Source organism: Lissotriton vulgaris, chromosome 11 (genome assembly GCF_964263255.1).
Source record: "Lissotriton vulgaris chromosome 11, aLisVul1.2, whole genome shotgun sequence".
NCBI lineage: Eukaryota > Metazoa > Chordata > Amphibia > Caudata > Salamandridae > Lissotriton > Lissotriton vulgaris.
The window spans coordinates 490,360,775-490,432,863 of record NC_141699.1 but is presented as its reverse complement, the minus strand read 5'-3'; positions in this window follow the sequence as shown (position 1 = coordinate 490,432,863).

Here is a 72,089-nt window from a genome sequence, read left to right as displayed (position 1 = left end):
TGTGCTCCCTCTATGACTGCATCATCCTCGTGGAGCTGCTGCCAGACCAGTGCCTTCACAGCCTGATGCCTCCTGACACCAGACTCCAGTCCCATACAACACAGGCAGTGCGCCTATAAGCACAAGAGCCCCTATAAGCCCTGTATGCCTAAATGGTGCCAACAGACTAGCTACAACATATATTGTTGCTGGAAGGCTTGGTAGGATCACTAGTCTTTCTGCTTTTCTGTTGCAGTTCAGCTTGGAGACCACTTGTAGCAAGGTAAGGCCCGAGGTTAGGCCACGCGTCTCTATGCAGTGCACAGCAGCATTACATGTTCCCTCTATAATCAAACAGATCACCCAGAACCGCTGCTGGACCAGTGCTATCACAGCCTAGAGCCACATGACTTGGAGTTCCTGTTCCTCACAGGGCAGAGACTGGAGTGCAGTAAAAAAAAGCACTGTTCAATTGCACAGGCCTGAAAGGTGAGGCACCAGGCCACTGTACCACACGCAGCAGGCTTGTTCAGTCCACTTGTCTTTTTGCTTCTCTAGTGCCGGCCAGGCATATGGGAGATTGTTTGTTCAAGGGTTGGGCACAGATATAGGCTGGCCATGGGAAAGGGTTTTTCGGAACAGGGTGCCCCAAATTATGTTTAGCCCAGAGTCCCCAAAATCATTAAGGTGTCCCCGCTATCAGGTACATCTTAAGGATTCTGGGGGCCCTCGGCCAAGTGCATATTAGGGGTCCCTGTCCGTAACAGTTTTGAATTTATGATCCAATTTCAGGTCTTTCATGCCCTCTTTGGCCAGGTCACTGGCAGTGCACAGGCCCACAGGTCTAAATTCAAAATGTGTTTACATCGATAGTGATGTGTGTTTTCCATTTGTAACGCATTTGTACTAATATTAGTACAAATAATCTCTGTGACACCCTCCCATTTCTCATATATGAGGTCCGTTTTGATCTAAAAGAAACTTTTTGATGGCTGTTGCATGAAACATAAGCACAACATTTCTCTGCAAAATGTCTGTAATATACTCTCATACATCTCCCATATTAAAAATAAATTAAAAGAAAATGGGATTTAAAACAATCTGTTTAAGAATTACACAAGGTCATCCTAGCAAGACTCTCTGCAGAACAGAGCTGGATCTATCAAGGGCTCACTGAAATGTCTGGGCCCTGGGCCAGAGCCCACTTTGCCCACGCCTTAAAACATATCTGCAATATGTGTCTTTTGAAACCAGAAAATTATTTTTGCTTTTTGACGCTTTTTAGATCGATGGGGACCTTGAACCTTTCCCAGCTCAGAGTTTTGCAAGATCATGACAAAAAGTAAAACACGCATTGAGAAAGCCAGAAGGCTACAGCCAACACCAGACTGCTCAGCTTTGCCAATGCACACTGGCCTGGCCTTTGAGCCCCATTTAACTTATGCATATGTTGCCTATTTTTGGGACTTTTGGTTAGTGCGCTTCATCCATTGGTCAGTTAAATTGTCATTCACATTAAGCTTCAGCTCACCAGAGTATGCGCTTTTCCAATTGGCTCCATTCACTTAGAGTGACTGCAAAATGCCTGCCCACTTAGTGAATATACGCCTCAAATTAGTTTGGATTCGTTATCTTTAGTGACGAAGCTTATTCAATATTTGCTTTTTATTTTATTTTTCTATTAACTTTATATTCTGCCTATTTATTTTGCCTGCATTTCGGGTGCCCCGTTTAGTAGCAATTGATTCTCCTTTTTTTTAAGTTACAGTTATAAAGTTTCAAATTGAAATTGTAATCTTGCAGCTGCCTGATATTTGAATGTTGATTAGGCAGAGATTTATTGGTGTTCTCACAAATAATATTAATGCAACGCATAATGCAACCGAAAGGCTTGATATTAAACAAGTCACTAGTGAAAAAGCTGCATCAGTGTTTTTTTCCCTTTTATTTTTTTTTACATTGTTTAATGGCACATGCTTATAATAAAAATGAAAAAAACTGACCATTCTGCCTGTTGAAAATGCTGACAAATATCTCTGAAACACACATCAGACTGCAACACTGAGGGCGTTATATACGCCATTCAGTGTCCATGTGGGTTAGTGTATGTAGGAAGGACCTCAAGGAAAGTCAAAACCCGAATCATTGAACACAAGAGTACAATCCGCAATAAACATCTGACATCAAGTCTTGCTGCTCACTTGGTGAACATTCCACACACCATTCCTCAGCTCAGGTTCACAATATTAGAGAAGGTGGAAGACATAGTGGGTAGTGGGTAAAGATTATCACACATCCCTGGCACGCAGGGAAACTTTTTGGATTAAAAATGTAGGCACTACTACCCCAGGTGGTCTTAATGATCATTATGAAATGTTGGGTTTTCTCTAACCAGCATTCATGTGATATGTATAGAATGACTCTGGTATAACACAGCTATAAACTTTGCCATCTGTTTGTACAAGATTTGCACATGCTTTTAAATTCTCTCATATCACTTTTTACTTTTTAGTTTTTTGGTTTCTTTGCTATCTGATCAGTCTCGGTTTTTCCAGTCATTAGTGTTTTTAGGGTCTTTGTGCACTTCGTGGATGCATCTCTCTAATGTCGACATAACAAAATAGTGTTTTTAGTTACTAAGCAAGTTATAGCTACTGGGATTTCGTCACGTTCCACATTCAATTCGGCAAGCCGTCGAGGACTATATTTTTTTTGAACCAGTGACATAAGTTGCTAAAATGCCCGTGCATTCGCATGCCCAATAAAGTTATGGTTGAGACCACATTACAAGGTTGAAGGCTGAGAGTAACTTAAACACGATACGTGCCGGCACACAGTTATCGCGTTGTCTCATCACTTTGCAGTGGGAAAAGAATTAACGGTCGTCTTGCGAGCAACGCGGTTAGTGCTCTCGGCTACAATGTTTGATATATAAACGAGTACGGCTTTGTCCGCTATGATGTGACATTGGATTAAACAAAAGTTTTTTTGTTGGTTGCAGGACTCGTGTGGAGGTTTTGGAAACGTCAAGGTGAGCAGGCATTCGTTACACGTTGTATCTCGTCACTGCGTTTAACCTTTGTGTATAGTAGACCGTCTTTACGTTTGCATTCACAGAGTCACCTATATTTCTGATAACATGGTTCTCCGCAATGAATTCACGTATGATAACATATAGCAGACTTCCATTTTTGAGAGAAGCGGTTTAGACTCTTACGGATGTTTTGGAAACATCAAGGTGAGCAGGTATTCGTTACATGTTGCACCCTGTCACCGCGATAAACCATTGTATAGCAGACATTCTTTACACTTTTATTCATAGAGTCACCTATACTCCCGACAACACGGTTCTCCGCATTGAATTTACGCATGATAATTTGTAGCAGACTTCTGTTTTGAGAGAAGCTGTCTTTATGAATCTCAGTGAGTATGCAGAGCTTGTAGAGTATTGGGCAGGCATGTTTTGGCATAACATCTCTCAGGCACTTTTTAGTTCTCTTGTTTCTCTAACGAAGCGTCACCGAACCACCGACCACAAAGCATGGTGGATACATGCAGCATATTTCTGTTTCCTCACGCGGTGGTTTAACTAGTACTGGGACTTCCTTTCTGGTTCCTTGCATGGGCAAATCCTATTAGTAACTCATGTGATGCATTGGATATTGTTTCTTGATATGGACATGTCATGGCATTGTTCTTCTTCTTTTTTTCTCTTTACATTGTAGCATCCTCCTGAAGGAACAACTGTACTCAATTCACTTGAAAAATACACATTGGAATTATACCCCTGACGAAGGGTTTTTAGAAAACCTGAAATGCATTGGGCATCTTTTTTTCTTTCATGTTAAGATTTTTTAATGTATGATGTATATTTTGCTGATATAGAACAACAGTAAAAGACAACTGCTTGTTAAACTATGTTTCTTTGTTATGAACTGCATTTGATTTAAGAAATGCTTCAATACAATTTGCTTTTGCTAAAAGTATGAAGGTTTAAGTGTAATGTTTATGCACAAATATATAACCATTGGTTTACACACACATTTAAAGCTTTAAATTATAGCTGAAACCTTAGGAACCGGGCTGAGCACCTCACAGACCTGGATAATTCCAGGCCTCTACAGGGCCTTCCATTTTTTGTATTTAGGGCCATTCTGCCAGTTGGCCAAGACCAGACCTATTGGCTTTGCCAATCCTTGGTCGTAAAAAGAGAAGAGGAACAGTCATAGGACGATTGCTTGTGTACATATATGTATATTTGAGTGCACGCTCACACTCAATGAGAAATGGTGGGTTCACTTGAAAACATTTGCTGTTTACAATAAATGAGTGTACTTTGACAAGTAATTAGGAAATGAAATAATAGTTATTGTGAAGATGTGAGCCGTTAGTAGCGAATGAAAGTTGCCTGTCATGAATCAACATATCGTGTGCTGTCATGGAGAGAAAGTACGAGTGGTGAGCTATATCCCAGCGACCACATAACACATATCTCCCCCTTGAAATGTGGGCCATATTATCAAGAACAGGCAATACAATTATTGCTGCTTTATTGGCAGGAAACTGCAGCTAAAACAGTGATAATGGGCTTGATAATAGGCCCTTGTGAATTCCCATAGCAGCCCAGGTTCTGGTGTTAACCTGGGATGCTATGGGAATTCACAAGGGCCTATTATCAAGCCCATTATCGCCGCTTTAGCAACAGTTTCCTGCTGATAAAGCTGCGATAATTTTATCGCTTGTTCTTGATAATATGCCCCCTGGTGTGTAGCCCTATGGTGAGATAATTGTGATTTTCCTTTGGGATGCCAACATTTACAGAGAATAAAGTTATATGACTCGTATATGCCTGAACACATAGGGGCTTACTTACAAGACATTGCGCCTCTGCTACGTCACTTTTTCTCATATTAAAAGTGACGTGCTGGCGGCGTAAGGGGCTTGTAAATAAGCCCCAATGTTTATAAGCAAACACGCTTGTGCTAGCAGCATTTGCACTCAAAGCTGTTTGCAAAAATACCAAAACCAATGAATCGACATTGATGTCACAGCTGGCGCCATTCTGAAACAGTTTTAGGCAATGATGCTGATGTATTTGAAGTGTGACCGCCACTTTTTGCTTTCACGTGTGTTGCTGCAGAAATCAGTTGAATGAATGAATGTATGAAGGGATTGTTATATAGCGCATGGCTACCCGGGAGGATCCAAGCACTAAGTGATTATTACAAGCGGCACTCACTGTTAAAGACAGAGCAAGTTGTTTGCAGAAAATATATTTTCGAAGAGCTTTGATCAGCTGAAAACTCTAGAACAATGGTCTACATTGCTCCTGGCTGGAGTAGTCTCATGAGATGACTCAATTAATAATATCAGAGACAGAGATAAGGCGAAGAACTTCAGCCAATAGAATGCAGGTGCCAGATGAGACTGTTCTAAGAAACTTTCTTATCCAGCGCCCCATTGTCTTGTCACATCTGTATACTTTGAAGATAAAGGAGGCAGCTCATTATCACAGAAACGACTTTTTACTTTCATGCAACACATTCCAACAGATGGTCTGTTTTCCATGGGGCTGGGAGTCAACTTAGAGTTTGTCTATAATTCCATTGTTTCTTTTTTTTTGATTTAAAAGATTTTTATTGAAAAATAAAAGTTGAATATACATATACATAGGCAGTTGTTCATAGTACATTTGTTGTCTCTTTCCCTTAGAGAGAGAGGGAGAGGGGGTGAGAAAGAAAAAGAAGAGAGAGGGGGGGGGGGGGGGGGGGGGTTGAGTGGTGTGTCTTCCTCAAGTGTTCAAGTGTTCGTCAAGTCGTTCCCACATTAGCTCTTTGGGGGTGTGTTCTTTCGAGAGGTTGCCTGTGATGTTGTCTGCTCCTCTTAGGAAGGTGACCCAGTTGATCCATGTCTTGAAGTTTGCTTTTGCCGTGCTTTTCCAGTTCGTTAAGATTATCTTGAGGCCAGCTGTTAGAAGCAGGTCTAGTAGGTCTCTTTCTTCCCTGTTGTTTAGATCTGTCGTTGTGTGCCCCGTTGCAAGGGTTGCATAGTTGATGGTTAAGTCTGTTTTGAACATGTCGTTTATGAATGCATTTATTTGGCTCCAGAACTTCTTGACTTTGATGCACCCAAAGATGAGGTGTTCGAGTGTGCCCTCTTCTTTTTGGCAGTTCCAGCAGTCGCTTGATTCTGCTATGCCGCTTTTGTGGAGTCTGGATGGGGTCCAGTACGCTCTGTGGAGTAGCCAGTACTTTGTTTGTGCCAGTTGCGGGGTGATCTTGTTTTTTGTGGCTGAGCTCCACATGTGCGCCTGTTCCTTTTCGTTTAGCTGTCTGCCTAGGAGCGTTGCCCATGAGTTTGTTGTCTTCTTGTTTAGTGACATGGTGGCTGGGGCAATTAGTTTGTAGATCTTCGCTGTCTGGTGGCCTGCCGAGTTTAGCATTTGCACGTACTTGACTATGCTTGGCTCCTCTCGGGTTAGGTTTGCTTTGGTTATTGCGGTTCTTATCTTTAGGAATGTATATAGCTCTCTGTTGGGGAGGTTGTATAGTTGTTGTAGGTTTGCGAAGGTTAGCTGCCTCCCCTTAGTTTCCATTTGTTTGGGGAAGCTGATTCCTTTTTTGATCCATGTGTCGTCGTTCATTGTTGTTCCTTGATATGAAATTTTTGCGTTGAGCCAGATGGACTCCCATGTTGTGCCCCTCAGTTTCTGTGTCATACGCCTGTCTACTGTCATCAGTGCTTCTCTGGTGTGCTTTAGTATCCTGTTTGACCATAGGGGGTGTTTGTTTGCAGTCAGTATTGCTGTTGGGTGCAGGCCTTCCAGGAGTTCTCTCTCCAGTTCTAACCACACTGGCTTGTACTGTTGCGTTTCGTCAATCCACGCGAATCCTTGCTTGGCTAGGCAGGCCGTCTGGTAAGATTTGAAGTTTGTCAGGTTTAGGCCTCCTAGTTCCTTTGCTAGCCTCAATTTGGGTAGGCCTATACGTGGTTTTTTGTTTTTCCATAGGAAGGTGTTTATCATGCTGTCTAGTTTTTTGTGGAAGTTGTCCGTCATCGGAAGCGGCAGCATGCTTAAAGTGTAGTTTATTGCGGGAGTGATCATCATTTTGATCGTCTCGATCCTTCCCCACCAACTGATGTATTTGGGCGACCACAGTTCCGTCATCGGAAGCGGCAGCATGCTTAAAGTGTAGTTTATTGCGGGAGTGATCATCATTTTGATCGTCTCGATCCTTCCCCACCAACTGATGTATTTGGGCGACCACAGTTCTGTCTATCTTTAATTTTCTTCAGCAGTGAGTCTTCGTTGTGTTGTATTGTGGCCGTTAGGTCTCTCCCAAACAGCAGGCCTAGGTACTTGAGAGGGCTTGTTTGCCAGGCTAGGCCGGAGTCTCCTAGTACCGATTTTGTGGTGTGGACGTTCATTGGCTTGCACTCCGATTTGTCCTTGTTGAGTTTGTATCCGGATACATCTGCGTATTCCCCTATTGTCTCCATTAGCGCTGTTATTGATGTCGATGGGTCGGTGGTTGTGATGAGGATGTCATCGGCGTATGCTGCGAGTTTCACTGTCTTGCCTCCGATCTTGACACCTTTTATCTCTTCATTGTCTCTTATTTTTGCAAGGAGTGGCTCCAGTGCCAGTAGGAAGAGGCCTGGTGACAGTGGGCATCCTTGCCTGGTCCCTCTCCCTAGTAGGAGTGGTTCAGATGTGCTTCCGTTCACTACTATTTTAGCTCTTGGTTTGTTGTATAGGGCCATTGTCATTGCTATGTATTTTTCTCCTAGTCCGAATTTTGTCATGCAGTTCCTTAGGAAGGGCCACGAGACTCTGTCAAAGGCCTTCTCCGCATCCAGTGCTATCATGACAGCTTGATCGTTGCTCTGTGTTGTGTTGTTGATTAGGTGGCATAGCAGCCTTGTGTTGTCTTGTGACAGCCTGTGTTTGATGTATCCCACTTGTGAGCTGTGTATGATGCTTGGTAGGATTCTGTTTAGTCTGTTAGCGAGCACTTTTGCATAGATTTTGCAGTCCACGTTTATGAGTGATATGGGTCTGTAGTTTTTCGGGAATTGGGGGTCCTTCCCATCTTTGGGTATTATTGTGATGTTGGCCTCCCGCATGGTGTTTGTCATCTCACCTTTTTGTATGCAGGCGGTGTATGTGTCTGCTAGTATTCCCTTGATTTGTGGGGCGTAGGTCTTGTAGAACCTAGTGGAGTAGCCGTCTGGCCCTGGTGCTTTGTTGTTTTTTAGCTGGTTGATTGCGGTTTCTATTTCTTCTTCCGTTATGTCAGCCTCTAGGGGGGCTTTCTCTTCCTCCTTGAGCTTCGGTAGATTGACTTCTTTGAGGAATGAGCTGCCACCGTCTTTGCTCAGTTTTTTGTCCTCAGAATATAGTTCTTGGTAGAAGTCTCTGAAGGCCTCTAGTATGCCCTTATTTGTTGTTTGCGGTTTGTTGTTTTTATCTGTTATTGCTGCTATCGTGTGTTGTCTTTGCTTCCCCTTGAGGTAGGACGCTAGCTGTTTCCCCGCTTTGTTTGCCCTGCATAGGTTTACTGACTTAAATTTTGTTAGCCACGAACCTGCTCGTTCACTTAGGATTTTATTCAGTTCGTACTTTTTTTTCGTGAGCGTTGTGAGTGTGTTCTTGTCGGTCAGGTTAGTGCGGTGGCCTCTCTCCAGTGCTGCTATTTCCTCTTCTATCTCTGAGATCTTTTTGTTCCTGCTTCTGTTCATCCTTGATTTGATATTTATCAGCTTGCCTCTTAGTGTTGCTTTGAGCGCTTCCCAGATGGTGTCTTTCCCCACTTCGCCGTTGTCATTGTCTTCCAGGTAGTTCTTAAGTGCCTCCTCTACTTCTTTAACATTCTCTTTGTTCTGTAGGATGTCGTCGTTTAGTCTCCACCTTCTGGTCGGGCTCTCGTTGTGTTTGCCATTGAGGGTGAGGGATATGTGTGCGTGATCAGAGACGGTTATTGGGGCTATCTCCGTATTCTCAATTAGGTGCGTGTGATTGTTGGACATCAGTATGTAGTCTATCCTGCTATAGGAGTTATGCGGGTGTGAGTAGAAGGTGTATTCCCGCGCTGTGGGGTGTTGTAACCTCCACGGGTCAGCTAGGTGGTGCTTGATGCATAGTTCTTTAAGGGTGTTGTTGCCTGGAGAGTTGTGGCTTGGCCTGCTTGGGTGTCTGTCCGTTGCTTGGTCCATTGTCTTGTTCAGGTCGCCAGCTACGATCAGCAGGTCTTCTTGTGGCAGGTCTGAGAGTTCGCCGTCTATCATTTGCCAGAAGTCTTTATCTTCGGAGTTAGGCCCATAGATGTTCACCACGTGTATTCGGTCGGTTCCTCTTTGGACACTCGCTATTAGCAGGCGGCCGTCTTCGTCTGTTTTTGTCTTTTGGATGGTGAGGTTGGCCTTTTTGCTTAGGATGGTTATCACGCCTCTCTTCTTTCCGTTGGCAGGCGAACATATGATGTCGCCTATCCATCTGGCCTTGAGCCGTTTGGCCTCCTCCTCAGAGAGCTTGGTTTCCTGTAGCGTGTAGATGTCCCCCTTGAGTTTTGCCAGGTGTTCTAGTATTTTCCTGCGTTTGACTGGGTGGTTTAGGCCTTTGACGTTCATGGAGATGGCCTTAAGGTTGGTGGATAGATTCGCCGGTGTTGGGTTTGTCATGGTGGCTTTTTGTTGCCGCTGGTTGTTCTATCGGCTTCTCTTTTGGATTTGGAGATGCCTGCTGCTGCTGCCGCTGTAGCTGGTTGGTACGTTTCCCCCCCCCGGGGAAGTAGTGAGCTGGGTTGGTGTAGGGGTAGGAGAAAGATGTGGGAATAGTAGTGGAGAAAGGTGTGGGAAAGAAACCAAAAGTAGTTATGCATTGTGCAAGTGTCTGTTATCTCGTTCGCCTTCATGCCTGCCTGCCCTCCCCGCCCCGTCTGCGCCCCCCCCTCCCCTCCCTCCCCCCTCCCTCCGCCTGTAGAAAATTGGGTGTGTGACAGCAAGGATCCTCACACTCCCCCCCCCCCCAAGATAGTAAATGTCTTTGCAGGATACAGTAAAAGGATATGGTCGCTGTTGGTCATCATTGTCTCTCTTGTAATTAGCAGCGATGAGGTAGAAACGTTGGTCGGATTGTGCGTTATAGAGGTAGTTCGTTGATTAAGGTTCGAGGTATTGATTGCTGAGGCTTGTGTCTGGTTCAATGTTTGTGCTTTCAGAGCTGGTAAGCTGGTTGCGGACATTGTCTCTTCCTATGCGCGTGTTTTGGCCTTGGCCTTGGTCCACGGTTAGCCCTTGTCATTGTCATATGGCCTCCTCCTCGGCCTCGTCCGTCGATGCTCTCCTTTTTGCTCCTGGGCTTTGGTGCTCCATCTCTTCTGGGGTTGGTCCTTGTAGGTACCTGTGTAGGTCATTGGGGTCATCAAAAGTTCTGCTCCCGAGTTTATCAGAGATCCTCAGTTTTGACGGGCCAGCGAAAGAGAAGGTGATGTTTTTTTTCCGCAAGGCCTCCCGCTGGGCCAGGAAGCCTTTCCTCACTTCCACCGTCAGCCTCGATAGGTCCTGCGTGATTGTTACTTTCTTCCCGTTGATCGACATTGGCTTGCCTTTCCTGGCTACTGCGAAGATTGCCTCTGTGTGGTTCTCTCGTAGTGGTTTGCATATTATTGGTCTAGGGGTGTTGCTGTTCGATTGTTTCTTCGCTGGGATGCGGTATGCTTTGACGAGCTCGAGCGGTCTCTCAAAGGTGAGGCCTGTTAGCTGGGGGATTATGTCCTCCAGCATCCTGGCGCACCCCCCTGGGCCATCGTTCTCCTCCTCCGGTACCCCCAGCAATCTTATGTTTCCTTTGCGACTTCTGTCATCTTGTTCGGCCATCGATCTTTGTAGGGCTGTTGTTCTTTTTATGACCAGACCTAGGTCTTTGTGTGTTATGCTTGCGCGGTCTTCTAGGTTACTGATTCTTTTTTCCGCCTCGTCTATTCTGCCATTGGCTCTGCTTTGCTCGGCTCTTATCGCGATTAGTTCCATTTGTATGCTGTCTACTATCTTTTTCGTCGCCTTCGCTAGGTCGTTACCTTCAGTTATTTTTCTTAATAGTGTGTCCAGAGTAGTTGTTTCGCTGCTCAGTTCTTCGTGCCCTTTCGCCGGTGATGCCGTCGGGTCATTTTTGTTCTTCTTCTGGACATTTGTGACCAGGCCGCCTTCCTTCCCAGCCATTACGTCAAAACCCCTTCTGACTTGGTGCGTTTGAGGTCTTACTTCAGTTGGTTGTCGCTTTGTCGGTGTTTTTTTTTGTCCTTCGTCCTCTTTCCTCCTTTGGATCTGCCCAGTTGACAAATTGCAGTCTCTGAAGCGGTGTGGCCACTTGACCACTCTAGTCTTTGTCCTGGCTTCCGCCAGCCTACTGGGGTGTTTGTCCTCTTTATTACTCTTGTGTCAGCCTCTTGGGTTTGTTGGAGCGCGTGTGTCTTCTTTTGGCAGAGGTGGTGAGTCTTGTGAGCCTTGCGCTGCTGTGTGCCCTCAGCTGTGTCTCCTTAGGTTCACTGGGCCGCTGTTCCCCCCCAGTTGGCGCAGTCCCTGGCTGGTTTGCACTGCCTATCTCCTCCTGCAGTTGATTATTTAGCTGTCTCTGTTTCCCCTTTTGCTCGGTGCTTCACTGAGCCGCTGTTTCCCCTGGTTGGCGCTGCTCCTGGCTAGTTTGCACTGCCTGTCTCCTCCTGCAGTTGGTTATTTGGCTGTCTCTGCTTCCCCTGTTTCCCCTTTTTCTCGGTGCCCCTTGTTTCTCGTTTGTAGCCTTTCCCTGTCTGGGCTTCAGAGTGTGTCTGCCTCGAGCCAGTGTTGCGTGGTTGGGCTTTCGCTTATACCTTAGCAGCCCCCTGCTGAGCGGCCGGGCATTACAGTCGCGACCGCACTGGTGGTGACTCAGGCGTTCCAGACGGCACTTCAGGGGTTTGTTGTTGTTGTTAGATCAGGGGGTTTGACCTCACCAATATGGCGCCTACCTTCGCGCTAGCGCCCAGAGCCTTCGCTTTCGCTTTCTGCACCCGGTCGTCTTGGCGCTTGACGGGCTGGGCGTTCCTTTTGGTGTCGGCTGGTTGATTTTCCTATTCACGCTCCCCCCGTCCGGTGCGTTGCGCACTCTGATTACTGTAGTCTCTGTCGGGCGGAGGGTTGCTGACCTAACAGTGCGGCACCTTTCTTTAGCACTCTGTATTACCCCTTCTCATCTGCAGTCGGCCGCTTTGACGCTCGTGGGACGCTTTTCAGTGCTTGCCGATATCGCCGGGCTGGAGCTGTGTTTGGCGTAGGGGGGCGGATGTCTTCCCTGCGCTCCCTCTGCCTTGTTGTTCAGCGCTGTTGTTTACTTCACCAAGATGGCCGCCCTCCGCGCCGCTCCTGGTGCCCCCCTCCTGTTATGCTGGCGCCGTTCGCTGGTTTGGAGTTTGGGTCATAGGGGACGCACGCCTGAGGGGTGGGGGGGGTTTTCGCGTTTTCCCAGTTGCCGGCTTGCGGGAGCGCTCTTACTTGGGAAAGTCGGTGATAGTTGTTTCCTCTTAGAGGCTCGCCGCCATCTTGGGCTTAGCGGTTCCGTCCCTCCGGCAGCTATTTCTCTGCTCCGTGCTTCTCCTCAGCGTGTGCAGCAGGCTCGAGAGGGATCTTATCGGGTGCCCCCGCTGTTCATGCACCTCCGCCTATGTTTCTTGTGTGTTTCCTTGCAATTTTGTCTCTTCGCTCGCCGTTATTTGTCTCGGGGGGTCGGGAGCTCCGGACTCAGGTCTGCTGCCTCCTTGCCATCCATTCCATTGTTTCTGTCTCAGTTTACTACCCTGTATTTATATGCGATTTTCCTTCATAATTAGGAAGGAAAAGTTTCCTACATGAAAACAGTGTTTGTATTCGAAATTTCCCACTCATAATAATAATTGCAGTTATATAGTGCTCTCTGCGTCAGGTTTCCAGGCGCAGATAACAGGAGGTATTTCTAAACTCAATCGTATCCAGGGTCGGACTGGCATTGGCAGCGAAAGAAAAAGTGGCCCACATTTGTACTTAATGGCCTTTCATGAAATTTTGCTTACTACTGGGAGTAATTTTGGGAGAAATTTCTGATAAATTACAAGGTTTCTAAGTTCATGGGTTCAGTAGCGTTGACAAACACTAGACACACCATTATTTCACTGCAACTCTCCCACAGGCCTCCTCACCTGATCTTCAGGCCTACACATTTCTCTACTTTGGGGGTCTGAATGTGTTAGTCACCTATGGGTTCCTTAGTCTATGCCCTCTCCCAAAAGATCCTTGAACGTCCTGCATTATATCAGCCCATGACTTAGTGAAACATGCACATCCTCTGGGGTCCATTAGGATGTAGGGCAGATTGCCACCCCCCCCCCCGCATCGCGGTGGCGATCCGCCCTACAGCATACCTCGCCCGTCACTCATTTCCCCCCGCAATATTAGTATGGTGGGGGACCCCGGCAGATGGAAAGACCGTCTGCTGGTTTTCCACCGGTCGACCAGTCAAACAGGCGAAGAAGGGGCTAGATATGGTGGCGGGGTCTGCTAGACACCGCCATCCATATTAGCCTGGGCAGTGGTGCATGGCTTTCCATGGGGGAGACCCCGCCATGGAAAGCCATGCAGAGTCTGCTTTCGAGGGCCCATTGCGGGCCCCCAGGGTATTGGGTGGGTAGGGGGTGCACATGGGGGGTACCTATGGTACCCCCCTACATTGTCATGGTCAAGGTGGCAGGCACCGCGCAGTGCCTGTCACCTTGTGCAAGACAATGCACACAGTGCATTCCCAGCATTGTGGCGGGCTTTGCTGTGAGTACCGCCCGCCACAATACTGGTAATAGAGGATGCCACCTCCACTGTGGCATCCTAATCGCTGGTGCACGACCGCCGCACCACTGGCGGCCGGTCCCAACACCGCTAGGGTGGCGGGTGGTCCTAATAGACCCCTATGTGTCTGGAGGCTTCTGTTCTCCCTCTAACATTCTAATCCTCTCCCCTCTACCTTTCCTTTCTACCTCCCTTGATTTTCGTTTCCTCTTCCAATATTTTTCTCATTCTTCCCCCACTCTGCTGTCGCCCTTCTCCATTTGTCTTGCTCCACATTGCTCTCCTCGCTCAATCTATTTTGTTACTCTCCTGCCATGTCTATTCTTCCTTCCCTTTGTCATTTTGGCCCTGAATGAAAATTTTTCGCAGTAATGTTAAAAAAAAAACAAATTATTTTGTGTTGGAAAAATCATTTTTCTTTTTGCTTGTTTTGGTTGTTTGCATTGTTTTTTTTATTTCCGTTCAGTGGTGAACAGAACCCCCCTCCCAAATTTTAAGATGACAGTGTGGGAGAGGGCACCTGGGGTTCTTTGCCTTCTGTTGGAGACAAAAGTAGAGCCTCTCTGTTGGCCACCACTTATAATCCGTTTCCTTGCACAGGCCTCTTTCACCCTACTCCCAGGTAACACCACTGCTAGCTGTGATGCTCAAAAAGAGCACATTCACTCCCAGTGGCCCACTGTCACGCTAAGAGAATAGGGAGGGGAGAAGACCCATCATATTCTGTGCCTGTTCAGTTTAGCTCAGTGTTCTATTCCACAAGACAACGAGTCAGGAATTATCTGTACTTAGTTATCATGGGCTCTGATCTACCCTCTATGGCTGCAGCAGCTTTTAGGGTCAAGCGCCAGCGGCAAAGCTGTTCCAAGCAAATGTGATTTTATCTACATCTCTCAAAAATGCAGCTGGCCTTGACCTCAGGATCCTTGGACAATGACTGAATGCCCGCCCTGCCTATCTGATGCTGGTTGTATCGACCTCGGAAGGATGATAGGCCAAGTGGAGCCTCTGAGATTTAAACTTTGACGTTCAGGCATGATCATTTTTAGGATTCCACACAAGATTGACCCAAATACACTGAAGACTCCATGCCTCCTGCACCCACTCTTTAAGCTGATTACAGTAATCTGGAACCATCTGGATTCCTATAGTTGATACCAACTTGACTCCAGAGAGAAATTGGATTAAAAACCTGGTAAGGGAATTCTCAAATGGTCCTTCCTATAAAGCGTTGGGGCAGATTATTCAAGACTTTGCACCCCTGCACAATTATACAGAGCACAGTCTTGAAAGGTATTTACTTTCCAGTGCAATACTATTTTTGCAATGTAAAAGTACAATTGTTCCAGCGCAAATAGCACTTTTTGCTGCTTTGTGCCTCTTTGCTTCAAGGAGCCTTACTTAAGTATAACTTTGGCATTCCAGTACACACAACCATGTTTTTTGATGCAAAGTCCTATCTGCTAAAATTGTAAGGCCAGGCTTTGCGTCAAAAAAGAATGCTTTCTTAAGGGAGGTGCAACATTGGAGAAATACATTTAATTATGTAATGTAGTTGTTTCTTTAATCCATTGCAAGTGTGTTGCCTGTAAAGTATGCATCTACTCTTTGGAATAGTTAAACAATTGGTTTGGTGCAGGATTTTGTACTGGAAAGGTAGGTTCACCGTACAGAAACTATGCTATAGAGTGAGCACACGCCTTTGCCCCAGCACAAGGAGTGTATGTGGTTCTAGGCTGCCTGTTTGTGTTCAGGGGAAGAGAACAGCAGCAGGCCATATTTAGTGAGCTGCTTTTCCTTGCCCATTGTGCAATAGCATCTTAGGTTGTTGCGCTGTGTTGCACAAACTTTTAGTACGTCCGCCCCATTGGATGAGGATAGTATGTCAATAAACTTGATACACCAACAGTAATTCTAGGGATGATATTTAGGGGAAGGGAATCAAGAAGCATTTGGAAGGGTCAGTGAAGCATAAAGTATTGGGGAGCAGGGCAGTGATGGCATAACCGGAAGATACAACATAGTGCCAAGGTGCCATTCCGGCATACAGCAGGATAGCCTTCCCACTCTGTGTAAAACCTTTGTGTGCGGCAGAAAAAGCTGGGCAGGGCTGCAGGGCAGAGTGTGAAATAGTAAGAAAAGTAAAAGGTAAGAGCATTGACAGTTACAGAGCGTATCCCCAGTGATTTCTCCTCTCCTCCTGCCTTTACTTTACCCTCAAAGGTGCCGGAAAAAAACATAGCAGATTTGGATGCAGGTATTAATAACGGCTGTCACTGATGCACCAATACTGCAATGTGGCTTGTACAGTGTGCTTATAGTCAAAATCAATACAATATGTTCTCCTTTGACATCGCACATTTCTGCATATTTTCTTCATAGATAGCGTTGTTTCTCATGATAAAAAATACAAACCCCCCTGTATGCTAACCTTATTTTCAAGCACTGAAAACACGCGCTCTATGACTTCAACTGATGTAGAAAATAATTGTTGTTGCTTCTTCTCTGCTAATCATGATCCCTTTTTTCACAGGTGTAGGTGCATTATGATCCTTAAAATCTGCGACCCAGTAATGCCATGATCACTTACTGTAGTTTCATCGCTCCAAGTCCAGGTCTTCCTCATCATAGTCCTTTTCACGAGGTTTGTACCATTCTATGGATGGGATGTACCCATCATATGCAAACTGAAAAAATATAAAACTCCGCCAACGGTAGACTGACCCCTACCTTGACTGCAACAAGGAAGATGGACAAGGAGGAACTGGTCCCTCTAGCAAGTAGGCTTCTCTCAAGGGCCTTGACACCAGTGCAACATCAATGCCATTTTGAATCGAGGTGAATATGATGTACTCAGTGAGTAGATGAAATAACTTTTTCATGCAGGTGAAGGCCATGGCTTCACACTCTTTCAAAGTAAGCTTTTTGGAAAAAATTCAACTTAATTCGCCATGTCAGTGACAAGGACCAATTATAGGAAAATATGCATTTTATATCATAACATTCAGATTCTTTTTCTTAATTGGGGCAAAGATTTGCTTGCAGTCTTTTTCAAAGGTGACTTTTAGTCTTTCTTTCTAACGTTTTTGAGTGACTGTTTAAGATGACCAAGAACCTATTGGTTGATAACTGCCATATTTGCTAGCTATCACGGAATTGGTGAGAAGCCCATAAACCAGTTTAACAAGACATGCAAGACAGAATACAAACAGCAATTTCACTGGGTTGTTGTTTATGCTAACAAGTACCCTCCTGACTCCTCCCTCTGAGTATCCTTCATTGTTTTAACATTACCTATAGGCAGCCCCATTGATGGAGCAAGGACACATAGAAAAGAGACTTGCTCTGAAGCAATCCTCTTATTTAACTCCCTAACATGTTATTAATTACGTATTGTGTAAAACTAATGCGCACCACATGAAAACAAGGGTTAGTGAAGTAATATGCATGGCAGGGCTTCAGCAGCACCACCAGCATATTCTTGAGCGCCTGACCACCGCACCACAGTCAGGGAACGGTTGCAGGGGTGCAATGGCGGACCGACGGCCAAAATTGTAATTGAGTGGTCAGGCCACAGGTGAAGCAATGGCTAGTGTTCACCTCAACGCCCCAATGTGTCTAGCGGCCTCGTACCGCCAGACTCATAATTAGGCCCATAGTGACTTTGCTAAGGTGCTTTCAAATTCTTTATTATTCACCCTTTTAAAAAAAAATCCATGTCGGTGTATTTGAAAAAAATGCTTCTCTAAAACCTAAAAAAACTTAACAGCGGAACGGTACCAGACTTGCCTTGAAAGTATAATAATATGCGTACATTTTGGAAAAAATGATGCAGGAAATATCAATAAATATTATCAGACCACGTTTATGAAATGGGCATGAAATACTTTGAATTTGCACAGTTTAGTATTTTACAGACGGACAATGCTTGGGACTATTTACAAAGGTAAAGTACACTTGTGAGTAGTTTACATGTGTAACTTTTCTCACACTTTTAACTAACTATTTCTTTTGACTGTTCACAAAATCAGAGTGTAAAGTTAATCAGAAGTGTAGACTTGCAACTCCATGAAAAAAGAAATGGAGCCAAATGAATTAATGGAAGCTACTACAAAAACAGTGGTGCAGTAGCACACTTCTATAGAAAATATTGGAGACAAGGACTTAAAATAAACAGTTAAATTCCAGCACCACAATTAGCCAACTACTAGTAAAGTAGCACGCTTTATTGAAAATATTGGAGAGAGGGACTTGAAATAGGAGCGGCAAGTGGCAGTTTTGGACTGGGACTTCGAGTCCCAGGACAGTGTGGTGCCAGGTGAGGTGATATAAGCATCTTTCCCAGCTATTGGCACTATAAAGCGCTTTCCTGATCCTCGCTGTACTGGAGCAGCAAGCCAATATTTTGGGCAGGGTCGAGTCGCAGGACACTGTGGGCCCCGAGCAACTTCCCCAGCTGTTGGTGGTATAAACACATTCCTGAGCCCCGCTGTGGAGGAGCAACAAGCAGCAGTTTTTGGCAGGGACTTTTAGTCCCAAGACACTGTGGGGCTGGGTTAGGAGACCCAAGCAACTTCCTTAGTTGTTGGAGCTATAAAGTACAATCCTGAGCCCCACACTGGGTAGGCCTGGGACAAGGGCAGGCCCATCCTGCACCCGTCATCGACCAGAAGAGTCTGGGCTGGGACACCATCTTTGGGGTTTGGCTACGCCAGCAGGATTTTACTTTTTTAGAGTTTTATATAGCGCAAACTTGACCAGAAGGTATCGGGCATCAGAGCGCTGTACATGGCACCAGTTTCGTTACAGATGGACACATTCATTTTTTTGTTAGGCACGGGGCGATTAAGGATTTGCCCAGAATCACAGGATGTTGAGCATTGTTGCCGAGACTCGAACCTGGTTACCCAGCTGCCAGGTCGACTGCTCTAGCCTTAAAGCTACTAAAATTGAAAGCATGGACAAATGGAAAGTACCTGGGGATAGGGAAAATGCCATCAATAAAACCCCAGGAGGCACTACTCTAGACTCCTTTTTGGCCCATGTGATTGGAGTCATTGCTAAAGAGATAGGCCTCGCTGAGAGGCTTTTGTCCCTAGACATGGGAGAAGATCATCAGGGATATCAGGGGCACGAAATGAGCAAGGAAAATGAGGAGCCTCTTGCAGCATGTAGGTCCAAACCCAATACGCAAAATCCACGAGTATCACCACCAAGCCTGCACAATTATCCTGTGCGTCATTTTCTGCACATCCCAGCACTGATCCAGCTCCTGCACCAGGTGCAGCAAGTGAAGCCCCCAACATAGACTGGAATTGCGTTATGAATAATTTAAATCCAAGGTGGTTACCTATGTATCCCTGCTTGTGAACAGGATATGATGCCTGGAATCTGCCATACCCCTCTTCTCAAAGTTTTACGCTTATTTGTCAGCTCACCAGGCCCCAATTCAGCACCCAACCCCCAATCCAATAAAGCCCACAGCTTTGAGTTCCACCCCTATTACAGGTCAACTACCATCCCAGGTTGCCTTGAATGTACCATCTCTCTTCTCCATGGAAGCCCCGGGTATTCAGGAGCTGAAGGAAGTATTAGAGGGACTTTCAGAAGAGCCCTAGAGCCCTGAATGGTTCTCTAGATCATTGAACTATCCCTCAGGTGCTGTCTTTTCCAAAGCAATCTCGCATAAACCTTCCCCCTGACTTCTGTCCTTACGTGGGCATCCTGACTGGTGTACCCTATTCAATCTCTCCAGGGAAGACCGTACTGCCCAACTTAAAAACAAAGTTTGCCATTGGTTGACCCTGAACTTGGAGTTTGATATCAATAAATGTAATGACAATTGTATGTGAGAATTGGTGGGGGGTAGGCAATGGGCCCTTCAATCAAACAGATGAATGGCGACCACACTTCAGTCAGACAGATAAGCGGGGTTTGCAATGTCATTAGCTGCAAAAGCCCTAGTTTGGCTCACCAGCAGATTCATAGTGGCCCCAGGAGGCATTATCAGGGAGTCGGCATCAATATCTTACCTTTAGGTTTTTTCTATAAATATCTTCAGCCCAAGGTAGAGGTTGGGTGTGGACTCTTGTCACCTAGGGCCACGGAGTTGGCTAGATTCACTGTTCCTATTTCCAATCGATTTCTTCCACTATCAGACTTGGCTGATGTGGACTGACGGCCAGAGCCCAATAGCCGATCCCTCTAGAGATAGCTAAGGCACAGAAGGCTCATCCTCGCAGGGGGATGCAGGTTTGCGCCCAGGGCACACTAGTTGAGATGGTTAACTGGAACATTTTTGGGCTTAGGAATAAGTACACGATCCCAAGTGGTCTGATTTTGCATCACAGTTCAATGTAATTTTTCAGCAGCAAACCTGGGTTTGGGATGGGTAGAGCTTTGTCATTCCTGCTGTGGCCTTTATGGGACATAGAGCATAGGGGTTTCTTGCAAGATTTGCTCAAACCACTCCGTGTCTTACAGCTGTTCCGATTATTTCAAATCACAGTGGGATCCAGATAGTGTGGGTCAAATTGCCCAACAAGTTTGATGGTTTTTTTTAATAAACTGTTACAACTCCATGCATGAACCAGGTTGTCAGCGAGGGACCCCCTTTCAAGTGGTGTCTACTCTGAATACTAGATCTTCCATCCCGAGTAGTGATTTTAACGTCATTTTAGTGGGTAATGCTAACCCCCCACGGTAATGATAAAACCAAATTGGGCACAGCGTTTGACCCTTTCCTGTTGCAGGATTTGCCTACCCTACAAGCAGCTTTGGTTCAAAGGGCCAGATGTATCAAAGGGTTTTCCCCATTCTGTGTCTATGGGGAAATGTGTTGATGCATATGTCCCTTAGAGCAATGTCTTAACCTTAACCTAATTATTGGAAAGTATGTGATAGTGAAGAAAGGGGCACTCAACATGGCCTTTATGGTCCTAAATAGTGCTTTTGACAGTGTCAACCGATTGAAGCTAGGGGACATTTTAATTCTGCATGAACATACTCCTTCCATTGGTGGATTTTTTAAATTGCCCTGTATACGGGGTCAGTGCTTTTGTAAGAAACAGTGTTAAGGTGGAATGTACCAAATTGTTTGAACCCTCCCTTGGTGTCTGGCAAGGCTGTATTTTGAGCTCTATTTTGTTTCTATGGTATATTAATGGACTTAACTCTTTTTTATTGCTATAAGCAAGGATGTGCTGAAAGATAACTCTACATCCATTCTTGTTCTCATGTATGTAGATGCTTTTGTGAGGTTCATGGATGGCTTGGACCTAGAAATGAGCATCTCCAAGATGCATTAAGTGGTGTGTGGCAGGGACACTAACAATAATGAGGTCAATTTCCATCTGAGGTAAAGTAAATGGGAGGGTCAGTGAGTTTACTTATTTAGGGATCACCTATTATGCTGGGAACAGCTGGGTAACCTGCTTTCCAATTGCTGCATATGTTTTAACCCTCAGGTGGTGCTCTATTCAAGTTCGCCACCAGGGTTAGTAGCATAGCTATTCTTCCTTTATTGGAAGTTTATAAGTTAAAGTAGTTTTCTATGTTGACTTATGGAACTAGTTTATATGACTATCATGAATGTATTAAACTGCAGCGCAAGGAGAACCATTTTGCAGAAGGCTGCTTGGGCTGGCCCCGGGTACTCATAGTTTCTTTATGCATGACAAACTTAATGTAGCTTCATTGAGGATGCAATTAGATTCACCCCTATGGTTGGCCGTATGGAGTCATTAATTTATGTGCCTTAATCGAGACGTGATAGAAGATTATTTAAACTTTGAGTTTGGCCACATGATCCTCTGGCTTGATGTCAGATGTTTTTACTGACTCTTTGAACGGACCCGAATTGTATTCCTCCCCTAAAGTCATGATTGAGAGAGAGAGCGTGCTCTAATCAGAGAGCAATATGTTCTGGGTGCTAAGGAAATTAAAGAAAGGGAGGCCCAGGACAAACGTACCTTGCGAGATTATCTGATTATTAAAACTAATGACGGACCAGAGCTCTATTTGTCACCAGTGAGAAATCCAGTGGAAAGATCTCAGCTGGTGAAATTTCAAATATGCTCCATCAGAAGTTATCTCTATCTTCCTGACAGTCAATTTGATTTTTCCCACCTGCAGACCTGTCCGTGCAACAATACCTCACCCCAATCACTCGAATACTTTATCTTATTCTGTTTTTATTGTGCCTGTTTCACCGTTGTTACCTGCTGCCTATCCTTGGAAATTAAGGGTTCTGCCAGAATAGGCCAGCTCTTTGCTTACTAAGTATGTTACCTGACATGGCAATCTATTTTCGTGTAGGTGCCTTTTTAAAAAAGCGTTCTTCACTGGTGGAATTTATACCACGAATTGTATTTATAAATTTACTAGCAGCCCGCCCCAGCGTTGCCTGGGGCAGAAGGGGGCTTGGGGCAGCATTTCAGGCTTGCGTGGAATCCCGCACCGGCCCCCGCCTGCCACGACATTGTCTGTGTCCTGGACAATGTCGTGGCGGGCAGGGTCCGGGGCAGGAGTGCACGCAAGCCTGAAATGCTGCCCCCAGACCCTGAGCCTTATCGCAGTTGTTCCGGGCCAACCTCCCGCGCCGGCTCCCTCCCGTCCCGTGTCCTTGAAATGCTGCCCCCAGACCCTGAGCCTTACTGCAGTTGTTCCGGGCCAACCTCCCGCACTGGCTCCCTCCCATTCCGTGTCCCAGAGCCTTACCTGAGCCGCCGCTCCTTCCGGAGCTCCTCACTTCACTGCCGCTCCTCCTCGTCATCACGTACATTGCGGCCAGCGCTACGTTGTGGCCGTCAGTGTCGCGGCTGGCGCTACTTTCAGGCACTACTTTTTTTTAAGTTATATTTTTAAATTTACGTTTTTTTATTAATTTTCTATAGCCTATGTCCATCTTCACACCCTGAGGATTACAACAATGTATTGGGTGTGTGGATTGGCGCTGTGGTTCCCGAGTTTACCTTGCCAAAAGGTTTGTGTTCTCTCTTTATAATAGTAGTATAGATTCATTTTAAATGTATTTTTGATAACCTTACTTTTCACATGATTATGCCACTGTGTATCTTTATGTATTATCCTAGTTATTGTACACCAATGTATCTTGATGATTGTTTGTTTTATCATTTTATGATTTTTTTCATTCGAATAAAGTTATGTCACAAATGTTAATTTAAATAAAATAATATAAAATTGTTAGAAATTATAATGAATTTAATTTAATTTAGGTAAAACAATCTAAATATAAATCATATTATAATTTATGTATAACAAATGTATATCTTTTTTCATTTAAAAATTGATGTAACATTATATTGTATTAAATATAGTTACATTACTTCTACTTAATTATATCTCAGTTTTAAAAATTATTGATGCATAACAACTTTTTTCTACTCTAGTTCAAAATTTCTTTTGTATTTTAAACTGTTAAAAATATTTTTAATATAATGTAGTATATTCAAAAACATTCTTTAGTTCTATATTTAAAACAAATATATAAAATTAAATATTTTTATTACTTAAATTGCAATATTTTAATAAACATTTTCCAATTTAAGAAACAATAAAAAATCCAATACTATCCCATGAGCAGATCTACACCATTAGGATAGAGATCACCTGATTGTAAATTATGAGAAACTTTTAACTATGCTTCACCATCCGGAGATCTGTGCCCGACTACTAAACATGGAAAAAGTTCGTACCAATATACATATGTTAAATATGAATGTACATTTATTGTATATGTTTGTTGTAAATGTGGAACTAAAGACAATATCATACTACCTACAGCGTTTTTAATCTTTAATTAATTAAAAATAACAATTTACATTAAAATTATTTTCCTCCATTTTACATTACAAAATAAATTCACACCTTAACAAAAAACGTACTTATTAAAAACAATGATTAAAACTGATGTATAAAATTAACGGAAAAAGGTTAATAAATGGTATTAAAATATTGTTTTGAAATATATAATATGTTTTGATTTGTTTATCATTAATTTATATTAATTTAAGGTTTAACAATTTTAAATAATTGTAAATAATTTAATAACCCTTTTGGATATTTTAAAATTTAAGTGTATGGCTGGATCTTGTTAAAAACTGACTAATGGAGATTGGTCGACTGACTGATCAATGGAATATTCCAAGGCTTATTTGCTGTAGGCTTTTTAAGTCCCTAACTCCATTAATTTCTATGGGAGGGGTTGCAGTGCCAGTGTTGTGCTGGACTTACTTCTACTCTGAGCTGGAGTAATTTACTAACGTTTTGGGTCCCTTTTTGGGGCTAGTAGCATTATAGGTGCAGTTTGTGAATAAAAATGGACTTACTCTTTTGTGAGTACAGGTCACTCCCTAAGATTCTCCCTGGTGCTGCCTTAATCCCTTCCTATTCCTCCCTATTACGCTCCACTTTAGTACTAAGTATTCCCCATTTTCCAGCCACATGCCCTGCCTCTCCCAAATGTAGTAATAAAACGTATACTCATGTGTATGGTCATTCCCAACTCAGGGAAGCCATCTCCACACAGAAAAAGAAAGGTGAGGCAGAAACAAATACTCTGCACATCGGTTTGTGAATAGCATTTTGCAGTACGTTTTGTAGTCTTACGAAACATATTACTAAATGTAGATTTGTGAATAGGCCCTAGTATGTTGTTAATTCATTTTTTCATGCACTATTGCAATTATAATAAGAACTTTCTATCCCATCTCTAACAGCTCACCCACCTTCCAATCGCTACACCTAAAGCCATCCTTACATTTTGGGACCAGTATATTTTTTATGACTTGATCAGTAGTGTCCAAAGTGACTTTTTATTACTTAGCCACTAATCTTCAATGTGGTTGAACATATATTTATAGAAACCAGATGTGACCAGTGATCACACTTTCTATATCTAAATTGAAATATTTCATAACAAATTGAAAAATGATTTGTAATAGTACCCTTTAGGCAGCGGATGTTCTTCCCTCCGCAGAGATGTCTGTGATCTGGCACAGATAAGTCATTTTCAGAGCAAAATACTTTAGTGTAATTTTATCTATTTTCCTGTTAAGGCAGCAAGTGAACAAGCGTTGCTCATTGATTCGTACATCCGCTTTAAAATATTCAACAGATGTTTTACCTAGTACTTTAAAATGGATCCAATCTGGAAAGTGGCCACATCATAAGAGTATGATACATTCAATGTCTTTGTGAAAATGGAGGGAATAAAACGAAATAAGTAAGCCAGTATTTTTGTTTAAGTATCTCAAGATGTGTCTTCCACTTTGATTCCTTAACCTCTTCGCTGCGGATGACAAGCTCAGCTCGTCATCAGCCACGGTGGTCGTGTGCTGATGACGAGCTGAGCTCGTCATGTAAAACGGCTCTTTGAATTTTGCCGCACACAGCGGGAAAAGCCGCCTCAGCGATGAGGTTATGCCCCGATGTGTGCGTTCATAAGATGTCAACTAATACAGCTCCTCTAAATCCAACCCTCATAATAAAAAAAATAAAAAATAGGGTGAACGAAATAATCACCCGCTACTAGCTGGACGCCCTTTATGCTAGGGCAGAAGTGGCAGGCAGGATGTGATCCTATTAGGGGCTCCAAGTGCAGTACAGTCTCCTTTTCATGACCGGGAAAAAATTAACCTTCCTACCGGAGGTGGTAAATTGCCAAACTTCTCACTTAACACACCTTGCTAAGTTTGTCTAGACCTCCAGGTTCACCTGACTTTGGTAATGCAAACTTTCATTGCAGAACAATTTTCAAACTAAAAGTGTGTTTCATGGAGATTTCCATTCTCAAACTATCTTTTTATAGACATCTCTATAGATCTTCGTTTTTTTTATACCCAAACATGGTGAAGTTAAAAAGAGGACCAAGTTTACAAGTAAACTTAGCAAAACAGCTTATGGAAAACATGTGGAACTTCACACATCACTAATAAGACAATACGTACTTAATAGATGTATTCCTAATTTGCTTCATGTGAAAGATTAGGACATTTTTTTTATCTCCTACAGCAAAATGATGACACCTGAATGTGTCTCCCTAAAAATAAGAACTGCTGTTCTTTTACAGTCGGAGAAATGTGTACATCTAGAATATGAGGGTAAAACATTTGAACATATCATGTTACTTTTAGCTTCTGGTAAGCGCCACATTACCAAGACCTAAAATTAAAAAAATGATGATTGGTGTGTGAGCAGTAGTCACTTTTGAAAATTGAAAATCTACAGTATACAGTTTATCTTCAATTCTTAGGGGCAAAAATGATAGGGAAATTGATGAATGTTCCTGGTAGAGGGTCACTTGACTTGAATGTGGTGAATGTGTGACCATTGTAACTTTGCAAGGCTTTTCTCACACGTATCTGCATTTCTAAACTTAAATCTAAATCTAACAGGCATAAGTGGAACAGTAAGTGAGAAAATGTATCCAACACACCTAATTTCCCAGGAGTTGTGAAGAAAAGCACGTTAAGATTGGAAAATGTTTTCTACATGAACAATGAAAAAAAAACAATTACATATCCAATTTCACAGTAACCTCAAGCTTGTACCTGCTAATGAAGACAATCTGAACAAGTGGGTTACGGTAAACAAGCGGTACAAGCGCCTGCAAGAGAAACTTTGACTATTGTCAATTTCCTCCTCATTTGTCTAGAGGTTTTGTGAATCGGGTAAAATCCTTCGAGTCACAAGTACTTGCATTTTAATTTACTCCTGGTTTGCATTTTGCATTTGAAGACTAGAAACAGGGGGGCTGGATGCACAACAGTGTATGCTTGGGCACAGTGCCAGCATGAATGCCAGGTCCTTCGGCTAACCCCTGATTTGCACAGCACCGGGGAAGCCACTTTTAGAAAATAAAATGAAATGTCCAGCTCTCGTCACAGTGGTGGCTGGAAAGCCAGTTAGGGCTGCTGGGAAAGACAGCCCGAGAAGGATACATGAAAGGAGAACTGACACAACTTACATCTGTAGGGGCAGACAGACAATACATATCCCCTAGCTGCCATCCCTACAAAAAGGTTCCAAGTTCTTTCTGAATGAGCATGGGGTTCTCTGCAGAGTACCCACAGGACTGCTGCACAACCAGAGCCGGTGTCTGACCGTCAGATTGATCTGAAGGAATTAGCTGTTTTCCCGTCTTGGAAAGCCAGGAGAGTTCTACATGCAAGATGGGAGCCATCCTTGCAGGAGTAGCTGATTACTGGTTTGAACAGTGGACCAAGGTCCTGATGGTCCTTCCACCAGAGACTCATGAATAGTGCCTTAAGTAACCCTGTCAACGCAACCGCAGCACTTGCCCATATTTCCCAAGCAGTCTCCACTGCTGGAGAGACCTGTGAAGATGCATGACTCACAAAAGTATGCCAAGCGTCCTGAATCCACAACGGGGAACATCGTTTACAACAAAACTTTTACCCCGCACTACCATTACAACGCAGGATTTACAACGAAAGTCGTTACAACGACTTTCGCTGGAGGGCGCTGTTGGTTAGGGAATAGTTTATTTCCTATCCTACACCTTCCATACTATCCACGGGGACTGGAGTTGGAATAGAAAATTAAACTATTCCACTATCCAGCTCCCCCCAACGCAAGTCTTTGTAACGACTTGCGTTGTAATACCTGCGTTGTAAAGGCATGCATGGTAAAAGCATGCGTTGAAACGTCATGCAACCATCTGCGACTAGCCCTGCCACGTGTCAATCATGTGCCATTGCAGTCTACACCACTGAAAATGAAAGCTGCTAGTTCGAGGCCTTTGCCAACATGTGCTCAAACAACTGAATACCCATGTGTTTGTACAGATCAGAAAATAATCACAGTGTAACAACTCATTTGTTTGAGTTGGTAATATTTGAGTCAAGTGAACAGGGGTAGAGCTCTGGAGGGAGTGTTTGGGGTGTTTTACCCCCCCTAAAATGTTTATTCTGTAGTAAGCAGCTGGGTGCAAGGTGTTTTCAGTCGGCTAATGTGAAGAGTGTCTGTCGGGTTTCACCTTGGATATTTACATGCCCACACTAACGAAAACACATGCACTCTCTATTGTCTGAGTTATAAAGGCCTTTAAAAATGTTGATTAGTTTAAAACATATTGTGTTTTAAGTGCCCTTAACAATCCAAACTCCTCTCTCTTTTCACTGCCTCTTACACCCCCCTTATGTCCTGCTTCTCTTATAATGTGTTTTGAAAAGATGTCCCAGTGTGATTGTTGGGAAATCTAAAGTTCACACCCACCCAATCACACTGACCGAGCTATGCCTCTCCTATTAGGACTGATGCTATGGGGCATATTTACAAAAAAATGTTGGAGCATGGTGTTACAGCAAATTTGGCAACACACACTCTGACATTTTTTAAACAAAGGGATGCACTGTATTCACAAGAATACAGAGCACCCCTGTGTCTCCCCTATTGCTGGTGCAAAGGGACACCTTCCTGAACAAAAACAACCAATAAGGCGATTTGCTTTCTCTAATTGTGCGGCAGAAGGGTCATAAAAAGAGGAACAAACGTGGAGAGATTAATAATTTCCCCTCGTATTACCATTCTGAGACCAGGTATTCCCTGGCATTCATTTTTGGCGCTGCCTCAGAATTGTTAATCTGGGGCAGTGCAAAAAAGCTATGAGTGCTATGGTGAAACGCCACAGCAACACCCATTCCATGCCCCATTGCCATAGCGGATTGCGGTGGAAAGGGGCATATTTACAAGGTGGAAATAAGCCACATTAAGTGGCTTAGCGCCACCTTGTATACATGAGAAATGGCCCTACACCACAGAGCTTAACCTCTTAAGTGCTGCGTCGGGGCGTTGGCCGACGGCAGCACTACCTCCCCAGTGCTGCGCACGACCATTGGACGTCCATTCAGCACTAGTTCCAATGGACAGCGCAGCACTGGGGAGGGATATTTGCGCCGCATCTAAGGTGTTAAAAAAAAGTGACCCTCAAGTGGCAAATGGGGCTTGTAAATATGCCCCTGCATTTGTTAGCGTACACTGCCGACATGTAGAGCTGATACGATCCAGATACTCACCAAGAAGCCATATGTCTCCCGACCTTAAGATGGTATGCAATTATTCTCTTCTATCAACTTCCTTTCTTCCCTAATGATCGGTGTGCATGGCCTCTCCATTGCATAGAATCAACACTTGTGGTGTAATAATGAGTTGCATATATGTTAGAGTGAAAACAGAGCACTTATAAGACCCATCACTGTGTGAAGCACCCCTCCAGTGCCACACAATTATCAGTATATCCTCATGGAATGAAGAATAAACATGCAGACCTGTTTCGGGGTCAAATTACACATCCAATTCCCAATCCTGAGATACTGCTATGTACCACCTCCTGGGTACTTGGTAAATGGGATCAGGGTTTGTTCCTGGATGAGGATGTAGACCATGTCAGTGGACAGAACAGATTCTGAGCTGGAAGGGGGAGTATTCTGTGATCCCCCATGGCATAGGAAGAGGTCAAGTGAGGCTCAGAGGCTGGATCCGAACTGCAGCTGCAACAAAAGCCATATGTGATTTCTCCAAGCCAGATTTTCCCAGTTGGTAATATCAGAACAAGTGCTCCTCCACCGGGGAAATCTAGGTGCAGAAACAGTGGACCAGATGTAATCGAGCAGAGAGGTATCCTGCGTGGCAATACCCCTAAGTGAGACTCATGGTGGGGCCCTTCAAGGTAATAGAAATAATGATATTTGACAAGTGTTTCCTTTCTTTTTCAGTAAATGTATTTGCTTCGTCTAAGCGCCCTGTGTACATTTAGAATATTTATGCACCTTTCTCACTATTCTGCATCACTTACTCTGCATGATTTAGGAGAAAGTTAGAGGTGCAGATAACCATGGGAAGACATTTTCATAAGGTTTGTGAATATTCAGCTAGTCAGGTCTGTGTGGATATATCCTGATTTGCATGAAGTTTCTATGGTTGCTTCAATTCACTGCATTTATAACTCCCAAATGTGAACAACCAGGTGTGATTAGGTAGAAATTAAGGACGTATTCGGTAGATGCACAAGACACCTGCACATGCATACCTTAGATGTTTATCACTTTGTAATTCATAACAAATTATTGCATATGTGAGTTTTGACTGTTCTAACAACATTTATGTCTCACTAATGCATGGAAAAAGGTTTATGAAGAGAACCATAGCTTTGTACATTTACATTTGATTTTTGAAAATGTGACCAATCACCAAAAATCGCCAACTACGTCAAAACCATGAGTATGGGCCAAAGATGTGCCAGAAACATTATGCTATGGGCCTGTATATTGAGTAAAATGACTCTGAAATGACTCAAGTGAAGGGGCGGGAAGAAATGACACTTCTCCAGCAGGCTCTGTGGTCTTCCAAGGAGAGCTGATTATCTGCATCCCTCCTCTGTGAGAAGTTAGGGTTCCCTAATATTCTCTATTAAACACTTGCAGGTCTCAGAAGGAGCTGGCATTGGCACCTGGGAAATGCACTAGGAATTAGATCAGAAGAAGGCTATACAATGTATTTTTCCTTTTCCCTATTGACACTATAAACACAGAGGGATCACAGTGCTGTCAGTGTCAAGGAATGGGATTGATCTGATTAGGCAAAGGCATATCTAATTTGCCCCACTGAACTATGACGTTACCACCAATGAGAGGAAGAATATACAGCCCAGTCGGAAGTTGCAGTCGGATCACACCCTGCTAATCACTGATGCCTTTGAATAATAGGATTTAAGTTCCCAATAGCAATAATCATGATTGCATGCACTGATGGCTTAACACTTGCAGCATAACAAGGACCAGCCTTCAAAGAATATACATGCTCTTTAACCCAGAACTGGGAGAGTTTATTATAAAAATACATACTTTTAATAACTGAAGGAATACATTCTGCCTCAAGGAAAAATGCATTTTACTAGTCTACATTCAGAACTAAACTTAATTGCATTGCTTCCAGCATTCCCATTTAGAAGGTAACAAACCACCCAGATATGAATGTACCCATTAGATTTGAATAGTGTAAACTTATGTTCTGTAATGTGAACTTTTGGAGTGTGGCTAATCACCCGTGAGGGTATCCAGGCGCTGAGTAGGGCAAGCCTGAGGGGGGAGGAGCTTGGAAGAGACATGTTTTGAGGTTCCTTTGAAAGTCCATGAGAGAGGGGGAGATTCTTAGGGGTTTAGGGAAGTCGTTACAGGTCTTGGTTGCCAGGTATGAGAAGGATGGCAGTTTTACAGTAGAAAGCGTAGATGAAATTTAAAAGGGTGGGAGAGGTGGGATACATCATGAAAAGTGAGGGTTTGCAACAGGTATGTAATGGTTGCTGGCTGGGGATTGCAGGGTGGGTCAGTGCAGCAAGTGGAATTTTAAAGCCAATGTTAGGAGAGTAGCTGAAGTGGCAAAGTGTGGGAACTTTTCCTGGTTAGTCATGTATCCAAGTTGTTAATCTATGTTGATATTTTATTTTGCAGACAAGTATGTTTAGCTCCTTACATAAGTGAAGAAGAGCAAATCACATCTGGAATGGTGTTTAGATGCTTGGAGAATATAAGGAGAACTTCTGCCACCTCACCTTCTCATTCCTGAAATCCCTGCTTTCCTGTTGAGAAATCTTACTCCTGCATGTCCTGCATGTAATGAAGGGTATAAAGTTTATCACTGCATTTTGTGGGGTGTCAGAGTTGCTGGCATTGTTGATAGTGCAGCTGTACTTAAATGTCATGTGGATGGGCACTGACAGCCAGTAGAGTTTTGGGGAATTGCTATGTTTGTATTGTATTTTCTAAGAACGTTGATGAAGTGTATTGCTGCACATAGGGCTTTCTTCAGAGTAGTGATTTGAATTACATGAATATCAGCCAGCAGAGCATTATCTCCAGGGAGATGAGAAAGAACCTTATCCTCATCATAGGTTCTGAAGTCTACTGCTGGCAGGAAAAGCTTTGTTTTGCTCACAAAGATATGGTCTGCTTTAGGGTTTGTCGGATGGGTTACTCCATCAGAATGTGAAGGATATCTCATCCTCTTTATTAAGAGTGCAGTAGCATATTATGCATTCATAATAAGGCAGACAAGGTATCAGTCACTATGAGATGGGGTAACCCGTCCATCAAACTCCTTGTTTTATATTATTTAGTGAATGGTATTCTTTTATTGCTAGCACTCTTTGTCTAGCTGATAAATTCATAAATAAACCCCTTTGGCTAACTGTAGTTTTACCATCATGATGGTCATTGCCACTATTTATATTTACCCTCATGATAATTCTATATCTATTTTCAGCAGTATACAAACACAGAACTGATGAAATGCCCTGTCCTATGTCTCTAGATCTGAAACAATCTAACTCCTTAATTACATGTAAAGCAAATTAATTTACTTAGAAGACTTTTAACATTTTTAAATGCTTCCATTTAACAATTGTTGTATGCCTCTCATACATTATAGTGAAATTATATATACGATTGTCATCATATTTTATTATCAATTTTAGCTTTCTAAATAGCAGACCATGAAAACATACATTAAGGGGTAGGTTGAGCTGTCAAAATTAATCTATGCCAACTTTAGATAGTGTTTTTTTTAAAAAAGCTTGTGAACTTTACAGAGTTGGTGAAGTTTACAACACTGCTAAGGGAAAATCTTGCAAACCTTTGTTTAGGAGGTAGATTCTACCTCAAAAAGGTTTTGGAAGTAAATTCTCCTAAAAAAGCTTTTTGCTGAGAAATTCTCTTGCAAAATCCTGTTCAACGTCTATCAGCTGAGAGTAGGTGCACGGAGGTGAACTTCAAACAACTTCACCAGTGAAATGTTGTCTTTAGCAAACCCTTAATGTATGTTTATCTGGTAAAATGTTATGATGCTCTTTTAGGACAACTTGTGTTCTGTGAAAAATTATTTTGAATATGCATATTTCACAATAGAATATGCAAATTATTATGCACATTCTACACTTTTAAAGTTATTCGAGCAATAAACCTCCCAAAACAGTCATAAATCTACTCCAGCTCAGAGCTGTAGTAAGTCCAGCACCACACATAGACAACCGCCAGTACTGCGACATCCTCCCATAGAAACTAATGGTCGTAGGGACATAACATAAAACCCGAAAGAAAATAATGTTAAATTAAAGTATATCATGTATTCTAATTACAAATACTAATGCATCTAATTTAATGTTTACAATTATATAAACATAAAACATGCCTTTTATTTGAATTTAACATAGATTAATTATTAAAATTCATTTACAAATTGTAAAAAATTATATTTTATTGAAATATAATTACGTTACTTGCAATTTATTCTATACAATGATTTGATTATGAGCAATCAACATAATTATATGTTTTAATAATAATTTGAACTTTAGAAAAATAATTTTAATTTATTGTAATGTAGAAAAATAATTAATTTTAAAATATATATTTTAAATTTAAATGAAGGCTTTCTGTTTCATGCTGTTCTAAAATTAAAATACAAAAATTATTTAACATTGATATGTACTTTAAAATATTTTTCATTTTTTTAAGTGTAATAAACCTATACAATTTTCCCCACCATTTACCTTACAGAAATCTCTAGCCCCGTGCCTACATTTGAAAACTTTAAAGTTGTAAATGTAAACTATTAACATATTTTTTGGGATAAATATTAAATTTAGATACATAACATTAAAGTAAAGCTATTTTTTTAAATGTATTAAAAAGCTCTCCTGAAGTAAAGCATTTGCATTTACTTATTAAAGTAAAATATAACCAAGTTATGCAAAAATATTAATTAAAACTCAATTACTGTTTTTCTTAAAAAAGAAAGAAACAGTAATTTATAAATACAATTTATATTAAAAATGTTTTGCTTTATCATTAAAGAATAATTATTTTATTTAAAAAAAAAATATATATATATATATATATATATATTCAAACTCCTCGGTTGCTCCAAAGGGTTGCGGTCGGCCCCGTGGGAAGTGGCGTGAGCGCCGGCAGAGCACGCCGGTAAATTCAAATGCAAAAGCCTCGTCACACAGTGTATCACGCTCTCAGAAACTCAGTAAACGCCACAAATCTGCAAGGTCCAAGGGTGTTTATTGACCCCTTACAACATGTTTCGGCTTACAGGAAGCCTTGTTCACGTAAGTTTGTGCATCGCATCTGTACAGTGTAAATACTGAACAACAACAACATAGACAAAGGACACAGGTCGCAGGTCACATGACAGAAAATTGGGTCGGCCATGTTGGAACGGTCAGGTTACGTCGTTAATGCATCTTAACAACTTAGGAAACGCGCATATTTGCAAACAATTAATTTCAAAAGTCATGATAGTGACACAGAATACCAGTTGTATGCATATGATTCATACGAATGTTCAGACAAGACCAAGACAAGAGCAAACTGAGATAGCGCTCTCGTGCGGTGGCCAGGCAGAATGATGGAGGTGACCGACATGCATGGCAATTGTGGATGGAGGACGTTCTAATCCAAACCAGTGGCAAAGCCAGTTACAAGGTTAAATACCAGGAGTCATATAGTGCCTACAGTGTGGTTAAGTAGGCAACGATTGCCAGAGTTCAGTCAGGCGACCTAGTCAAAGTCAATATCAGAAAAGTGAAGCCAGTGAAGGCGTGCTCTTATCTTATATCAGGAACGTGCAGGGAAGATAACTGGTGCAGGTGCAGTGAAGAGTCTCAATCCCAGTGGTGTTCCTGTGAATAAAATGACAGATGTTAAAATCTAACATGAAAAACAGCGTATGCATCACGTCAATAAACCTGATGGTAGGCGCTAGGAAGAGGAGACGGGAACATACAGAGCAAATTGTGAATACAAGCAGGTTATACATAATCATTCTTCAGATGAATTGCGAGCTCTTCATCATAGTTAAGCCCTCCCGGGGTCTTGGTTTGGAAATTGATTATGTGTCTCGATTCCCTCTGTCTCATTTTCAGGACACGGTTCCCACCCCTGGGATTCCTCTCAATTTGTTCCAAAATGAAAAATCTCAAAAGGGTGGGGTCTGAGAAGTGAAATTCACTGAAATGGCGTGCCACAGGATATTTAGCATCTTTGTGGATGATGGCACGATAGTGCTCTAAGATGCGTTTCTTAGCATGGGCGGTGGTACTGCCAATATACCAGAGTTCGCATGGACAGACAATCACATATATAACAAACATGGTGTTACAAGACAGGAATTGGGTTATCTCCTTCTTTAAGCCATTGTATTCCACTCTTTTGACCAAAGTACTGTTCTTGCATGCTTTGCAGTGCCCACATGGGAAAAATCCCTTGAGGTCAATACCCTGGTTTTTGGAGTAGTCAGTGATGTCACTGCGGACACAGATGTCTCTTAGATTTTGACTTTTTCTATAGGTAATGCTGGGTCTTTCTGGGATCAGGTTACCAATGATGCTATCGCTTTGCAAAATGTGCCAGTTTTTGTTGATTATTTTTTGGATCTGCTTAGATTCCTTGTTATAGGTGAGAATAAGGCGTGTGACACTGTCCGTGGATGAACTGTCATCTTTAACGGCGTTGTTCAGAGTGTCACAGCGTTCTACACTGTCTGCTTTCTGTTTGGCCTTTTTTAGTACCCAGGCCGGGTAGTCACGCTGTTTGAATCTGTCTAGCATGTCCTTGGCCACCAGTTGGTAGCTGGCATCAGTATTGCAATTTCTCCTTGCCCTCAGCAGTTCCCCGTAGGGGATACTCCACTTCAAGGGTTCAGGGTGGCTGCTTAGGGCATGGAGAATGCTGTTGCCTGCAGTTTCCTTTCTGAAAAGGGATGTTTGGATCTGATTGTTTGCGATGTCAATTCTGACATCAAGATACTCCGCCTTGTCTTTGCTTATATTGCTCGTCAGTCTGATGTTCTTGTCATTGAGATTAAGACGGTCAATAAAGCCGGAAGCTTGTTCCTCAGTGCCATGCCATACCAGGAAGAGATTGTCAATGTATCTCCACCAGGTGATGACATGGCTGATGTCATCATTGTACAATGGGTCAGCAAATATCTCTTGTTCCCATTGGCCCATAAAGAGATTCGCAAAGCTCGGCGCAAAGCTTGAACCCATCGCCGTCCCTGTCTCCTGCCTGTAGATCTTACCATCAAACAGGAAAAAATTGTTGCCAAGACAAAATGCCAGCATTTCAAGGAGCATTTTGTTATGTTCCCTGAAGCGCAGAGGACGGTTTTTGAGAAAATGATCACAAGCCTCTACACCTTGTTGGTGGTCAATTATGGTGTAGAGAGCCTGGACATCCATGGTAATGAGCAAAAATTCTTCATTCCATGTCAGGGTGTTAAGTTTGGTCAAAAAATCTTTGGTGTCTTTTACGTGGCTATTGAGATTGCGTACCCACTCTTGCAGATAATGGTCGATATATTTGGACACATGTTCTGTCACGCTACCTCTGGAAGAGACAATGGGTCTTCCAGGAGGATTTTCTCTACACTTGTGAACCTTGGGAAGGAGGTACAGGACAGGCAGGGTTGGGTTGTTATTTCTCAGAAATCTGTACTCTTCCCATTCAATTATTCCCATGTGGGCACTGCAAAGCATGCAAGAACAGTACTTTGGTCAAAAGAGTGGAATACAATGGCTTAACTAGACTGACTAGGTGTGTGAGTAACTCCATGGATGAGTGACAGTCTGTGAGTGTCTGTTTACACTGATTGTATCTAAGGTTATATTAGAGTCTGAAGAGGTTCATAGTATTATCACATGAATGATATCATCAGTGATGTTATCAGTCATGTCAAATGAGATGTTTTCAGTGATGTCATCAGTGATGTCATTTGAGATGTCATCAGTGATGTCATCAGTGATGTCACTAACCATGTCATGAATGATGTAATATGTGACATCATCAGCAGTGGATTGCGGGTGCGCGATATATAGTTAGCGCTTATAACTATATATGGAATTTCAATGGTTTTATGCGAGTAAAATAAGGTTTTGTAAATGCAAATCCCTAACTATATATGGCCTAAAACCAATGGTTTTTTCATTGAATTTTCAAGGTTTTGTAAATGCAAATTCCTAACTATATATCCACTATAACCTATGGTTTTTTCTGTGAATTTCATTGGTTTTTTAATAGCAAATATGAAAAGCTTTAAAATGTCAAGTACGTGATAGATGAAAACATTTTCGTATTTATGCACGCTGATGTGCTTTGAACGCTGCACCCCCCCCCTCCCCTCTTTTGTCTTAGTAGTACTCTCTCTTTGCAGATAGTGAACGGTAGTTAACGCAAGCCTTTCCCCCCTTTTTAATCCGTCGTGCCTGCTTGTCTCTCCATTTGATTGATTGTTGTCCAAGCATTTACTGTTTTAGAATTGGTTCTCTTTGGATCATTCTCTATTTACAAACAAGCACAAAGTCGCAATACTCTGTTTAGTCTTTGCAGATAGTGAAAAATCGTGTAAAAAAAATAAAAGTAATCGAGCAAAATCAGTAGGCCACTAATTGGATCTCTTTTTGACCTCGCTAAAATAGAAATATTAGGAACAACCATACATGAGAAATTCGAAAAAAGTGAGATGAACTGAGCTCCACACCATGAGGGCTGCAAGACAGCTCGGCTCCATCACCCATCCCGCACAAAATAACGACAAACCCTATGCAAATATTAAAAATATAGACAACATATAGACAACACACCAGCAAAGAAACAGGGTAAAACATTTTATTAAAAAACTATTTACATAACGTTGGTTTATAAGATGATATCAGTAGTGGACCGATGTGTGAATAGATCGAAAGCAGCACAAGGCTCCAAGATCCGGATGGCAAGCTCCTGGATGTTGGGTGCCATAGTTTAGAGTTCTGAATTTGAGCCTTTTTCAATGCCTGTGCTTTGTTGAATCAAAATGGCGGCTTGACACAAAGCTGACTCAAGCGTTGCTACTGATGCTATGCAGACCAAAACTGGTTTTCAGTTTGTACATTTTTCTAGATTTTTCAATCCAAGTTTGGTTGACTTTATAGAACGATGGCTTCAAATTACATACGGTGTGGTGGCGCTGACTGGGAGGGGGCGCTTCGCTCCTGCCCCCTCCCCAAGTAAGATTTTCATACGTGAAAGTACGTTAATGGTTTTGGTCCCTGAGATGCTTCGATGTCACTGCCATTCTCAAATAGCATAAGTTCTGGATGTTGGGTGCCATAGTTCAGAGTTCTGAGCAGCGCTTGTAACACTGTCTGAAGCTTATTTCCACCTACTGCAGCTTCACTATTCTCAAAGTAAGTGAGTGTCGTTTGTGGACCTGACTGCATTAGAAAACTTGGGCGGTGTGATGGCCATGGACTCGGAGAAGACGCTTGGCTCCGACACCCTCCCCAAGTCTTATAGCACTGGTGTAGCCTGAGATCGCCCCCGACATAGGCGGCCGGCTCCCGGGGTCCGGCGGAACTTTTTGCCTTTTGATGACTCTTCAATTCTGGACCTTGTCCCACAATCCGTTTCACCTGAAGACAAGCTGTAGTGGGGCGCCCCTTTACCGTTTTAGTTGCCATTCCGCCCGCTTTTGCTACACTGTGCCTCTTCCGCCATTCAGCCGTTTACCGCCCGCTCTTGCGACTACAGCGTCTCGCTCACCATGTAGTTGAGTTGCTCCCGCTCTTGCGGTGCAGCGATAGGCGGCTGCCACATGGCTCTCAAAATGGCGGCCGGCTCTTCGGTTTTGGGCCTGGTCCACTAAAATGGCCCTGGGACACATTGGAACTCGGACGCTTCCCTGATAGGGCTTGGGTCCCATTCTCGAAAAGCGTCCCCTCAGCCGTGAAGATTCTACAAAAGTCTTGGGGGCCTCCGACTCCCGCAGGCTTCTGGTGGGGAGCGGCTGCCATGATTGCTCGTGGAATGGCCACGACGGAACTACGAGATGGTAGTGGTCTCATGCTGACGCCAGCTTTAGTCTGAAACATCCAGAAACACTGTAGACTACCAATTCGATCAGTTCCGGTAGCGCCCCAACATGACCCGGAAGAGAAGAACTTGCCCTCCCCTCTTTGACTGATGGTTCTTGTTGCCTGTCCCCTCTGTTGTCATTTAACAGAACTTTTTGGACTGCTGAAAGGGGTTGTGTTCTGAACGCTGGTTGGTGGAGACATTTTGACTATATTCTTGACCTACGTTGTCGCGTAATGCGTTATATGACACGCCGCGTTAGCGCACCCGGAAGTGATCCGAGGCGCGGCGCGCAGCGCGTAACGTAAGCATAACAGGTCATGTGACTTGTTAATAAAACTTTTCATTGGTTCATTTTACTTTTGTTAATTTAATGATGAAAAGCTTGATCATATGACCTAAAAATTACGCTTTTTATTGTTTTCGAATATTTTTTTTTCAAACATATGTTATAATATTCCAGGCTAATGTACTTTCCCGGAAAAATGTACAACTGTCTTGCAAGTAAAATATATTCCTTTTTCGAGAAAAAGGGCGTTTCTTCCTTCCATGACGGAACCGTTGAGTAAAAGAGATTCGGCCTGCTGTCTTAGTCGCCGATACGCCTGATTATCAGATTCTTATCGATCACTTTATGTTGCAGACATGAAAAACACAACTGCCCTTGACCATTTATCTTTACTGCGTTCCTACATATTATACCTTTTATCCGTCATGTAATTGGACTGCTTTATTTCACTTGCCTTTTACTGATTCGAAAACAGTGACTAAAAGTAAAAACTTTACCAATGTAAATACTACTACCGTGTTTTGTTTTAAAAACCTTTATTGTGAAAATGTCAGTATACAAATACGGGCCTATAACCACGTGGGCCGGCCACGGAGCAAACTGAAATCGTATATGATGAGGAGACATTTACACTGTAGAGGAACGTAACGAGCGGGCCATTAGGTTGCAAGAACTAAGGTGTCTAACAGTTGCGGAATCGGTGGACATACATTTTGTAATTAAAATAGGACAGGGCCACTTACAATAACATTTTCTAGATATACATTTGCGGGCAAGGAGTTACGAGTCCCATTTATACCGGCGCCATTTTGGGCGAGGCCGGGCAGGTCCAAGATATAGTCAAAATGTCTCCACCAACCATCGGCCAGACCAGAACCCCTTTCGGCCCTTTATGCTACAAGATGGTGTCTTCCATTCAGAAAATATTGTTGGCAGCATTTTGAAAGGAAACAGAAACAGCCGTTCTCCTAGTGAGTTTCACATTGTTACATTTAGGAAGAATGTTGAAGAGTAGTATGTGGAAAATCTGAAGCCATTTTTCTACAAACTCTTAATCAGACTTGGATGGAAAAAAAAAACATGAAGAATGTACAAACTGAAAACCAATTTTTGTCTGTATAGCATCAACAGTAACGCTTGAGTCAGCTTTGTGTCAAGCCGCCATTTTCATTCAATCAATAGCGTCCCCCTGCACACATTCAGGGACCTGGTCGTGTCTTCAGATGAAACGGATTGTAGCAAAAGAAGCAGAAAGGAAAAGGCAAAAAGTTCCGCCGGACCTCGGGAGCCGGCCGCCTATGTCATGTGCGACCTTTGGCCACACAAGGGCAATAGTGAAGCTGCAGCAGATGCAAATAAGCTTCAGACAATCTTACAAGCACTGCTCAGAAATCTCAACTGAGGCACTCAACATCCAGGACTTGCCATTCGAATCTTGGCGCCTTGTGCTGGTTCCGACCTATTCACACATCAGTCCTGGATCTCGGCGCGTTCGACTCACTGTACCGCAACAGTGACCGCAATTCAGCTGGACAAGCCGCCATTTTCATTCACTCAATAGCGTCCCCCTACACACATTCAGGGACCTGGTCGTGTCTTCAGATGAAACGGATTGTAGGAAAAGAAGCAGAAAGGAAAAGGAAAAAAGTTCCGCTGAACACCACCTTGGGCAATAGTGAAGCTGCAAAAGGTGCAAATAAGCTTCAGACAGTCTTCAACTTACTCTGATTCTTATAATAAACTTCAGATAGTCTTACAAGCACTGCTCAGAACTCTCAACTGAGGCACTCAACATCCAGGACTTGCCGTTCGGATCTTGGCGCCTTGTGCTGGTTCCGACCTATTCACACATCGGTCCACTACTGACATCACCTCATAAGCCAACGGGGCACCCCACGCCGACTTTCGGCGCAGCATTGTAGGATGGCCACACCAGTGCGGCAACTTGCTGGACACAACATCGGGGCCATCCAGATCTCGGCGCGTTCGACTCACTGTACCGCAACAGTGACCGCAACTCAGCTGGACACGCCGTCTTTCGGCGCAGCATTGTAGGATGGCCACACCAGTGCGGCAATTTGCTGGACACCGCCTCGGTGCCATCCGGATCTCGGCGCGTTCGAGTCACTGTACCGCAACAGTGACCGCAATTCAGCTGGACACGCCGTCTTTCGGCGCAGCATTGTAGGATGGCCACACCAGTGCGGCAATTTGCTGGACACCACCTCGGTGCCATCCGGATCTCGGCGCGTTCGAGTCACTGTACCGCAACAGTGACCGCAACTCAGCTGGACACGCCGTCTTTCGGCGCAGCATTGTAGGATGGCCACACCAGTGCGGCAATTTGCTGGACACCACCTCGGTGCCATCCGGATCTCGGCGCGTTGTGCTGCCTTCGGCCTATTCGCACATCGGTCCGCTACTGACGCCGCCTCACGTGCCAACGGATTTTCTACGCTTTTTGTAGCCCTATGCCGCATAACAGGTCATGTGACTTGTTTATAAAACTTTTCATTGGTTCATTTTACTTTTGGTTTCCTAAAGATGGAAGGCTTGGTCATATGACCTAAAAATAACACTTTTCATTGGTTTAGAACATTTTTTTTTCCCAAACGATGAAAGCCCCACCTTGTTTCTGGATCATTCAGACTGAAGCTGGCGTCAGCATGAGAGCACCACCATCTCGTGGCTCCGTCGTGGTCATTCCGCGAGCAATCATGGCAGCCGCTCCCCACCGGAAGCCTGCGGGAGTCGGGGGCCCCCAAAACTTTTGTAGAATCTTCACGGCTGAGGGGACGCTTTTCGAGAATGGAGCCCAAGCCCTAGCAGGCAAGCGTCCGAGTTCCAAGGTGTCCCAGGGCCACTTCAGTGGACCAGGCCCAAAACCGAGGAGCCGTCCGCCATTTTAAGAGCCATGTGGCAGCCGCCTATCGCTGCACTGCAAGAGTGGAAGCAACTCAACAACATGGTGAGCGAGACGCTGTAGCCGCAAAAGCGAGCGCAACTCAGCTAGATGGCCGCCACCTGGGGAGGCCCGTTCACGCCGCCTCCCCCACCCCCGGGCCGCCGCACGCCAATTTTCGGAGCAGCATTGTAGGATACCAAAACCAGTGCGGCAGTTTACTGGACATCACCTGGGTGCCTGTCGTACATGTTGTGTCAGCCATGTGACACTGGACACAGTCCCAATAAAATCTCAACGCGTTCTGCTGCCTTGGGACTATTCGCACAACAGACCGCTACTGACGAGGCCTCCCCCCGCACCACCCGGGACGCCCCACGCTGTTTTTCTGTGCTGCATTGTAGGATCCCAAAACCAGTGCGGCACCCAGGCGACATCACCTGGGTGCCGTCCAGAACTCTGCACGTTGTGCTGCCTTGGGACTATTCGCACAAAAGACAGCTTCTAACCATTGTTGCTTTTTGTGTTGAAAAATGTTTAAATGTTTTTAGTTTTTGTTCCGTTCGTTATAGTTAATAGTTAATAAAGTTTTATAATCTTACTTTGTTGGAGTGTTATCTATTTTTTTAAAAACGGGTGAATGGGGCCTTGAATCGGGTTATTGTCATGTGTGGGCTTTGGAAGTGTGCTGCTGCAGGATCGGACATTTCAAACTCAAATGCACGTTCTTTTTCTTACCTTTCCGAAGCATGGAGCGCAATAGCAGGCAGAGAAAGGGTGATGCACGTGTTGAACACTACCTGACCTGGCAAGTTGCTGGCAGTGCCCCCCCGCCCGCTCCTGAAAGAGGGCACACACACACCGCCGCCCCGAGTACTTCACAAATCTTTAAAAGACCATGCGCTTGTTCATGAGGCTTAAATGGTTTATCACCTCTTCTAGAACCCCTGCATCGACCCTCTGACGTTTCCTGGAAAAATTACCATGTAACACAATACCAAGCCCTGTCAGCTGAAACCCCCAAGGAATCGTGGGGCATATTATCAAGGGGGTTTATCTCCGCTTTTTTGGCTTTAAAAGCCAAGAAAGCGGAGATAAAAATATCTCCCTATTACCAAGCTGTCGCTAACACCAGTTAGTGACAGCTAAAAGGAGATAGCGACCATCTTGGGCCCCGCTTTGCATGTCAGTGATACTTATCACTAATGACATGCAAAGCGGGCGTGCCAAGATGTTAGCGACTGGAAACAGTCCCTAACATCGCTATCTCCTATTACCAACTTTTGGAGATATTCGCGCTAAGCGCGAATATCTCCAAAATCTAACACCTGCCCTGAGCAGTTCTTAGCCATGTTATCCAATGGGAGGTGGATAACATGGCTAAGAGCATTTGCTCGATAATACATGAATATCGCTGACTTTTCTGCGATAATAGCAAGGTTTATCTGCGATAAAAATCACCGATGTGCGGCGATAATTTTTGTCTCTAAACAAGTTAGAGACAAAAATTATCGCTAGTTGTTCGTAATATGCCCCCTAGTTTTTGCTTGCAGAAATCGGGAGGCGGGAGACTAGCACTGAAATCAGTAGTCACACGCCTGAATCGGGAGGGTTGGCATGTCTGAATTCTCTACAGCTGGGGCCATAAACTACATCCGCAGGGGTAGGTGATAGCCTAGGTCCGGCCTGGACAATCGGACACAGAGGAAGAGGAGTGTCAGAGGGTGCGGTAGTGAATAGGGTGAAAGAGAGGTGTCGGGAGGGCACAGGGTGTGATTCTCAGAGAAGAGCAGCGCAGATGGGGGGAAGTATATGGCCCATGCATGAGAGACAGAGCGGGGATGACCAGTGCGTGGGGGAGATGCTTGCGAGGGTGGGAAGCCATGCTGAGGATCGGCGGCGTGCAGAGAGTGGGCCTGGTCAAGGCATCTAAAATGGCTGCCGTGCACGACAAAATTGTGGCATTGGACAAAAAGGCAAGATGGCGCAGACAATGTTTTTCAATAAGGATTCATTTATAACAAAATATTTACTCGCAGTGACAAAATGGTGGTCAACACTTCCTGATTTCCATCGAATCGAACGTTAACAAACGTCACGCAGCAAAAAAAAAAAAAGCTCACGCACAGAGCAGTTTTTAACCATGTTATCCAATGGAAGGTGGATAACATGGCTAAGAGCATTTGCTGGATAATGCATGAATATCGCTGACTTTTCAACGATACTCATGCATTGTGGCCGATGTGCGGCGATAACTTTTATCTCTAAACAATTAAAACGAAGCACAAAATGGCAAATTCCCGTTTCGCTACCAGTTTGCGGCCCAGTTCGCGGCCCGTGAAGCGCTTCTACCGTGAAAAATCATTTTTTTTTTCTTTTCCCCACGGGACCCTTTAATAACCCCAACAACATTCCTAGGGGGTCAAGAGGGGGATACCTTGCCCCCTTTCATTAAATTCCCCTTTCGTTTTTCACCTCTTCTTCTCTCTCGATCCTACCGAGAGACAAGATGGCGGCCGCTCCGGACTGTCACGCAGCAAAAAAAAAAAAAGCTCACGCACAGCCGCTGGAAGAGATGTATCAACATATATCAGCCTCCTCAGCCACCCTCAGGAAACATAGGGGATTAGGATACGTCTCCCGCACCCCCTTATACCTAATAATTTAATTAACGAAGCACAAAATGGCGAATTCCCGTTTCGCTACCAGTTTGCGGCCCAGTTCGCGGCCCGTGAAGCGCTTCTACCGTGAAAAATCATTTTTTTTTCTTTTCCCCACGGGACCCTTTAATAACCCCAACAACATTCCTAGGGGGTCAAGAGGGGTATACCTTGCCCCCTTTCATTAAATTCCCCTTTCGTTTTTCACCTCTTCTTCTCTCTCGATCCTACCGAGAGACAAGATGGCGGCCGCTCCGGACTGTTTAGAATGTTGACAGACACCGGAGAGCCAATCAGCTTTCTGCGCGCAAAGTTCCGTTTCGCGAAAAGTAAGCGGACCGGATCGCTGCCCAGAGCGCTGTTACAGATATATATCTTGTTTTGAACGTTAATTTCTCAAAATCCACTGAAGCACATATATTGAGACCTAGCAAAGGCACATCGGGCTAACAGTCCCTACAATTTTGCCAAGTTTCGTGCAAATCCATTCAGCCGTTCGAGCTAAAAGTGAGGCCAAAGGCCCTATGGAAATTAACATGGGAAAAACGCGTTTTGGGACCCCCCTTTTTTCTCTGCCCCCCCTTGACGAAACCCCCCCAAATTTTCAAGGGCTGCTCAGAAACAGAATGTGCCATTTTCCTGAAAATTTCAGCCGATTCCGTCCACAAACGCCAAAGTTATTAGACATAGAATTTTCAGAAATGCCATAGGGAAAAAATCCTAACTATATATACCTACTGGCGATAGCCAGTAGGTAATATATATATATATATATATTACCTACTGGCAGTCGCCAGTAGGTATATATAGTTAGGATTTTTTCTCTATGGGACTTTTGAAAATTCTATGTCTAATAACTTTGGCGTTTGTGGACGGAATCGGCTGAAATCTTCAGGAAAATGGCACATTTTGTGTCTGAGCAGCCCCTGAAAATTTGGGGGGGTTTCGTCAAGGGGGGGGGCGAGAAAAAAGGGGGGTCCCAAAACGCGTTTTTCCCATTCATTTTTCCATAGGGCGTTTGGCCTCACTTTTAGCTCGAACGGCTGAATGGATCTGCACGAAACTTGGCAAAATTGTAGGGACTGTTAGCCCGATGTGCCTTTGCTGGGTCTCAATATATGTGCTCCAGTGGATTTTGAGAAATTAACGTTTTAAAAAACAGATATATCTGTGACAGCGTCCTGGGTAGCGCTCCGGTTCGCGTACTTTTCGCGTAACGGAACTTTGCGAAGCGAAGCTGATTGGCTCTCCGGTGTCTGTCAACATTCTAAACAGTCCAGAGCGGCCGCCATCTTGTCTCTCGGTAGGATCGAGAGAAAAGAGGAGGCCAAAACGAAGGGGCAAATGACCATAAGGGGGCATAGTAGATCCTCCCTGACCCCGTAGGTTTGATGTGGAGGCTTTAAAAGGGCCTCGCGGGGCAAAAAAAAAAAAAAAAAGTTTTTTTTGCGTGGGGTGCGCCCGGTACGCGCACCGGAAAGCGGTCCGGGGAGCGTACTATAAGGAAACAAGAATGATAGACTTTTTAAATATTGTATGTTTATTGATTGTTCGTTTTGTTGGGTTTTTTTTGTTTATTTTTATTTACGTAGCAACATGTAGGTACCAATGCAGAGTCTAAAAATAAATAAACGCTGTCTCCTTTGTAGATATCTTGCAAGTTGTTTCAGAAGTTATTGTGGTATATGGAATTCATACCATAGTCTGTCTGGAAAGCCGAAACAATATGGAGGCAAGAGATGATAAAGAGATGTTAAATACACATTGGAGATAATATAGTTGGAGAAAGGAAGTAACTATGAGCAAACTTACTATGTAACACAAAAAAGTTGTACAGTATATTTTAAGTCTCACTTTATATTATATCTATTTTTGGTACTATTTCATAATTTACATATAAAAAAGAATAATGTCTCAAACAATTTTTAATTTTAAAATTTAAATTTATTGTTCAGGTTTTTCAAAATCTAAAAGAATTTGTAACATCAATTCATCAGGTATGTCCTCCTTTTCATTCCATGATTCATATTCTTCTACACATTCAATTAATTCTTCGTCTAATGTGTCATCCAAAAAGTCATTTTCATCCTTTTCTTCATTTGGATTGTTTTCAATATTTATTTGAAAGGAAATATTATTTTCTTTCTGTTGTGCTTCCATTTTCTTGCTGTAAATTGCATAAAAAATAAAAATATATCAGTAGAGATAGGTTACTGTTGGGTTAAAGTTTAGGCAGGTACTTGTGAGTTTTTAACAGTGAAGTTATCTTTGGGCACTGTATGGATTCAGGCAGGAAGTAGAACTATTACAAAGTGCCTGTGATGAAGACTAACTAAATTCATAATTATACCATAGAAGCCTAACTCAATCCATAATTATAACAGAGAAGCCTATCTCAATCTCTAACTCTTACAGAGGGACAGTATATAACTATCTGAAAACGTTTTCACAAATTACTATAACATAGTTCTCATTTCAAATTTTTAAAATAACTTCTTACCTTTCAAAAAGAAGTTTAATTTTTCAGTGAAAATGCTCTTGAAATGTACTTCAGGAAGTAGTAGTCAAAATGGCTGTGTTTCTCTCTCTTTCTTTATATATATTCAGGTAATAATCAATCAAATGTTAGGTTAAAAAAGTAGAAAATGAAAGTAACATTTTAATTGGTTGTCAATTCCAACACTTCATATGTGTTTTGTGAAGTAATTTACCTCAGGGAATTTAGAGAGGTCTACATGCTAAATGGCTAAATGGAATTCCAACCAAATTCGTGAAAATGGTAGGGATTGGTATGTAGTATGAGCTAATGTATAATTGGTGAAAGTGTCTCCAGTGGTTTTTCTGTAAATTACTTTCCCACCTTTTTTGAGCGAGTGCTTGTCAGTGCGTGTCCCGGTACGCGAACCTGCAGCGTTACGGGAGTCCTCCATTTTGTGTTTTGGTAGAATTGAGATACAAGATGGAGGGTAAATAATGTTCAGAATGGGTAGAAGGGGGCACGGTAGACCTATCCTGACCCCCTAGGTTTTCTGAGGGTGGCTGAGGAGGCTCATATATGTCTAAAAAAAATTTGAATTTTTCGCGCTGATAGCTGCCGGTACGCGAACCGGGTAGCGAACCGGGAAGCGGACATAAGTGAAAATTAGTGAAAAAAGGTACATTCAAAATTTCAAAAGAGTAATTAAAGTTAAGGTACCTCTGAAAATAGCTTTTGGGTTCTGTGTAAGTTCTAGGTACTTATAAGTAGGTACCAATACACAGTCTTAAATTTTGTATGAAAACTCTGTTCCCCTCATCTGAGAAGTGCACACCATCTCCTCTGTAGATATCTTGCATGTAATAACGCAAGTTATTGTTGTAGATGGAGCCCATTCCATGGTCTCTCATGTAAGCTGAAACAGACTTATTTACATGCTTCCTCGATTTCTCAATTTGTGGACAAAATTGATTGGATCACCTCCATTTTTGTCTTTGGCATATATTGGAATATACCAAGGCAGTTTGAGGAAAAAGTGCCATCAATTGCTCAAAGGTGTCTTTTAAGAGCATTTCCAGACCTACCCCAGTCAAAATGCCCAAATCATTTCCTCCACAGTGCACTATTATGAGGTCAGGGTTTGGCAAATGTAAAAAGGTTTTCACCAATGGTATCAATTGGTGACATTTCAATCATCTTTGGCCAATCCATTTGATTTCCAATATTTTGTAAATTGAGGTTGTGTAAATTTCTGTTATCAGCATACCTGTGAGCCCAGTGGATGTAGCTATGTCCTAGAATCCAGACAGAAAACATGGCGAGAGGAGGTTCTGCTGCAGTCAGATGAAGTATGGGAATGAAATGGCAGTTGAAACAGTGGAGTTTGTAAAGAAAAAAAACGGTGGAGTTTCAGTGATAATGATTCATTAGCAGTGATTGGTGGATTTCCATTGCTGAAAACAGAAAGTTAGGGTGCATGGATGAGTTCTTTGAAAGATGTAATTTGAATGGTTAATAAAAAATGATGTTATGAAAGATTGCAGTGGATTAGCAGGTGTACTGAGAGTTCAGAGTTCATTTGAAACATTGTTGTGTGAACTTGTAAACATGAGAGGTCTGGCAGGCGGTAGTTGCTATGGAAAAAGGGCAGAAAGGGCAGAGGGGGGAAGGGTGTTGATTTGAAAATAGTGAGGGAAGAGTTTTGATTGGCTGACATGAGAGATATGTGTGATGAATATCAGCATTTCAGTGCCTTTGTTGGTTCCAGCCTCTGGAGTGCATACCTTTTGTTCTGCTAAAGAAAAATTGGTGTGTTTCCGAGACTGTTTTGAAATTCAAAAAGCATTTGCTAAGGTGAGTTATCGTTTCTTTATTTTAGATAGAGACTAGTATGCTTTTTTGAGAAAATAAGAAAGCCAGCTGTGCATTTAAAATGATGTTTTGAGTCAAGTGTTTGCATTATGTTTTCAAAGAAGATTTTGCATTCTTTTACCAATTGTAATTGCAGATAATGTAAAGTATTAGTACTGACAAGGTGTGGTTGTACATAGGAGCTGTGCTGTGTTTTCAATTTATGATCAGAAAATCGTTTTTAAGGAAAAGGAATGCTTTTAAAAATTATGAGAATTTATTTACTTGCGATGTGACTCCTGCAATGCGTCGCTTTTGTGGAACAGATGCATGATGCATCTGTGTTGTTATTGCCCCATGATGCTCTACAGTGTACATGTTAAAAGTGATGCATAAGTTGTGCAAGGGCCTTGTAAATACACCCCTATGTGTGCTTAGCCATTTCAAGTCACTTCCCCCTGGTTCAAGGGCTTTGTAAATACGTCCCCATGTGTGTTTGGTCATTTGTAGTCACTTTCCCCGTGGTGCAAGGTCCTTGTAAATACGCCCCCATGTGTGCTTGGTAAATTTTGATTTTGATTGTTTGAGTTACATAGCCATGTTAAAAGTGATTGAAAAAAGGTGCAAGGACCTTAAAAAAACGTTTTCATGTGTATTAGGGCATTTTAAGTCAGTTCCCCATGAATGTAGGTATATAATTGTTTTACATAAAAAGTTTTAAAACGTTTTTTGAAATCAATTAGGTTTATGCTTAAACAATTAAGCAGTGCTCTTTTGCATGGTTCTGAAGTAGATGTGAAGAATATATGTCAAGAAATTGAGTTCTGTTACTTTGCTGGTAAAGAGAACAATGTTGAAATTGACCCACTAGAAGAAGGTAATGTGGAAGAGAGTGTACAGATTTTCAGTAAACATAAGTTTCACAAGGAAATTTCCACGTTTATGGTGAAATCAAGTGAGAGGCCTAATTTCACTTGTGTGTGTTGTCGACGGACTTATTATAAGAATCAGACTAAGTTAGTGGATTTATATGCAAAAAGTGATATGGAAAACAATAGTGAATGGAAGGATTTTGCCACATACTTGATGGTAGAAAATTGTTTTGATTTGGGAGCTGAGCAACGTATGTGTACTTATTGTTATAACAAATTAAACCAAAACCAGATGCCTGCTAGAGCGGTTTATAATAATCTGGAATTGGTTGACATTCCTTCTGAATTGAAGGATTTAAATACTTATGAATCTAGTTTGATTCAAAGTGTCCATCCCTTCCAGGCTATTGTACGAATGGAGCCAAAAACAGGGAAATTGCCTCCATCAGATTTACAGAGAGGATTAAAGGGAAGAGTTGTTTATTTGCCTTTAGATTTGAAGAAAAACATTAATACAAGTGGAGTAGAGAAAGTGGAAGAGGAACCTCTGGTTATCATAGTTAATGGGGTTCCGACAAAGAGTAAGAAAAACTGGCAAGATTTAGTGGATGTTAGGAAAGTCAAAAAGGCAACATTGTATATGATAAAAAACAATGAGTACTACAAGAATGTATGTGTTGCAGAAGAGGAAGTAAGTGAAGAAGAGGACAGCGATTTGTGTGCTGGACAAATTGAGAAAGTAGAAGCCTCTAAAAATGAAGAAATATATGAACATTATAGTGTTCATCCTTTGCATTCCAAGGAAGTCATGGGGAATGCTATTGAGTTGTTTCAAATGAAACAAGCCAAAGGGAGTCCCATTAGTGTTTGGGAGAAAAGTTTGGAAGCTCGGTGTTTCCCACAGTTATTTCCCACAGGTCGAGGAGGACGATATGATGAGCGACCTGTTCAAATTCCTGCTTCAGAATACCGGACTTTACGATTGTATGCAGAAGATCCTAGGTTTCGTCAATGCATTCCCTATTTATTTCATCTACTGTTTGAAAGTGATCTCTCTGGATTGTCTTATGCAGTGAACCACATCTTGAAAAGTGGTGTACAACTGCGAAATATCTCGGCAAAGGACTTTATGGATAAAGTCAATGTGCAAGACAGTATTTTGGATTCTCACCTAATTAATCTCATGGCTTGTCAGCGTGGTACTAATGAATATTGGTACCGCCGTCATGGTGACTTAAAATGTATGCTGAGGAACTTAGGAACTCCCACATGGTTCTTCACTCTCAGCTGTGCTGAGTATGGCTGGGAAGACTTACTTGAATTTCTACGAGAGGCAAATGGAAACATTGAAAATATCGAATTCAAGACACCCGGAGAACTGTGCTCTTTGGATCCAGTGAATGTATGCAGATACTTCAATCATAGATTTGAAGCTATGATGTCTTTCATCACGAACAAGAAAAATCCACCTCTTGGAGAGGTGTTGGATTTCTTCTGGAGAAAGGAGTATCAAGCAAGAGGTGCTCCTCATGTACATATGCTGCTATGGATCAAAGATGCACCCAAATTTGGAACAGATCCGGATGACTTAGTGATGAGTTTCATAGAACAGTATGCTACATGTGCTGTTCCAAAGACAAACGAAGATAAAAGTCTAAGAGAACAAGTTTTACGGTTTCAAAGCCATCATTGTGGAAAGTACTGTCGTCGTAAATTCAGAAACAAGGACAAGTACTACACCAAATGTCGTTTTGCATTTCCACGGTCGGTGATATCTAAAGGAAGAGTGAACAATTTGATGTCTTCGCTGCAACATAATGTCACAAGGAAATCACCCAAAAACACATACAATTTGAAAAGAAACGAAGAGTCCAAGTACATTAACGACTACAACCCAGTGATTTTGTCCATGTGGAATGCTAACATGGATATACAGTTTGTGGCTGACAACTGTATGGCTGTGGCTCGGTATGTGACGTCTTACATCACCAAAAAAGAAAAGACAGAACTGAAGGATATGTGGGAGGATATTTCCCATGAAAAGAGCCTCAGTAAGAAGTTGTACAGTTTCAGTCTGAAGATGTTGTCGCATCGAGAAATCGGAGCTTACGAATGTTCTGACCGGTTATCTTCAGTAAGTCTCTATGCCAAATCTAGGAGTATCATTTGGGCGAGTCTTGGTCTTGCTGCAACGCGTAATCGAGTTCTGAAACCTGTACGGGAAATTGAGTATTTGGAGGAGAAGGAGCCAGGCAGTACAGATATTTTGAACCAACATGTTGGATACATATTATCCAAATAGAAGCAGTCACCTGGAGAATATTTGTCTGTATGATGTTCTAAAAAATTACATTTTCAAGAGGAACATCAAAGAAGATATTGATAAAGGAGTGTATGCTGTAATTGGAAGTGAGGGATGTCTGGTCAAGCAAAGAAAATGTCATTTGGTAAATCATCGAAAATTGAATTGCGAATCGCCAGAAAGAAAAGAGTTTTTCTATTTAGCTCTTTTGCAACTTTTCAAGCCTTGGCGTGCAGAAGAGGAACTGCTTGGAGATTTCCTCTGTTACGAAGACTCTTTTAATGCAGCCAAGGAGTCCATAGAATGTCCTGTTTTTCCAAAATATCTAGAAATGTTGAATGCAGAAATCGAGCAGGAAGCAACAATTGCAGCTGAGATTGCTAGAGACAGTTCTCAGGACAGTCAGACTTCTGTTTCATTGAGTCAGGATCCACTAGGAGAACCAGTTATCGAAAATGAAGCTGCCACTGCTATGATTGAAGTGGAAAGAGCCATGGCACATGCTCAGAAGGATGCGGTTAACTTAGAAGATTTGGAAAGACAACTCAACGTTGAGCAGAGGAAAATATATGACGAAGTTACCAAACAAATTGATCATGGATTAAGTCATGAGAAGAAAGAGTGCTCATGTACGTCGTTGAAGCCTGTCCGACTGTACGTGAGTGGAGAAGCAGGAACTGGAAAAAGTTTTCTCATAAAAGCAATTTCATGTTATCTGCAGAAAAGGACTGAGTCATCGCTATCTTGTGTTGTCACCGCTCCAACTGGACTGGCAGCACATAACATTAAAGGGATTACTTTGCATCGGCTACTGATGCTGCCAGTGGAGCATGATAACAAATTACAATACCACAAGTTATCTGGGGATGCTTGTTGTGAAGTATCTAGAGTTCTGAAGAAGATGAAACTTCTTATCATTGATGAAGTAAGCATGGTTTCCAATGTCATGCTTGCCTTTGTGCATTTGAGAATGCAGGAAGTTCTTAAAACAGAGTATGATGTGTTATTCGGTGGCAAACACATCATTGTTTTCGGTGATCTTCTGCAGCTGACACCAGTGAAAGGACAACCAGTGTTTAAACTGCTTACGCATGAAGATACCAGGAAGTGCCTAGGGAGCATTGGCAACGTTAAGATATGGTTAAACTTCAATTATGCTGAGCTGCGTGAAAATATGCGTCAGGCGAAGGATGAAGATTACAAGAATATTCTACAAGATGTTAGAATCGGGAAAGTGACTAAGCGTGGGAAAGAAGCTTTACATGCACGATTACTGTCAAATTTGTATCCAGAAGAAGACGTTCTGCCAGAGGATATTTTTCAGAAAATTACTGAGAAAAAATCTGGAATATGTTTGATGCCAACTCTTGCAGAATGTTCCATCTTCAACAACAAAATGTTGAATTTAGAGAACCAAGAGATTGTGAAACTGGAAGCTATTGACAGAATAGAGCATATGGGTGCAACAATTGTTTTGTCTGAGAATTTGAAATCTAAATTGGATTCATTAGAGAAGACTATATCTAAAACTGCAGGTTTTGAAAAGACTCTGAATGTGTGCTTAAATTGCCGTATCATTTTGAGAAGAAATTTACATGTTGAAAGAGGTCTGGTAAATGGATCAATGGGTAATGTTGTTGATTTTGAGAAATACAGAAGTAGAGATGGAATTGAATTTTTAAAAATTAAATTTGATGGCATTGAGGAAGTACAGCTAATTGGTCGTTGCACAGCTAGGTTTTTGCTTGTAAAAGACTTATATGTTCGCCGTAAGCAGTTTCCTGTTTGCTTGGCATATGCGGTGACAATTCATAAATCGCAAGGTTTAAGTGTAGACAGTGCTTTGGTGAATATTGGCAGTTCTGTGTTCAAGGAGGGTATGGCTTATGTAGCATTGTCACGAGTCAGAACTTTATCGGGATTGTACTTGATTGACTGTGATGTCACAAACATTTGTGCGGATCTAGATTGTGTTAAGGAATACAATAGGTTAAGAAGAGAGTATGCGCCACATTTGCCTCAATATCCTGTGTTTGAGAAACGTGTGGTAGGCCGGAAACGAAGAGATATCAGTAATAGTAGGGAGGTTGTAGCAAAAAGACCAAAAGTCGATGAACCGAAAATTGTAAGCAGAAATAAAATGAATTCTGTTGAAGATGTTGTTGGTTTTCAATTTGAAAATAGTTCTGGTGTCAACTGCTATGCTAATGTAGTGGTTAATGTTCTCTTTTCACTAGAGACTTTAAAAGAACAGATTGTGATCAATTCGGAACAAAGTTTATGCTGTTTGTTGAATTCTGTGTTAGAGAAATGTAGCGCTGATAGAACAAGAGTAGAAAGTGTGTCTGAAATTCGTTATCTGTTAGACGAATGTTCAGGTCAAACACAATTCTCTCAAAATATTCAGCAGGATTGTCAGGAGTTTTTAATGTATATGCTTGATGTTTTGCAAGATGAAGGTGTAGATGTAGATTATCTGTTTGGCCTTTCTTATCAATGGCAGCATGATTGCGAGAACTGTAGGCTATCAAGTACTACTAGTGTAGACTCAGAAAGATTTATATATTTAACTTTGCCTGACAGTAAATCAGTATCCTTCAATAAGCTAGTAAAGGCAGCCGATCAAAACATGGAGTGTAGCCAATGTAAGTCTGCAATGCTGTCCACGTTAATTTTACGAAGTTATGGCCAGTATGTCATTTTAATGTTCCAACGATGTAGGCCTGGTGAAACTAAATTGACAACTTTAATTAATAATTTTGTGGCTTCGCAGTTGTCAATATCAGGAAGGACTTTTGTAACTACAGCAATTATATATCATGACGGTCCTTCAACTACTTCAGGACATTACACAGCTTATTTAAAATCTGGAAACGGCTGGTCATTCTGCAATGATTCTGTTTTAACTTTCAAAAAAAGATTGCCTTTCCACCTTGAAAATTCTTACCCCGTGTTCTTACAACCAAAATTTTAGGAAAGGAATCTTGGGATTTGTTCTGAGGAATTTCAAGAGGTTCTAATGGCTCCTACTCTATATGGCCTTGTGGATAAGTGTAGTACAGAGCGAAAACTGTTTGTGTTTATAAGCTAATTCAAGCAGCCGATCAAAACAAGGAGTAGAGGAAATGTAAGTCTGCAATGCTGTCCATATTATTTATGGAAACTTATGAGTGAAATGTCATTTTACAATTTCAACTACATAAACTGGATGAAAAAAAGTTGTTATGTCTAATTAAAAATGTTTTGGCTACACAGTCATCGATTTCAGGAAGAACATTTGCAACTGCAGCTATTATATATTAATATGGTCCTTTGACAACATCAGGATATTACACTGCTTATTTGAAATAAAAAAAGGCTAGTCATTCAGCAAACATTACCAATTGAGTATGAAGCAATGTTGCCTTTTGACTTGTTTTCTGAAGTGAGAATTTAGGGTAGGTAACTGGACTATAATGATTCTAGGTGTTGCTGTAATTTAGTGTGCTGTTTTAAATTGCTTTGTATGTCTCATTTTTCTTAAATCGATGGAGTTTATCTTTCAGAAAGTGGCGGGCAGAAAATAGTAACAGCACAACAGAGTATAAGCTATTCATAGGACATCCTTTGACGTCATAGAAAGTAAGTTACTTTTGAGGAGTTCTGATTTCTGATTAGTTATATTATTTGGGTTTTTTAAACACAATCATTTTGATTGTGTTTTTTTTCCCCGCTGTTATATGATGAATACCTTCAACTCACTGTTTTCAGTGAAATTTGATATATTCTGAGAACAGCAAAAATAAACCATTAAATATGTATAATTAATTTTGTACTTTGAATTGTGATTTATAATATGTATTCATCTTGTCTCATGCTCACTCTTTTTTTACTACCTTCTACTAATTTAAAATTTACAATTGACAAAATTATTAATAATTATAAGGTAAGTGTTTAGTACTCTTTACGTTACATCTCTATCAAATTTAACTTTTATTAGTTCCACTGCTTCATTTCTTTAACCTTCAGTTTCCTGCCTTTGCTACTTCCCTCATTTCTTTTTCTATTACTTACTTATACTACTCTTTCCACTCCTTTTCTCAGTCCCTCTTTCAACAGTAACTGTGTGTTACTCCCTCTATTTGTCTTTCTTTTAACATTACTCTCTGTTTACTTACTCTTCTTTTTTTAAAAAAAAAATTTTTTTAGTTCACTTCCGGTTCGCGTACCGGCGCGCGAACCGGGAAGCGAATCAAAAGAAATAGAGGTTGCTAGAGTGCTAAACATTCTAGCAATTTTTCATAAAGGGAAGGTAGTTCTGAAAAGAATTTTTTTTATTATTTTTGTTGTTTTATATTTTTTTTGTGTTTTTTGGGGGGGGAAACAAAAATGATTCATTAGAAAGGGCTCAACAGGAGCAACAAAAGACAAAGAAAATTTAGTTTCTGGGACGTTTTGTACATTGATGATGTTCATAAGCTCTATTGATTAGAGTTACACTCCTGTCTCCACAGGAAATTAATTTGCCGCAAGTTAAACATGTTATTTTCATTTGGCCAAAGTTCTTCTGAAGATTTGGGACCGTTTCCCTTGCCTCTGATTCCGTCACTGCCACTTCATTGGTGGATGTACTGGCAGGTCGGGGGTTATCCACCAAATCTCGTATTTGGGCAGCACTGTAATTTATCGGGTGCCTCCTCTCCATATGGCGATGCATGGTATAATTACCATAACTATATTTTTTTCGGTTCCTCTGGACAGTACATCGTGGCAGATGAGGCAGGTAACGTACCGGGCATTTACCTTTTTTTCATGTGGAGAAAATGAAAAAAATTGTGAAATAAAATTTTCTTTTATATGGGACCTCCTTGGCTGTTCTTTTAAAAAAAACCTCGTCCCTTGCTCCTGTTCCTCTTCTTCCTCTTCTTCCTCTTCTTCCTCCTCTTGTTGGAGGATGACCTGAGGAGGTGGTCCTCTCTTCCTTGGAGGTGGTGGTGGTGCTGGGGGTCCACTTGCTGCAGCTACTACAGATGCCATGACTGAACAAGCAGAAACAGGTCTTTCTCTCATAAAAATGAAAGTCAGAGTGAGGAAAAAAGGTGGGACTTTCATCATTTGGGAAAAAAAAATGTTCTAAACCAATGAAAAGTGTTAATTTTAAGTCATATGATCAAGCCTTCCATCATTAGGAAACTAAAAGTATAATGAACCAATGAAAAGTTTTATAAACTAGTCACATGACCTGTTATGCTTACGTTACGCGCTCCGCACCGCACCTCGGATCGTTTCCGGGGCTCTGCGTTTCGCACCTTGGTTCGCGTTCCAGAGCGCTTCCGGGTGCGCTAACGCGGCGCGTCATAAGATGCATTACGCAGTAACGCGATATGATGCGATTACGCCACGCGTCACAATGTTGCTTCTAACGCGGTACTTGCGCTAACGGAACGTTTACCGGTTCGCGGACCGGCAGCGAAACAATAAAAAATAATTTAAAAAAAAATAAATTAAAAAAATATAATACAAAAATATAAAAAATATATTTTTGAATTAGAATAAGAATACATTTTACAGCTTTTGATATTTACTATTAAAAAACCATTGAAATTCACTGAAAAAAACGTAGGTTATAGACCATATATAGTTAGGAATTAGCATTTACAAAACCTTGAAAATTCACTGAAAAAACCATAGGTTATAGACCATATATAGTTAGGGATTAGCATTTACAAAACCTTAATTTACTCACACAAAAACCATTGAAATTCGCATATATAGTTAGTTGCACTAACTATATATCAAGCACCCGCAATCCACTGCTGATGATATCACATATTACATCATTCATGACATGGTCAGTGACATCACTGATGACATCACTGATAACATCTCAAATGACATCACTGATGACATCTCAAATGACATCACTGATGACATCTCATTTGACATTACTTATCACATCACTGATGACATCATTCATGTGATAATATGATGAACCTCTTCAGACTCTAATATAACCTTAGATACAATCAGTGTAAACAGACACTCACAGACTGTCACTCATCCATGGAGTTACTCACACACCTAGTCAGTCATGCAAAAAATCAATCACACATCCATTTTCTCAACTATACAGTTATACACACCTTACTTATTCAAACATATACTAACACATATTTACTCTCTTATACAATCCTTGATACAAGTTTACAATGATCCAAACAGCCACTCACACATTCACTGGCTCTTATGCACAGTTATTTATATTTGTCAACTCTCACATGTACTGTGTTTTACATATGTACTTACTTTGACATGTAGCACTAAGATATCAATTCACTCACCAATACACTCATGCACACAGTCAACCGCCCATACAGCTAATTCCACATGCACTTTTGAACACATACATCTAGTGAATCAACTGTTCACACATCTATGCACAGAGTCACACACCTCCCAGCCACCCATATACACACACTCAGTCTCCCATACAAATACTTGGGCAACCAATCAATAACCCATATAGTTACTCATATAGCTACTGATCAACACATGCAGCAGTTTACAGAACAACAGACATAATGATGTACAAATGAAGACAGTTTAGTCACTAACCCATGCACTCAGTGAGACACATCTAATCACTCACTCATACAGTCAGTCATGCACCTACTAAATCCTTCATCCAGACACTTATACATCCACTCATTCTTCAATATGTAAGACATATTTGAACTCTACAGAAACATACAGTCACTGGATAATGTCATCAGTGATGTCATCAGTGATGTCACTGACCATGTCATGAATGATGTAATATGTGACATCATCAGCCGTGGATTGCGGGTGCGCGATATATAGTTAGTGCACCTAACTATATATGCGAATTTCAATGGTTTTGTGCGAGTAAATTAAGGTTTTGTAAATGCTAATCCCTAACTATATATGGTCTATAACCTATGGTTTTTTCAGTGAATATATATATATATATTCACTGAAAAAACCATAGGTTTCAGGGGCGTTATAGTTAGCTGGACATTTCACTCGTACAAAACCATAGAAATTCCACTGTTATAGTTAGTTCAGCTAACTTTAACTAGCGCCCCCACAATGCACTCCTCATGATGTCACATATTACATCATACATGGCATGGTCAGTGACATCACTGATGACATCTCAAATGACATCACTGATGACATCACTGATGACATCATCCACGTGATAATCCGATGCACCTCCTCACACCCTAATATAACCTTTGATACACCTATTCTTAAATGCAGACTACCATTTTTGAAACCATGGACACACCAATACCAGTTACTACATACCCACACACATCAACTCATTCACCCATACAATCACTTATGCATGCAGTCATTCCTCAATACAACACTATTATACGCAGTCATACATACATACAGTTAAAGCGTGAGCATGTGTAAACTATGAAACGTGACATCTAAATGGGCGGAGCCACATCTTCCTTTCATAGACTACCTAATAACCAAAAGTATATAAACCACATCCGTTGTTCGATTAGTTTCTTTTTCGTGAGGTATTTATCCATTTCCATTCTGTGATGCAGGCTCCCTTTTCTAGCAACGGATTCCTGTTTTTGCAGCAACAAAACATAATCTGGAGTTGTAAGTTGTTTGATTATGGCATAGTAGATATTTAAAATACGTAGCTATTTGTCAATATTTAAACATTTATAGCCAGAAAAAAGTGTTATTGCATGTTTTTACCTTTTTTTTCTGTAACGTCAGGAGCTTGTTTTCAGAAACAGAGAGATTACAGCAAACATTACTCCTTTTCTGGCTCCTTTGAGCTTATATATTGTGACTTTCTATATTATAATATTGACACTGTACTTCACTTCAGTGGTGTTGGTGACCCGTTGGCGCAAACCCTAAAGATTTATAGTTAACGTCACCAGATTCCAGTTGTTAGTCTGTTTTCCCTTGGGGATCATATACTGTCAATATGTATGTTATAATATGAACAGTCATGGTGATCTCAGAGGAGTTCATGACCCATCCGCACAAAAAGTAAAGATATATACGCAACATCACCAGCTTCTGGTTTGTAGTCTGTTCCCCCCTTTTGATCATATACTGTGAACATGTATATTATAATTTTCACACTCATAATGATCTCAGAGGAGTTTAGGACCCGTCGCCACAAAGATCAAACATTTCGAAGTCCCGGAGAAAAGAAGCTCTAAAAATACTCTCCGCTCGAAAGTATTTCCTTATTGATCTTCTGTTGTATTCATAACTTTATTTACCTTTTCTTTTTACGGTAACAATTGTGTCACTCATTATATTGTAATAGACTGTCCTATTGTTACAGAAGAGGAATTGGAGATTTGTCGGTGCCATCTGAAAAACAGCTTACTAAGCTTCATAACGTACTTGATCAGATATTTTTTCAGTGAGCATATTTTACAAAATTGCAGTATAAAAAAATATAGCTTTCATACATACCTTCTTACTTTAAACATTTGATAAACCCCACATATCTGAATGTTATTTTCTAATTTCTATTTTTCTCAGTTGTGGTTCCTATTCACCTTCTCCCTATAAAATATTTAAGACCAGTACTGTACTATCCTATATATTCTTAAATGAGTAAATGCTTTGTTAGCGGAACAGTGTGCAACCTCTAAGCACCATGACAGAACGTTCCCGAATTCTACAGAAAACACATTGGAAAAATGATAATGCTTAAATTTCTATGTAATATGAAGTCATTTGTGTTTAACTGTTTTTTACTTGTTCTTCTGACCTCCGATGATGTAGTGTGGGAGTGTTTGTTGTAGCACTTCTTTTCTACTTTATCTAAAAGTAACTGATTATTAAGACTATAGGGCAATACTTTTACAAACTATATCAGAAAAAAGGACGGTGTGGACACGCTTAAGAGATATTTTATGAAATTCCATTTTTATTTGTCACCCCTTTGATATATACAGCGTCAGTTTCCAAAGGAAAGTTCTTTTGTAATTGCGAAATAAAAACTGTTGAAACCTAGACTGACATTTTTGTATGCGCAACCACATCTCCCCTTCAGAAAAGTAAACACCACATTGTAAGTAAATAGTGCTTCTTGGAAGTATCCCACTGATAAAAAGAAGACCGCAAACACTCTGGTATGTTTCTGCCATGATTTGCACACCCCATGGCAATTATATAAATGGTCCTTAAAATACATAAAAACAATTTTTACCTTCACAATCCCTCTCCACCACCTTGTGACTACTGTATGGAACACTTTAGAAAATAAAATGTCCATGTTGTTCCGCAGAGGAGGAGAAAATGGCTGCCAACACTTCCACTTTTAATGCTTCACAGCCAATGAATATTAAGTTTGGGAGAGTCCAGCTTGGACCACGTTTCCCAATGAGATGTCCCTAATACTCCGCGGAGGGGGAAGTAATGGCTGACAATACTTCTACTTTCAATGGTCTACAGCCAATCAACATTAAGCTCTGAAAGCTCCTCCTTAGAACACGTCAGCCAATCAGATATCCCTCCTACTCCACGGAGTAGAAGGGAATTCCTAGCAACACTTTTACTTTCAATAGTTGGCAACCAATCAACATTAAGCTGTAGAAGGTCCTCCTTACAACATGTGAGCCAATTAGATGTCCTTGCTACTCTGCGAAGGGAAAGTGAATGGTTCGCAGCCAATGAACATTAGGCTTGTTGTTGGAACACCACAGCCAATTAAACGTTAATTTTGTTCTGAACACGCCTTCCCACATATTAATACATTACCTGTAACAAATTGACTAAATGCCCCCGGGATAGAGAACACTCCCTACCTCATATTAATACATTTCCTGTAACAAAGTGACTTTATCCGTGATAACCGTGATCACTGCATAATAAGTAAACATTATTCCGCATTATATTAAAGGAAGGCCTGCAATACGGTGCATTGTTGTTTTCCAGATATAATTTCCTCAGCCTACTAAACCCCCCTCCCAACATACGTGAAGCTCCGGGACTGCTGGGGCCCCAGCGAGCCCCTGCTTTTATTTTTTTAAGAAATACCCCCACGACCTAGCCCACCCAGCGGCCTCATTAAAATAAAACACAGCAACCCGTGACCCCAGCGAGAATTGCACCAATATATATATTTTTAATGCATTTTTTTGGCCATGGTGTTCCTTCTGGGACCCCCTTAAGCAGGACCAGGGGGGTCAGGGTGTTTCTACCCTGCCCCATTCTCTTGTTTTATATTTATGTTTCTCAGTGTTCTTGTGACTTGCTGCTAGTGAGTCACAAGATGGCGGCCAACACTTCCTGGTTTGGAGTGTTAGCAGCCACCAACAGCGAAGCTCATGCTCAGGACTTCAGATAACAAAGATATCAAAAAGATATCAAAACTTTTATTTTTCAATTTTCTCAACAAATACTGAATGGATTTACACCATGTGAAAAATAAGTTGTTGTCTGATCTAAGAACTACCTTTCTGCCAAATTTGAGGTAATTCCGTTCAGTCGTTTTGGCTGTAGCCTTGCACAAAGCTTCCTATGGGTAATTGAATTTTTGACTCTTTTTCTTTTTTATTTCTCAAAAACTACTGAACGGATTTACACCATTTAAAAAAAGGTTGCTTTCTGAACCAAGCTCTACTGATTTTCCAAATTTGGGGTAATTCCGTTCAGCAGTTCTGGCTGTAGCTTGTCACAAAATTTCCTATGGAAATTAACATGGAGAAAACGCCTTTTGGGACCCCCCTTTTTTCTCAGCCCCCGCTTGACAAATCACACCCAAACTTTCAGAATATAGAAGCTGACTTGGCTAGACTTTTTCTTTGGAGAATTTCAAGATTCGTCAAATTACGCCAAAGTTATTAGCAAATCAAAAAATACTTTTTCTAAGGAAACTAGGTTCTCTATAACTACCTACAGATCTGTAACTGAATAAAACATCTGAAAAAGCCAAAAGGAGTGCTGCGTTAACTATCCTTGTGGGATATTTTGGAGCGAGACACTGTCCTGGTCTCGCCGTGAGCACCGACTGAAAAAGCGCACCTCTCGCACAGGACTATGTGCGGTTGAATATATATATATATATATATTCACTGAAAAAACCATAGGTTATAGACCATATATAGTTAGGAATTTGCATTTACAAAACCTTATTTTACTCACACAAAACCATTGAAATTCCATATATAGTTAGTTGCACTAACTATATATCGCGCACCCGCAATCCACTGCTGATGATGTCACATATTACATCATTCATGACATGGTCAGTGACATCACTGATGACATCACTGATGACATCTCAAATGACATCACTGATGACATCTCAAATGACATCACTGATGACATCACTGATGACATCTCATTTGACATTACTGATCACATCATGATGATATCATTCATGTGATAATACGATGAACCTCTTCAGACTCTAATATAACCTTAGATACAATCAGTGTAAACAGACACTCACAGACTGTCACTCATCCATGGAGTTACTCACACACCTAGTCAGTCATGCAAAGAATCAATCACACCTCCATTTCCTCAACTATACAGTTATACAAACTTTACTTATTCAAACATACACTAACACATATTTACTCTCTTATACAATCCCTGATACGAGTTCACAATGATCTATGCAGCCACTCACACATTCACTGGCTCTTATGCACAGTTATTTATATATGTCAACTCTCACATGTACTGTGTTTTACATATGTACTTACTTTGACATGTAGCACTGAGATATCCATTCACTCACCAATACACTCATGCACACAGTCAACCGCCCATACAGCTGTTTCCACATGCACTTTTGAAACCATACATCTAGTGAATCAACTGCTCACACATCTATGCACAGAGTCATACACCTCCCAGCCACCCACACACACACTCAGTCTCCCATACAAATACTTGGGCAACCAATCAATAACCCATATAGTTACTCATATAGCTACTTATCAACACATGCAACAGTTTACAGAACAACAGACATAATGATGCACAAATTAAGACAGTTTAGTCACTAACCCATGCACTCAGTGAGACACATTTAATCACTCACTCATACAGTCAGTCATGCACCTACTAAATCCTTCATCCAGACACTTATACATCCACTCATTCTTCAATATGTAAGACATATTTTAACTTTACAGAAACATACAGTCACTGGATGTTGTCATCAGTGATGTCATCAGTGATGTCATTTGAGATGTCATCAGTGATGTCATCAGTGATGTCACTGACCATGTCATGAATGATGTAATATGTGACATCATCAGCAGTGGATTGCGGGTGCGCGATATATAGTTAGTGCAACTAACTATATATGGAATTTCAATGGTTTTGTGTGAGTAAAATAAGGTTTTGTAAATGCGAATTCCTAACTATATATGGTCTATAACCTATGGTTTTTTCAGTGAATTTTCAAGGTTTTGTAAATGCTAATTCCTAACTATATATGGTCTATAACCTATGGTTTTTTCAGTGAATTTTCAAGGTTTTGTAAATGCTAATTCCTAACTATATATGGTCTATAGCCTATGTTTTTTTCAGTGAATATATATATATACATACATATATAAACATATATCATCTGTATATCTATATAAATACAAACATAAATGCATGCATACATATACTTATATGCATACAGATGCATGTTATTTACATGAAAGTTGAAAAAACACTAATAAAAGCAAAGCTAAAAAGCCACCTCATTACAAACAGAATGGCTTTAACTTAAACGAGGGCGAGATCTATTGCATTTTCAATGCTTGTTTACTTTGGTTCCATCAAGAAGGCCTTCAGATGTGTCACACATTTGCCATAAATTCTGAATGTTAGCACTCTAGTTGCACATTAGATCACTGTAGTAAAGCTACTGCTCACCAGGGACGTCTGCTGCTGGTATTCAAAGTGCATGTTTCAGTCTGCATGTCAGAATTTTTTTAATGAAATAGAAGAGGATTTGAGAAGTCACTCAAAATGATCCCTAATTTTTCTTTCTGAAGCACTAATCATACTTTCTATGGCAAAATTATTCCCCTCATGTTGTTCCTTTTTAAATTGAGTGTTTTCAGACTTACCACTTTATTCCAATCAAGATGGCTTCAGGTGTGCCATACCTTTGTAATAAGTAGGACTGTTAGCGCTCTAGTTGTTCTTTAGAACACTCTGGGACATTCTGTCATTGGGCTATACTTGGGCTACATCTGGGTGATATTTGGGCTACATTTTGGCTCTTTTGTCTCTGGTGGCCAGTAGTGTAGTTCCTAGTTTCCCACTAGGCCCTGCGCATTGGAATAACATAAACAGTAGTATCGACGTGGAACTGCGGATATTCCAGGCCTCCACTGACTATGCTAAACTTAATTGGGTGTGTTACCAACTAGCTCAGAGGTCACTGGAAAATCTCTTCTCTGCATGGGAAGTGATCAGCTTCCCTGGCACAGACAAGAAGGGATTCAGCTTTCCAACAACCGTGCAACATGACAACTTTGCTCCTCAGATCAAGAGTCAATCTCTAGGGTCGTGTGAAACAATAGACATGTATTTCACTCAGTCAGTTTAGTGCAGTTTACTTTCACGAGATGTAGAGAATAGAGAGACGGGCGTTTGTCAATAAAGGTTTAACATTTATTGAACAGTCTTTCTTCTCGTACAAGAGAAATGTATTGCCACAATTGCAAGACTTGTTATTATAAAAAGTACGTACAGTAAGATAAGAATTGCGAAATAGAACTGTAAAAGCATTGATATGGTTTCTTAGCCATACAATGGTTTAAAAGTAATAAAACATATATACAGTCATATATACATTAGGCTTAAATACTCAACTGGTGCTTCTAACTATGCCTACCCCAGTGTGCCTGACCTAAGCCTAACACGTGGAAGGGGAGTAAGTAAGTAGCTTTAAGTTAAGTTGGTTTTGCCAAGGTTTGCTTCAAGAATTCTCATCTAAGGGTTTAGTCAACACCATACCTCTGAATAGAATGATGGAAGTCTGGTATTTCCTTCAGGGGGCACTCGATATCCCAGTTACCCGCAAGGGTAGACCGGAAACGCTGGAGCTGGATTTCTCTGCAGGAGAAAGGCAGCGGCTCTCTTCTCAGCGCGTCGAGGAGGAGGAGGCGAGGGACAGCGTCCGCGGCAGCTGGAATCTGCTGGATGTCTTCGCAGAGGGACGGCTGTTCAGCTCCTAAGCGTACTGCACCATCGTTCACGCTTTAGCAGAGATAATGGTATCAGTAGCTTCACCACCAAGGGGACAGCAGTCTGCAGCGACAGGGTGCTAGCCTCACCAACACGGGGTCTTGCAGACAGCTAACAACAGGCAACGAGCAACGAGCTATTGCTTAAGGCAACGTTGGTAATATTTATACCTGACAGGTGCCGGGTTTGACGCAAGTTTGCTGGACATAAGACGTCAATTAAAGATGTCACTAGGAAGTGATAGTTATCAGTTGCTCATTAGAGTTCCATTACTAATCAAAACACAGCAAGCGGGGATTTCCAGGTTTGCTGAGTTTTTATCTTGTTGAAGAACTCGGAGTGTTAATCTAGGAATATCAGATAGTGACTCCTGCCCTGTCATTGCACTAATTGGTCGCAAAGGAAGTGGCAGAGAGCTATGCTGGAATGTGGCTCTGTTCGTGTGAGGCCAGAGATGACTTTTCTGAAAATCGCACTTGAACGGTTATGCCAAGATAGGGAATAAATGGATTTATAGCCGAATAGAGGCATAAGGTCACAGTATCGATCAGGAGCCTAGATAAACACATAACACTCACTCCACGTATTCATGTCCATCAAATTACTAAAACTAGAGCAATAGGATGCATGTGTAACATTGCCCACCCCAAAATACATATATGCATTAGAAATAGGCGTATTTGTCATACGTGAAATTTAGGTACTGTACATTTTTTAAGCATAGAAATCATTCAAAAATTATTGCATATGAAATCATTGAACGATTATGCAAAAAGAATTACACATGAAGTATCTCTGACAGAAGAAGGGCGAGATAAATCATCACATATAAATGCATTGCAATAACATGTGCTAGAGGCTGATGTAATGTTGTTATGTCTCTAGATGTGTTTAGAAATAGAAGTTTGAAGCTTCTGTTCTCTAAGAATAGTTTTTACGTTAAGCAAAGAATTGTTTGTGCCAAAAAAAAAGTCAATATTAAAAATATCCAATTCAAAAAGAATTAATGCTTGAACGGGGAAATAGAGTTCCAACACTTTCTGCAGTTTTTGTTGATCAAAACTGAAGGCCGAATTCAGAGTTCATGAGAACGCGGAAAGCTTCTCAAAAGTTATTGTTTCTGTACGGGTGAGAACATCGTATCAGACAGGCTCTCAAAGAATTGGTCTACAAAATCAGGTGACAGTTCAACCAAATTAGATAGCGCTGTAACTTGGCAGGTGTGAGAATGATTGCTGTCATCGTAGTCAGGAGCAGCAATGCTCACAGAAGGCCGTACCTGGGTGATGTTGCTTTTGTCACTCGCTCCACTGTTACCACCTAGTCGTAGTACAGGTGTCTCAACGAATGCTGTCATCAGGATTGGTAGCCGCTGGGGACAACACAATGCGTGAGCCGTTTTTGGACTGAGCAAAGTATCGACGTCCATTGGTACTGCTGATGGAAGTGAAAGACAGATGTCCAACACGCATTCATCGCCGCATAGCATACATCTTAGTACCGGTAAGATACAGTTCTGCCATATAGGTCTGAATGAAAAGAACCAGGTCATGTTTAGATCTCTCAGCCTGGCCAATCCAAGGCGTTAGTTATCCTGTCCCGGTAGCGCATTGCTAGGATTGTCTCTTCCATTCCCATGGGAGCTATGTCTGAGTTTCAGCTTGCCATAACGAAGCAGGAGGGTCAAAAATAAAATCCCTGCTACAAGTCCCAAAAATAATGGTATGCCGCCAAAAACAGAGTGTACAAAATTAGGAACGATTCCCAAAATTGCCTGGAAGGAAGTTAGAAGTCCCGTAAAGACTGTCTTAAATATGCCTGGGATGCTTGTGGCACTAGACATGTTAAGGAGTTGGCTCAACATTTCTACGAAATGCACGGGGCAATTTGTTGATAAAAGGTCATGAACTTCAGTAGCTTGCCTTGCAACTAGAAGATCATACGTCTCTTTTGATGACGTTATAGGCACTGTTGTCTGTAAAAGTACAGATTTCATTTTGCTTAAAGTATCAATTCGTATAGAATAGAGATTCAGACGAGGCCAGATGGGAGTCACTGTGTCTGCAGGCCCACTCGGAAACAATGCTTGCATACAGCATTTGACCATGGACGTTACTTTTACTAGATAACTTTTCCCTGGCACAAGGCCACAACATCTGTGATCCGTTCTAAGAATGTAACTCCCGTTTGCGAGTTGCATAAAGAAGGGCTCTATCTGAGTTGCAGGTGTGACTAGCTGGTGGCATGAAATGTTGTTAGAATTTCCATCACATGCTCCGTGTAAATTAATACCCTGACACAAAAGTATACCGCTTAGTGAATGTTTACAGTTTTCACCACTAAGAAATACATTTTTGTCGCTGTCACTATAGCAAGAATGAGTGTATGGTAATTTCCATTCTGATTTTACATATCCTTTACCCAATTGTTCATACTGGCCAGCAGGTATGTACTCAAGGCACTTTTTAAATCGGAAAGTTGTTATCGGAATTGTGATAATTCCGTGTATTATCCATTCAATGACAGGACTCTCTGACATTGTCAATGGTAATCTCTCAAGTTTTTCGATGCTCAGGATTGTATAGTCTGCTCCTTTCTGTGCCAAACTGATCTGTTTATCAGTAAGGTTAAAACTGGAAAATAATGACGTTGTGTTGATTAAACGCCAAGGCACATAGCCTGAACGAAGATTTTGCAGCGTCCAGCCTAATTCTATAATAGAACGTAATTGCGACTGGCCATGTTGTAACATTAGCAAGTCTCTGTCTATCACATCAAAGGCAGAGGATACAATATTGTCCAACGAATATATTCTGGAAGACAGAGTCATTAACCCATTGTCTACTACAGAAAGTGATTTCTCCAAATTAATACGATCAATTTCTTGTATTTTCTCAGCAGTTTCAATTTGTTTGACTTTCCAAGCCTCGTTGTAAGCAGCATAGATACTGGTCGCTATGAAATGCTTTTGACGCTGTTTGCGTGGTCCAAGAATGAAATCGCGCAAATCAGCACCATCTTTTAGTAAAGACAAGTGTTGCTTAATTTCAGCCAGTGTGGATGATGTTAGCCATTCAAGGCAGAGTTTCCCTACACTGTATGTTGTTATAATCCCTGGATGTTGTCTCTGGGAATATCTCGAGTCTAATCTGGTCATTTTTAACCCCTGTGTTTTATTCAGGAATCTATCTTGACAGCTGTTTGTGTCAGTAGGCCAGATTAACCACTTTTTCCAATCAGGATGTGTTCTGTTGAAATGTAAAATTTGTGTTACGTCTAATTCAATATCTGCAGTTGTATTCTCAGGTATTGGCTTTGGTATAGACGGTGTTTTATGGTCTTTGATCTTAGCTAGGCCAAGACAAGATGTTTGGTGTATTGTGTCATTTAAAAACAACATTTGTTCTGGTATCATGCAGGTTCTAAATAGTGCTTCAATGCCTTGCACCTGCCAATCTTTTGTACCCCAAATTGTTTTCGTTTCAATATTATTTTTCCAATAATCAAAACCAAATGTCATCATTTTGTCATAAAATGCTTCTGAATATATCAATTTAGAATTTGTCAGCATTGTTTTCATTCCTGTTTTATCTAACAGTTTGTAATAAAATGTTTCTGCATCACTGGTGTTAAACCCTGAGAAGTATTTGAATTTCTCAAAAAATGCTTTAGAACAGCTTTTAGGTGGTGTAGCACAATGTTCCCATTGATTATACATAAAAACATATCTAGGCTGTGCAGATTTATGCAAGTAGTGATCACCATAGTGTGTGTAACAGAATAACTGCTCATAACTAGATGAACCTTGTAAATAATCATGATCTGTGAATCTAGCTGACATTACTAAATCAGACATCATGTCATTAATACTGTTAAAGTCCCAATCATCAGAGAATGTACTAGGTGTCACAAAGTCACTTAAGGAAACCTTTAGTTGATGAGGATACTTCAGGATTTCGACCGGACCATAGATCTCATAGTCTGTTTTCTCCCATACTACCCCACCAGGTATTGGAATTGCTGTGACATTTACTGTTGACAGTTCTCTTTTTCTTCACGTGGGATGATCTGTGTGGTTTCAGGACTAGGTTGATGTTCTGGCTTGCTGTGTCCATTCAATTGTAATAAACTTTCCTAAAATTAAAACTAAAATTAGGCATAGTAGGAGTATGAATACCCCTGAAATAATCCAATGCTCAATCAACGGTGAATCCAGATATAATTCTTTGATTTGTTGAAGGAGTCCTGTTGTATTTTCTTTAGAATACTTTTTTGTTTCTGGCATCACTTCGGGGTCGTATTGATCTTCAGAGAAGTTGTCGAAGTTGATGAAATAACCAGAGGCAGTTCTGTCAATTGATGGGATTGTTCTTTCAATCTGTCTCTCGGTAGCACTTTCTGATGCCACAGCATTGTAGACTGGTGTTGTTTCTTGACGAACTGTTTCAATCTGTGTTTCAAGAGGCACGAGTTCCATGGCATTATTGCATAGTCCTTCATTGTGCACTGCAGGCTGATCGAATGTGATGAGTCTTTCAGTTTGAACCTCTTGGATTGTTGCAAGTTTGGGTATTCTGTTGTTTCTTGGGAGTCCACTGGGCCTACTGTTGATTATAGGCCACATGCTTGTGGTTTTACCAGGTCGATGGACACGACTCTGTTCTCCTTTTTACCAGCAAGGGGCGGTAGCACAACTGATCTTGTTCCGGTGACTGCCAAGACAGGTACTGCTGTTCTGTAAGAAGGCCCAAATTCCTTCTTAACCGCGATCTTTTCTCTGACTAGATCCCCAATCTTTGGAATCCAGATAGGCCTTGCTGGGGCTGTTGCTGGTGGTGCCTCGTCAGTGGTATTTGGCTGTTGCTTTAACTTTATGTTGCTTAAGGATTTTCTTGTTTCGTTCAGTTCCTGTAAAACAGCCAAACGATCCTTTATATCAAAGTGCGTTGTTTCTACTTGTACCACTGACATCTGACTATCGAGGTCCTGAATACGCATTCTAATTCCGAACAATAGTTCGTATGGGCTGAAACCTTTTAGAGAATTTCTTGGCATGTTATTAAGACTAGTTTGGACACTTATTAAATGTTTGACCCACCCAGCGCCTGAACCTAATACCTTCGCTGTTATAGATTGCTTTATGTCCCGGTTTTTTCTTTCTACCACACTATTCCCTTCGGGGTGCGACGGACAAGAATACCGCAACCCAATTCCCATGCTAGCCATGGCCTCCTTATAAGCTCGAGAGCTGAAAGCAGGACCTTGATCAGAATGGAACGTGGTAATTGCGTATGTGCCGATATAGACTCGCAGATCTCTTATAACCGTTCTAGCGTCAGCCGAGTGCTGGAGGCCACATTATTTAAGTTTGTTTAGCCTTAACTGATTAATAGGACGCAGGTTGGGGTGCAGGCAGCGTTACGCTGTTTCTGATCGGTAGCCGGTAGCATTGTTCACTACTGCGATCCCTATTGCAGTTTTCACAGTTGTTTGTATATATTTGGTGTTCTACACTCATTCCCGGCCACCAGTATACTGATTGTAATTCAGTCAGAGAGTCCCTGATTGTTTGGTGTCTCAGACCCAATCCCATGTGTGCGTCTGCTATTAAAAATATTCTCCTGTTCATGTTTGGAATTACTCTGTCCCCCACTCCAGGGATTCGAGCAAAAGGAACGGAGTTTGCATCGATTATGTATGCATAATTGAGTGGATAGTTTACGGGTAGTGCTGCACAGTCGCCTTTTACGGTCGTTTTTAC